Here is a 72,089-nt window from a genome sequence, read left to right as displayed (position 1 = left end):
AAATTAACTAAGAAGGAATTTATAAATCTATGGTAAAAAACATAAAATTATTTTAAAATTCAAATTATGTTTACGCCACAAGTTGTTTGTAACATAACCGACCTATGATGCTGCATGATAAGTCTGATATAAAACCGACCTATGATGTTAACATTTAAAAATATATAATTTTAAAATTGTTGATATTAGATTTAAAAGCTATAAATCTCCAACTTATTTTTTTTATATTTATACATATGTAATTTATTGTGATGTAAAAATAAATTAGACTATTTTTAATAATATATTTTTATAATGACATGGTAGGTTGGTTCCCGTACAATCGACTTAGCGTGTCGTTTAAAAAATTATTTTAAATACTATTTTTTTCGTCAAGATTTTTTAATTTATTTTGAAATGTAAATGGTATTAGATTAAAATATTTTCTTCTTTATAAAATATAAAAATTAAAATATAATTACTTTTTTAAATTACAAATAGTTGGTTACTTTTATTCATTTATATTTATATTTCAAAACATTATAATATAATAGTAATAATATATACTTTTTTACATTTATTTCATACACTAAGAAGTGATATATATCTTTATAGTTTAAATAAATTAATATATTTAAATTTCAAATAATGTGAAATAAATAATAATGTGACGTGAAAAGTTAGTTAACATAGCATTGACCTACCATGTCATCATGACAGGACATAATAGGTCATTTCCATTACATCCGACCTACCTTGGAAGCATGGTAAGTCAATTTTACAGGAACCCACCTACTATGGCTTGTACAAGCATAGAAGGTCTGTTCTCATGCAACCGATCTACCATGCTTACCTTTAACATACATGATAGGTCGGTTTTGTGTAAATCGACTTATGAACATGAGTTCAGTAGACTTAAGTGGAACCGACCTCTCATGACCGATGGTTGACGTCCAAATTGTAGTAGTGATAAGACATTTATTTGAAATGCAAGTAAACAAACAAATTTATTTTCGATCTCCATTCATAATAAGACACCTTTAAAACGACACGAATAAAAAGTGTTAAATAAAACTTTGGCATTTACATCCCTTTGATCGTAACAAGGTTAAGCGGCTCTCATGATATACATTCCTTTCTGGATCGAACTTCACCTGTCGCCGTGAAATAAAACAACATATGGCACTTGCAACATAGAGTACCTGTGAGCTAGTGCCTAGCAAGAATATACACATACTCATATCGTAATCATAGTCGTAGCATAAATAAAATAATAACATAAATATAACATAGAATATCAAAATCATTCCAGCCGTAAACCAGCGCTGATCTAGTCAGATCTGCAACCAAGCTCAAAATAACATAAACATGCATTCTCAAATCGTAAGCATGCCACATAAACATACAACATCAAACAAACAATTTAAGAAAGTGTTTACAGTTTATAGTAGCGAGTGGCGTTTTACCCTAAACCTTCACGGCCTCGGACACCTACCTGTTCCGATAACTACAATGCTCCACACTTACCAAACACCACACAATAATAAATTCCCTAAATTTGCAATTTTAACCCAAATTTCCCCATGAACACATACTGAAACATCATCAAGCCAAGATTTCAACATATCATAAATTCTTGAATCGATAGATAACATCCATAAACATATATAATGAATTATTTATCACCAATTCATCCATTCATTCAAAATTCTCATAATTGCATGATTATAGTTCAAGAACCCTACCTTCATGTTCGACCACTATACAACATCTTAATCTATAGCCAAATACCAATCATTACAACAAATTATTCCCTAGCGTGTTTCTATCATTAAATCACAATCATAAACATCCCAACATGCAATTCTAATAATTAAATCATGACTTCTACCCTTAAATTTCAAGAGCAGTAGTAATTAAACTATTACTCAAATGACATATTTCAGATTATAAACATTGTCAAATACACACATAAACATGTATTCACATAAAATAAAAAAAATACCCCTAATTGTTATCATAGTATAAAAATTGCCCTTAAGGGTAAAATTACTAAATTCCCCTCACAGGAAAAATTACCTAAATACCATGATATGCTTAGATAGATATTACATGTGTTGTCGGTGCTGAAAAAATTCATATCTTGCCAAGCTTTAGGGCATTGACAATGAGAACCATCATGTTGTCTTGTATGATTCATATTATGGGCAAAAGCCACCCATTGATGTATTTCAACATATAAGACACTGAGGAGGAAAGAGATGAGTGTCATTGCAATGGAGCAATGCATTCACTACTATAAAAATTGGCTTCCAGGAAATTTTTTAGGACACTCACCTAAATGCGAGCCCTAAAAACAACTCGTAGACTTTTTAGGACACTCAGTGAGAGTCCTTAAAAAATATAATTTAGGACACACAGTGCGAGCCCTAATTACTCATGTGGGTCCTAAAAGAATATTAAAAAATTTGAGTCAGTGCAGACTTCTACGGGCGCACTTTGAGTGTCGTAAAAGTGATTTTAGGACACTCAAAGTGGGTCCTAAAAGAATTAATAAATAAATATATTTCTAAAAAAATTATTAATTAATAATTAAAAATAAAATTTTATTAATTAATCAAATAAAAAATTTAAATTACAAAGAAAAAAAAGACCTAAAACCCCTATCTCTTTCTCTCGGATTCCCTCTCCCCCCTCTCTCTTTTTCTGAAGCTTTCTCTCTCTCTCTCTCTCATGCCTCACCTCTACCAAGAACAATGGACGTCGTACCAGTCTTCGATGGTGACACGCACTGCACAAGCGGCATTCCAAGCATCCAAAACCCCCAGCCTCCCTAGCTCTCCTCCACACTCGTCGTTCGCTGCCACAACAATCCAGACGATGGTCGACCGTCACCATGGGTTCCTAGGAGTTCCTCGGCGTCTGGTGACCTTCGAATGTGGATCTATCTACATGTTTTGACTCAGCACACAATACGGAACAAAACCCGCATGGAGATCGGACCCAAAAGTCGCCAGTGGTGCTCGTCAGTGTCACTAAGTTTTGTGGCTTTTGGGACACGTTCCAACCGCCACTGTAAAGGGTGAGCTTCACCGCCACATTTTTTCCAACCAATATTTTTTTTCTTTTGTTTAAATGATGCCTATATTACACATAATAATTTTATTTTGATCAAGGGTTTGCTTAATGTTTACTAACTGTTTGATAAAATGTTTCAAATAATTTATCAATATTTTCCTAGAATTTTATGATTACTAATATGGATATTTTCTCTATTATTATATTTTTGAAATAAGTGGGACTTTTAATGATAAATTGGTCACTTCTGTTCGTCTAGAAATTGGTTGGAATATTAAAATCATTACTTTTCATTTTGAATTTGTACATCTAATCTAAGATACGTATGTTTGATCATTGTCTTGACTGCTTGGGATTGTTTATATGTTGGGTTTGCACATTTTTAAAATTTGAGGATGTCTGATTTGCAGTTGTTATGCTGTCCGTTTATCTAAGAAAATGTACGAACTCGTGTAGAGTTAATTATATAAAATTGTTGTTCATCCTTAGAATTAATTAGAATAGTTTTTTATTGTTTTGTTTCATTGAAGATTAAAAAAATTTTTGGGGAATATTCATATGAATAATTTTTATAATTATTGCTGAAATTTTGATAATTATTGGGATATTGAAGGAGATATAGTTTTTTTTGCTTTAATGCATAATAATATTGAGTAGAAGTTATTTGGCTTTTCATGATTGAATATGCTAGCATTTTTTATGAAGTATGTGTTTTTCAACATTTAATGGTTCCTTTTGTAATTGCACAAGAACCTTATATATTTATATGTATATATATACTATTCTTGCTGTTAAAATGACTTTCTGTTAGCATTGGACCATGGGTAGAAACTAGAATGTTCGTGGTGATATTGATGAGGATGAGTTTTTGCAAAGGGAAGAAGAAGTTGCTTGAAGGATCCATCATCACGTCAAGTTATGATATTATGGGGTTCCATTGTTAACACAAGTAATTATTATTAGATCTCGTAGTTTTGTATTATAAATGTGATACGATTGATTATTTATATTTGTTCCAAAATTTATTTTTTTTAATTTGTAACTATATCATTGAATGTACTAGTTTTGTTATTTTAATCTATAAATTTTTGGATTTGTATATAAATATTTTATTTAAATCGTAATTTTTAATTAAAAATAAATATAAATTATTTTTTTTAAATTTAAAAATAAAACTTTTAAGGACACGCATTGCGAGCCCCAAAAACATTATTTTAGGGTTTTTAATGCGAGTCCTAAAAATATTCTTTTAGGGCTCACAACAGGAGTCCTTAAAAACCTCACTTTTAAGGCTTTCAAATAGAGGACTTGTGCCCCACAAGCCTTAAAATCTTTTTTAGGGCTCACATTAGTCTTCTTTGTAGTAATGATTGGACAACATAAAAGTTTTTTGTTCTATTTCTTATATTTAAATATTTGAGACAATATTTAGATTAAGAATGTAGGAAGAGATTTTATTTTCGTTGTTTTGTTCATTGTATATAAATTTTAGTCGTTTATGTGTACTGTTCGTTTAGCTTTTTTTATGTTTATGTTTTGTTTAGAATGTTAGTGTTAATCAAGCTAATAATTATTAGCCGATGAGAATAATTGAATATTGTATTGTATAATCTGATAAAAATAAGTCATTCTAGTATGTGTGCTTGATTTGAATGTTTATGCAGTTTACTTGGGTTCACTACATGATTTGAGCACTTAATCATGATTTTTAAATTTTTTCTATTTGGTAAAGATTTATCCTTGCTGAAACTGTCTTGAAAATATAAAAATAATTATCCTAGAACTTGTTTGATCATTACTTTAGACGAAATCCTAGACTATGCATGCTTTGGGAGATGATTTAGAAAATTTCTTAGAACGACTGACTATGCATCCTAGAACCATGGTAAATATTATCCCTAGTCACCCTTTTTGAGTCTAATATAATTATTTTGTTTGTTTGACACCCATGTAAATAAGCTTATTTGAAGGCTTCATTATCATTTCATTCCTTGTGTTATACCATGAGCATATGAATATTTGATTAGGGAAGAGTTGTAGTGGAGGTTATTTATTCGAGAAAAAAAATTGTGTTGTCAACAAAGAAAGATGAAGAAAAAAATAGCTAACTATACTTCTTATGTATTAAGTATGAAATAAATTTGGGGCAGCGTAATTGTTCACAAAAAAAAGGTGTGTATGTTCACTCTCTAAATAGAAAAAAGGGAATACAAGGAACTTATGGAAAACATAAAGTTGAAAGTGTTGGTATTGCTTGGTTATATGATTATGGTGTAATTCAGCTTCAAATGTCCTCATTATCTAACTATACCTAAGGCGTTCATTATAAGCTGTAAAAGTCTTTTGTATTCTAGGGCATATTATGTTTAAATTAGTGGAGAGTGGTCAGTGGTGAGTAGAGCAAGCTTATGGGATAATTAATTATGATGAGTTGACTAAATTCCACGAGTATAAATTTATTTGAATGATGTTTACTTGTTGATCATGATTATGCACACACGAACTGTAACGCCCTACTTCCTTAGAGTCGTTACTAAGTGAGTTTAAAATCGTTCTTTCAACTCGCTAATCGAGGTTTTAAGTCAAACCGTGTAACTAAGCCATAAATAAAAGAAAAACATTCGAAATAGTAGTTTTCATAATAAACCATAAAAGTTTTACACTTGGGATCCCAAAATACAATTCAGAAAATATTTACAACATAAAACTACACTGAGTAGACTAAATGACAAAATCTGAGTTCATTTACAAGCATCGCCCAAAATCCCCTGGCCGTGGCAGCTAGGCTGGCCAAACATGTACACGCCGCCTCACGCCTGCTATACTCATGGTTGGTTGATCTTCTCTTTACCCTCACCTACACCACAGAGCATCTGTGAGCCGAAGCCCAGCAAGAAAACCCATAACAGATAACATATGCAATACACAAGTCAAGCATATAAATAGGCCACCAATGGCTAAACACATACGGCCTAGCCGTCCCAGGCGTTTACCAAGCCCTGGGTTTGCGGACCATATCTTGAGGATATCCCAGGTATCCTTTTAGGGACTAGCCCTGGAAACTCGCACCCCACGTGCTCAACGCTGCTCCCGGCCCCTTGCCGTTCTCGGCCTTGCCGATCACTGACATAATATCAAACATGATATAACAACAAGTACAGAATTCAAGCATAAACAGATAAAGAGCTACGCTCTGCAGTTCTAGCATATTGGGCTCGGCCCTGCACATCATTTCCATTCAACATATTGGGCTCAGCCCTGCTCACAAGCTCTATGGACACAGGGGTTTTCTTACCTGAGTTCCGAGCTTTCTGAGCACCGATGCCCCGAGCACAGTCCTCTAACGTGAGCCTCGCGGAAACCCTAGCCACAACACATTAATAATATCCGTCCATCAAACTCTAACCCAGTAAATAATTTCGAGTCATAACCCTAACCTCCGGGACCTTGAATTCTATCAATCTGAGTGATAAAATCCATCCCGAGCCTTACCCCTTAGGTTGCCAAGCCTAAAATACCCTAAAAACCCCAAACTGGCACTAAGGGTCGCGGCCCCACCCACAAGAGTTGCGGCTAGCCTCGAAACAGAAGCTAGCACCTCACTGACCCCCACACGGGCCGCGGCGCGCCCACCAGGCGCCGTGGCGCGCATGAATCTCTCGGCCTCCCATGGCCGCGCACGCGCGCGGGCCGCAGCACACCCCTCCTAGGGCCGCGGCGCTCCATAATGAACCCAGATTTTTACACCATTTTCTAAACCTTTCCTCAAGCCAATTCCCACCAAAACCAAGCTAACAATCCTAGATAATAACACCATCATTCCAGCTCAATATCAACACTAAAACCCAACAGAAATCTGCTCCAAAAATACAACTAGAACACCCAAAAACAGCTTAGATTCTACCCATATGCAAAGCTTGGAAACATAGCTGAAACTTGAACATAACCTCCATGAAAAAGCTTACCTCTTGCTGAGTTAAACCTCTGAAGTTGAACCTTAATCCTCAAGCTTTAAGCTCCCAAGTTATCACAGCTGAATTCCTTACTTAAGCTAACTTGCACCAAGAATTCCCTTTGAAAGCCTTAGAGAATGAAGGAGAGAAAGAGATAGAAGCTAACTTTAGTTGGGAAGAATAAGCTAAAGTCGGTTCCTTAAGTTTCTAAACAATTCCTCTATTTTGTTTTATTCAGCTTAAATCTATATGGTTACCTCAAGGCTCGGGGTACCAAAACGTTCCCAAGGGCAAAATGGTAAATTCCCCAAATATTCCCGCCTAGACATTCTATCCCAAATATATCTCCAAATATTTATTTTCATGTCCCAATAACCCCATAACTCATCTAATACCCAAATTACCCCTCGACTCACCCCGAGTCCAAATCTCAACCCTGTTGTGACTCTCTGGCTAACCGCTCCCCAGGACTGTCTCGGATCGTGCTGTACAGACATATCACACATATACAACATATATCTTATTTATCACATTTATGCCCCTAATATCCAAATGGGGCCCACATGCAAATTTAACTCAATTAAACATGCATCATAATCATATATACACATAAATTCACATATAAGCACATTGACCCACTTATTGCCCTCCAGGCACACTAATCAAGGCTCCTAAGCCTGATTAGCAAATTCGGGTCGTTACAACTATCCCCTCCTTACAGAAATTTCATCCTCGAAATTACCTGAACAACTTGGGGTACCGCTCCCTCATCTCTGACTCAAGTTCCCACGTTGCCTCCTCAACCCTGTTGTTTCTCCACAACACTTTCACTAAAGCAATGGTCTTGTTCCTCAAGACCTTATCTTTTCGGTCGAGAATCTGAACCGGCTTCTCTTCATAGGACAAATCCTGATCAAGCTCCAAATTCTCAAAACATAAGACATGCATTGAATCTGACATATACTTTCGGAGCATAGATATATGGAATACATCATGAACTCCTAATAAAGCTGGAGGCATCGCTAACCTGTAAGCTACCTCTCCAACTCGTTCCAGAATCTCGAAGGGGCCGACAAACCTGGGGCTCAACTTACCCCGAACACTAAACTGTTTCACACCCCTCATGGGTGAAACCCTAAGGAACACATGATCACCAACCTGAAACTCCACGCTCCTGCGTCTCAGGTCTGAATAAATTTTCTGTCGACTTTGGGAGGCGAGCATACGCGCTCTAATCTTCTCAACTGCCTCACTGGTCCTCTGAACCATCTCTGGACCCAAATAACTTCTCTCACCTGTTTCATCCCAATGAATAGGTGATCTACACTTTCTTCCGTAAAACATCTCGTACGGAGCCACACAAATGGTGGCCTGATAACTATTATTGTACGAGAGTTTGATTAAAGGAAGATACCTACTCCACGATCCCCCAAAGTCAAGTACACATGCTCGCAGCAGATCCTCCAATATCTGAATCGTCCTCTCAGACTGCCCATCCGTCTGAGGATGATAAGCGGTACTAAACCATAACTGCGTGCCCATAGCCTTCTGCAAACTCTCCCAGAACTTGGAAATGAAGGTGGGATCTCTGTCCGACACTATCGACCTCGGAGCTCCATGAAGTCGAACAATCTCCTTCACATACAACTCAGCGTACTGCTCCACAGTATAAGTTGTCTTAACAGGCAAAAAGTGGGCGGACTTGGTATACCTATCCACAATCACCCACACTGAGTCATGCTGTCCCACAATTCTCAGAAAACCAACTACGAAATCCATAGTAATATCTTCCCACTTCCACTCTGGGATCCCCAAAGGCTGTAATAATCCCGCTGACCTCTGCTGCTCGGCCTTAACCTGCTGACAAATTAAGCACTTAGCCACATAATCCACCACATCCCTCTTCATGCCCGACCACCAATATAAAGTTCTCAAGTCCTGGTACATCTTCGTCGTACCCGGGTGCAAAGAATAGGGAGTGGTATGCGATTCATCCAAGATCTCTCGCCAGAGATCAGAATCCATCGAAACACAGATCCAACCCTTATACTTCAGTAATCCCATCTCTGAAATGGAGAAGTCCTTTGTCGCTCCGACTAAGGTATTCTCTCTATGACCTCGCAACTGAGAATCCTTTTCCTGTACATCCTTGATTCTTTCAAGGAGTGTAGACTGAAGAGTAATGTTGGCCAACTGACCAACCACCAACTCTATACCTGCTCTGGCCATCTCCTCAGCTAACTTATCAGATATCTGCCTCGAGCTAAACAACTGTCCTGGGCCCTTCTGACTCAATGCATCAGGCACAACATTAGCCTTCTCAGGATGGTAAAGGATATCACAATCATAATCCTTAACCAACTCCAGCCACCGCCTCTGGCGCATATTCAAGTCCTTCTGAGTAAAGAAATACTTTAGGCTCTTATGGTCGGTGTATATCTCGTACTTCTCACCGTAAAGATAATGCCTCCAAATCTTAAGTGCAAACACAACCGCTGCCAACTCTAGGTCATGCGTAGGATATCTCTGCTCATACTCCTTTAACTGTCTCGATGCATAGGCTATCACCTTGCCAGCTTGCATCAACACGCACCCCAAACCCTGCCTGGATGCATCACAGTAGACCACAAACTTTTCATTCTATATCGGCAAGCTAAGTACTGGCGCAGTAATCAATCGCCGCTTTAGTTCCTTAAAGCTGTTCTCACGTCTATCCCTCCAGACATACCTAGTCTTCTTCTTTGTCAACTCTGTCAACGGCGTAGCTATCCTGGAGAACCCCTCAAAAAATTGCCGATAATACCCTGCCAAACCCAGAAAGCTTCTCACCTCAGGAACATTGCTCGGTCTAGGCCAATCTCTGACCGCCTCAATCTTACTTGGGTCAACCAGAATCTCCTCCTTACTGACGATATGGCCCAGAAATGTAACTTATGGCAACCAAAACTCACACTTACTGAACTTAGCATACAACTTATGCTCCCTCAACCGCTGCAATACCAACCGCAGGTGCTGCTCGTGCTCCATCTCTAACCTAGAGTATACTAAAATGTCGTCGATGAATACGATCACAAACTTGTCCAGATAGTCCTTGAAAACTCTATTCATCATGTCCATAAACGCTGCTAGGGCATTGGTTAATCTAAAGGACATAACCAGGAATTCATAGTGTTCATACCTCGTTCGGAAAGCGGACTTTGGTATGTCTTCCTCTTTAATCCTTAACTGATGGTAACCTGATCGGAGATCTATCTTGGAAAACACTGTTCTTCCCTGTAGCTGATTAAAAAAATCGTCAATCCTAGGCAATGGATACTTATTCTTTATGGTTAACTTATTCAGCTCTCTGTAATCAATACACATCCTGAGGGACCCATCCTTCTTCTTAACGAACAACACTAGAGCACCCCATGGCGAGAAACTTGGTCTGATGAACCCCAAATCAAGTAACTCCTGCAACTGGATCTTCAACTCCTTTAACTCCGCTGGAGCCATTCTGTAAGGTGTCCTAGATACTGGCTCCGCTCCTGGTACCAACTCTATAACAAAGTCAATCTCCCTCTGAGGCGGCAACCCTGGAAAATCCGCTGGAAACAAATCCGGAAACTCACACACCAACCTTGTCTCACCCGGTCCAACCGACACCACCCTAGAAGTATCCACAACACTTGCCAGGAATCCTATGCAACCTTCCTACATCAGGTCCCTAACCCTTAAGGCTGAAATCATTGGTACATGCGGTCCACTAACTGACCCCACAAACACAAAGGGTACCTCCCCTTCTAGTTCAAATGTCACCATTCTGCGCCTGCAGTCAATCGTTGCCCCATACTTGGATAGCCAATCCATTCACAAGATCATGTCAAAATCATCCATCTCTAGCTCAATCAAATCTACCAACAATTCCCTACCATCTACCTCCACTGGCAATGCCCTAATCAACTTCCTATAGACTACCAATTCTCCTGTTGGCAACAAAGTCTGAAATCCCCTAGCATACACACCACTAGGTCTACAAAGCTGATCTATCACCCTAGCAGATACAAATGAGTGGGTAGCCCCTAAATCAAACAATGCAGTATACAAAGAACCAGCACTAGAGATCTGACCTGTCACAACTGAAGGGCTAGCCTCCGCCTCAGTCTATGTCAAAGTGAATACCCTGGCAGGAGCAAGACTGCCACTCTGCTTCTGCTCCTCCTTCTTAACTTGAGGGCAATCCCTCTTCAAATGGCTGGCACTCCCACAAACAAAGCAGGCCCTGATCCCGCACTCACCCTGGTGTCAACGCCTGCACCGTGGACACATAGGAAAACTCCTCCAATTATCACTGCCACCTTGTCGGCCTGTAGAAGCACCCCGCACTCTCCTATCAGTACTGGAAGGAGTAAATGAATCTGGAACTCTTCTTTTCTGCTCACTGGGGCCACTGCCCCGACTAGACCCAGCAAAAGGAGGCACCACCCTCCTGGCATCGCGCCTAACAGCGTTGTCCTTCCATATCTGATCCTCAGCCCTCTCTGCAGTAAGGGCCTTATCCACCGCTTGGCCATAAGTAGTAGTCGCTGGATCCAAGGTAATATTCACATCGCGGGCAATCATGACATTCAACCCCCGCACGAACCTATCCCTCCTGGCCACATCTGTCGGCACTAGATCTGGCACAAACTTCGCCAATCTATCAAACTTTATTGCATACTCTGTTACTGTCGATCGATTCTGAGTCAGGTTGATAAACTCATCAACCTTCGCAGCTCGTACTGCCACACTGTAGTATTTCTCATTAAAGACACTCTTAAATTCCTCCCATGTCATGACTACAACATTCCTCCGCTGACTTACCACATCCCACCAGATACCGGCATCAGCCCTAAGCATATAGCTTGCACAAGCAACCCTTTCACTTCCCTCGACCCTCATAAAGTCTAAGATCAAGGAAATCATGTTCATCCACTGCTCTACCAACAGTGGGTCCGAACCACCCTCAAAGGTAGGAGGTTGCTGTTTCCTGAACCTTTCATACAAAGGTTCCCACTTATTCTCCAAAGTAGACTGAACTGGCACTGGCGCTACAACCTACTGCACTGGCAGCCCAATAACTTGAGGCGGGGCCTGCTGCCTCATCTGTCGCAATTCTTCCTCTGTTCTCTGCAGTCTAGCCTCCATTTCGGCCAATATTTGTTGCCAGTTCTGTGGGGCAGGTGGAGGGTCCTGACCTTGATTGTCATCCTCAGCCCTACTGTCGCGGAGTCTAGCTGATTGTCGAGGCATCTCAGTAAATATTCCCTGCAACCAGCGACGCCGCTCATTAGGCATGACAACAATATCCAAAACCACCTCCCAGGCACAACAGTAATCCACAAAATAACAACTCATATAGCATATAACATACAATGGGCCATGCCCTACATCATGCATATGCTAATTCATTCATCATGCTCTATACAAAATAAGCAGGCATACAGGGCATTTAAACACATATTCAGACATACCAACCAATCTTACCAACCAACCCTGAGTTAAGCCTGTCACTGACTGCGTGTGTGCATGTTCAGTCAATCTCCAGAACCAATAACCTTGGCTCGCTCTGATACCAAGTTGTAATGCTCTACTTCCTTAGAGCCGTTACTAAGTGAGTTTAAAATCGTGCTTTCAACTCGCTAATCGAGGTTTTAAGTCAAACCGTGTAACTAAGCCATAAATAAAAGAAAAACATTATAAATAGTAGTTTTCATAGTAAACCATAAAAGTTTTACACTTGGGATCCCAAAATACAATTCAGAAAATATTTACAACATAAAACTACACTGAGTCGACTAAACGACAAAATCTGAGTTCATTTACAAGCATCGCCCAAAATCCCCTGGCCGTGGCAGCTAGGCTGGCCAAACATGTAAACGCCGCCTCACGCCTGCTATACTCATGGTTGGTTGATCTTCTCTTTACCCTTACCTACACCACAGGGCATCTGTGAGCCGAAGCCCAGAAAGAAAACCCATAATAGACAACATATGCAATACACAAGTCAAGCATATAAATAGGCCACCAATGGCTAAACACATACGGCCTAGCCGTCCTAGGCGTTTACCAAGCCCTGGGTTCGCAGACCATACCGTGAGGATATCCCAGGTATCCTTTTAGGGACTCGCCCTGGCAACTCGCACCCCACGTGCTCAACACTGCTCCCGGCCCCTTACCATTCTCGACCTTGCACTCAACGTGCCTGACGCCGTTCTCGGCCCCTTGCCGTTCTCGGTCTATACCGTTCCTGGCACATGCCGATCACTGACATAATATCAAACATGATATAACAACAAGAAAAGAATTCAAGCATAAACAGATAAAGAGCTACGCTCTGCCGTTCTAGCATATTGGGCTCGGCCCTGCATATCATTTCCATTCAACATATTGGGCTCAGCCCTGCACACAAGCCCTATGGACATAGGGGTTTTCTTACCTGAGTTCCGAGCTTTCTGAGCACCGATGCCCCGAGCACTGTCCTCTAACGTGAGCCTCGCGGAAACCCTAGCCACAACACATTAACAATATTTGTCCATCAAACTCTAACCCAGTAAATAACTTCGAGTCATAACCCTAACCTCCGAGACCTTGAATTCTATCAATCTGAGTGATAAAATCCATCCCGAGCCTTACCCCTTAGGTTCCCAAGCCTAAAATACCCTAAAAACCCCAAACTGGCACTAAGGGTCGCGGCCCCACCCACAAGAGTCGCGGCTAGCCTTGAAACAGAGGCTAGCACCTCATTGACCCCCACACGGGCCGCGGCGCACATGAATCTCTCGGCCTCCCATGGCCGCGAGCGCACGCGGGTCGCGCGCGCACCCCTCCTAGGGCCGCGGCGCTCCACAACGAACCCAGATTTTTACACCATTTTCCAAACCTTTCCTCAAGCCGATTCCCACCAAAACCTAGCTAACAATCCTAGATAATAACACCATCATTCCAGCTCAATATCAACACTAAAACCCAACAGAAATTTTCTCCAAAAATACAACTAGAACACCCAAAAACAGCTTAGATTCGACCCACATGCAAAGCTTGGAAACATAGCTGAAACTTGAACATAACCTCCATGAAAAATCTTACCTCTTGCTGAGTTAAACCTCTGAAGTTGAACCTTAATCCTCAAGCTTTAAGCTCCCAAGTTATCACAGCTGAATCCCTTGCTTAAGCTAACTTGCACCAAGAATTCCCTTTGAAAGCCTTAGAGAATGAAGGAGAGAAAGAGATAGAAGCTAACTTCAGTTGGGAAGAATAAGCTAAAGTCGGTTCCTTAAATTTCTAAACCATTCCTCTATTTTGTTTTATTCAGCTTAAATCTATATGGTTACCCCAAGGCTCGGGGTACCAAAACGTTCCCGAGGGCAAAATGGTAAATTCCCCAAATATTCCCGCCTAGACATTCTATCCTCAAATATATCTCCAAATATTTATTTTCATGTCCCAATAACCCCATAACTCATCTAATACCCAAATTACCCCTCGACTCACCCCGAGTCCAAATCTCAACCCCGTTGTGACTCTCCGGCTAACCGCTCCCCAGGATTGTCTCGGATCGTGCTGTACAGACATATCACACATATACAACGTATATCTTATTTATCATATCATAATCATATATACACATAAATTCACATATAAGCACATTGACCCTCTTATTGCCCTCCAGGCACACTAATCAAGGCTCCTAAGCCTGATTAGCAAATTCGGGTCGTTACATGAACACTATGTGGACCTAAGTAAAGTGTTGGATCATTTTGAGTGAAATTCTAGACATCATAATGATTGGTTTTTTGAGAATTATGTGAGCGGAGCATTCATAAATTTTAGGATTAATTGAATGTTGTTGGCTTAATTCATGTTCAGTGTTCTCAGGTACTTAGTAGTGTTGGTGTTCTTTGCTCGAGGGCGAGCATAGGTTAAGTTGGGGTAGTTTGTTAACTTTATGTTAGTTTTAAGGGGTAATTTAAGATACTGTTAGAGTGTTTTCACTTTTGATTGTGAAGGTTTATGGTTATTTTCTTCTTATTTTATATCTTACTGTTCAAGTACATGATATAAAGTTAAATGAGAAGAAACATGTTAAATAAGATGAATATGATAAATTTAGCATTGACTGTGGAGTTTTAAGATATTATGGGTGCAGATTATGAAGTTCAAGATGCTTAACATGCGCTATTTATGCTCGGTGATAGAGGTCTGAAACTTCAAGCGAAATTTTGACCACAATGCCATTACTTTATGGAATAATTCATAGAAATAGAAGTTGTACATATCTTTCTAAAACAATACTAAAATATGTTGAATCATTGCATTTGGAGTTAGATGAAAAAGTTATGCATATTTTCTAAAACGAGCTCGAAAAATTGTAACTACAGCTCTAGGCGACATGTCACTGCATAAATATTGTTTAATTGAATGATTATTTTTTATGATTATGAACTTGCTTACCCAAAAATGGCCTACTTGATGATGTGGCAGGATTGGCCTACACGTGGGATACACGTGGCAGATTAAGTAAGTATGATCTGTTCAACTATCGACCAGAAGAGAATTGGCTCATCAGACAACATAATTATGAGTGACCAGTCTGGTCGCATATTTTCATTTGTTTCCTTCAGTTATGTAATCCGATAATTATGTACTGATTGTAAGATTCATTATTATTTAGATAGGCCAGTATTAGATGTAATTAAGGCCTATTAACCCATGTAGAGCTCCTTTAGCCTATAAATAAGAATCAAAGGGTTTAAGAGAGAGGATTTTTGGACTTTTACTTTTGGGAACTTTAGAATTCTCAGAGAGAAATAGAGTGTTTTTATCCACCGTAATTGTATTCATCTAAAAGCTTGTGAAACTCGTGAACCCTAGTTCACTGATCACGGTTCTTGGAATTCTACATCAATAAGAACACTATGTGGATGTAGGTTACTACCATTTATTGGGGTCAAACCACTATAAATCTCTTGTGTCGTTTATCTTTTCCTCTTGATTTCCTCTTATTTTCTATCATTTTACTTGACTCCGTGTCATTGACCAATTCGAGGGTCAACATTTTGATGCTTTCATTGAGAGCTTAACTCAAGACTTTCAAAAAGATCAAATGGCGAAAACGGTTAGAAATACTGGACAAACCTCCGGTACTGCACCAACCCAGCCTCCTCCGCAAAATGTGGCTGAGGATGAGCCACAAATAGATTTCAAAGAGGAGGAAATAGATTCTGAGGCCTTGAGGACAACACTGATTGTGTTACAGGAAGAATTAGCCAATGTGAGGGCTAATCAGGAAAATGTGGCTGAAACGATGGTGCTGCAGCATAGAGAAATTGATAGGAAATTCCAAGAACTGAATGAGAGGTAGGCCGACATGGATCAGCCACCCAGTGGACGAGGGCAGTGGACAGAGGGACGCCACTGTCGCCCTGGAGGCAGCCATTCAGTTTGCTCGAGGGCAACTCGTGTTAGCTTCTCAACCAGATCAGCCACCCAGTGTACAACCACAACAAGATCCACATTCAAATTTTCCACAACATCACCACACTCCGGCTCCACCAGCAAGCCCTCAGAGGCCGGAGCAGCCTCATGCTGCTCAACAAGATATTCCGTTTCAGCATCTTGAGCAGCAACCTCCTTCTCGCACTGGTCGAGATAATCCCTAGCAACAAAGACAAAATAGGGCTGGGCAGCCTCCCCAAAGCCCTAGATGCCAGGCTGCTGAAGAGCCGAATCCACCGAGCAGGGGACAACATCCTTCTGCTGGTAGGAGACAGGTCGAGTCAGGCTCTGTGGTCAGGGGCCCCCCACAACATAATAATGCTCAGGGACCCACCGACCAATGCAGGCCTCCACCTGACGAACAAGACGTGCCAGCACGGGGAGGGGGAAATAGCGCGATCAGTAGGTCGCACCATAGTCGGTCATGTTTTAGGGATTGCCATGACTATAATGAGGCAAATTCCGGCAGAGAAAATGCTGGTCGAGGGCAAGAAGATAGGGGAGGGGAATGTAATCCCTCACCAAGAAAGAATCGGCCAACGAGCCAAAATGTTGGGGGGTAGCCTAGGCAACCTAACGTCTTTGATCGACTGGGCGCTAGCGAACAAAGGCGTAGGGATGATGATTTGAGGGACGTACTCAATGGCAGGTGGGAAAGGCATGACGAGTATTGTAACGACCCAAAATCGCTAATAAGGCTTAAGGACCTTGATTAGCGTGCCAGGAGGGCACAATAGGATTTATGTGTGATTTGATGAGATTAAATGCATGGTTATGATTTAAAGCATGTTATTTGACTATTTGTTTATCTGAGATGCATGACTATGTACACTAGTATGCAAGTAGGCCCGGATCGTGTTAGAAGGGCGTAAATGTAATTTTGGCCATGTTGAGCATAACTGTGTTGGTATGTGATAATTGTATTCCGTGAATTGTACCACGTGTGTGTGGTTTTATTATTGTGATGCACGTGCCGAGACGGTCCTAGAGAGCTAGTTAACTTAGATGTCACAACGGGATTTTGTACCCGGCTCGGGAGGAGCCTAGGGGTACCTCGGGAATTTTATGGTTAAGTTGAGATTTAGCGGGTAATGGTTATTGGAGATTTAGTAACCTAGGTAACCATTAGTTACTGCTGAGAGTAACAAGTTTTAGAAAGAAAATGGTAGAAATGAAATAGAAGAGTAATGACTTAAGTGCCCTTGAAGGTTTAGTTAGGAAAGATTAATAGGAAGGGGTAAGTTGGTCTTTTGGCAAGGGATTATGAAAACTTCAGCTGTGATCTAAGGGGGTACGGTTTGGGCATTTGGGGTCACTTGTGGCATTGATAGAAATTGAAGAGAAGAAAGAGGAGGAGAAAGAAGAGCTAGGGCAAGTGAAAAGAAAAGAAGAAGAAGGGTGAAGGGCTGAAGTGGGAGCTTGGGAGGAAGATCAAGGGAGCTTTTAGGGTGGATTCTCCATTTGAGGTAAGTGTTTTATACATATTTAAGTTTGGGTTTTGTTATGATTTGAGGAATTTAAATGCCTAAGCTAAGTTTTGTTGAGTTTTGGGATAGTTGCTGAATTTTAAGATCAATGGGTGTGAATCTTGGGTATATTGATGTTTTGAGCTTGAATCTTGAGTTATGGGTTGTTATATGGTCTATTTGATGTTTGAAATTGATTTTGGGGTTTGGGTATTGGTTTGGTGTGATTTGGAAGGTTTTAGCTCGGAGATAACGCAAGAGAAAACCCAGATTTTCTGGGTTCGCGTATGAGCGCCGCGGCCCTGTTCTTGGGCGCCGCGGCGCGAGGTTGCATCAGGAGGAGGCCAAGTCGCTGGGCGCCGCGGCCCTTGAAGGGAGTGCCGCGGCCCTAGGCCAATTTTGTCACCCAAAATTCTGGTTTTTAGGGCTTTTGCCCGGGGACTCGGGGGATGGTTCCGGTGTATTGTTTTAGGGAATTAGAGGTGCCGAGAGTGCGGGATTGGTCCCGGGAAATGGTTTTGGGTTGGTTAGTATTAAAAATTGTTTAATGTGTGTTGTGACTAGGCTATTGGAGAGGCTCGTGCTTGAGGACCGTGCTCGCGGCTTTAGTGCATCAGGAGGCTCGGAGTACAGGTAAGAAAACTATAACACCCGTAGGATAGGGCGTGGGCCCATTGTGTGATTGCCGGGCATGGCCCTATATTGCATGTTGCATAATGAGATGATTTCCGGGCATGGCCCTATATTGCATTACATGTTAGGGTGTAGACTTAAATGAATTAATATTTATTGGAATGTTGTTGTGTTATGCTATATGTGTGATTATAGTAAATTGAACGGCAAGGGCCGAGAACGGCGTAGGCCGGGTACGGCAGCGGGGCCGAAAGTAACACCTAGCACATGGGATGCTATAGTCAGGGTGGGACCCAAGGGATACATGAGTTATCCTCGCGGTGAGAACCGATACCCCAGGGCTTTGGTAAGGTTTCTGGGGCAGCATGGCCGTGTTTGCTTAGTCTAATGATTGACTTGTTTATTTGTGGATTATCTGTTATGATAAACTGTATACATTGCATATGTTATGTTCTGCATGAGTTTTCTTGCTGGGCTTCGGCTCACGGGTGCTCTGTGTTGCAGGTAAGGGCAATGACTGAGTCAACCAACCATGAGTACGGAGAGCGTGAAGCGACGTGTACATGTTTGGCCTGCCCGACTGCTTTGGTTGGGGGTTTATTCGAAAATGGCTGTAATAACCTATGATTTTATGATTTCGCAACTGTAACCTTATTTCAAGATGTAATTAGTTTTCAAACCTTATTTTGGGATCCCAAATGTTTAATAATAGAATTTTTGATGAAACGACGCATTTTCAAAGATTACAGCCTTAACTTTTAATTAGTCACACTTTTGTTTCCAAACCTCGGTTAGCGAGTCCATTGCACACTGTTTTGTCTTAAAAACTCACTTAGTAACGGCTCTAAGGAAGTAGGGCGTTACAAGTATGCCCCTCCAGCACCGGTTGCCCCAATAGTACCAGATGCTATACAGGGCCAACTTGATGCGCTGAATCAGACCGTCCAACAGTTAGTGGGGAGCCAAACAGCCCACATTGAGTATGATCAGAGAAGAGACACTCTGTTCATTCAAAGAATAGCAATGGCTGAAACCCCAAGAAAATTTAAGATGCCGATCTTACCCAACTTCAATGGATTTGGAGACCCAGTATCTCATGTGAATAAATTCAAGATACAAATGGACATCCAGAAGGTATCAGATGACGCTCGATGCAAAATCTTTCCTGCCACCTTATTCGATATTGCTCAAGAGTGGTTTTTCAAATTCCCTCCTGCTAGCATAGGGTCTTGGGAAATGTTTGTGAAAGAGTTTCACGGGTAGTTTTACGCTGGTCGAGTACATCCGACCGAAGCCAACCAACTAGTTTAGATACGCCAGAAGGAGGGACCATCCTTGAAGGTGTATGTCCAGTATTTTATGCGAGCCCCGGCTAGGGCTAAGATAGTTGGTGATGAGGGGAAGATGATGGCACTCACTGCTGGAGTATGGCGCCATTCATCCCTCTGGAACAATTTAAGGAAAAATGGGGTGAAGAGCACCCAAGAATTCTTAGACCAAGCAGACTGGTACATCAAGCTCGAAGAGGCAATATCCAATGAAGGTAAGGCACCCGCAGAGGAATAGGGTTCGAAGGAAGATCCCACCAAAGCCGCAAATGGGTCTGGGAAACCCAATGGAAACGGCAAAAATAACGGGAAAACGGAGTGAAAAGGGCGAACCATGAGCCGTCAACATCTGAGAATAAGCGCCCTAAAAGTAATAGATATGAGCTGAGGTTTACTAATTACACGAACCTAGTTGAAAGCATAGCAGAAGTGTACCAGGCTACCAACACCAGTGTCCCTTACAAGTAACCAGCCCCGATCAGGAAAGATATCTCCAAGAGAGATACAACAAAGTTTTGTCATTTTCACAACGACTATGGTGAAGACACCAACGAGCGTAACCAGCTTAAAGATGAGATTGAGTTCCTTATCAGACAAGGACACCTGAGAAGATATGTCCGAACCACTGGAGGTTCTCAGCGGAGGCTCAAGGAGGCAACGAACAGGCATCTGTATGCCTATGCTCGCCCCCTTTATAGCCAACTCAAGTTGCGGGTACATTGCTGACCATTTGTGGCGGCCCACGCCTGGCAGGGATTAGTGGGAAGGCATGGGAGCGATACGCACGAACCTTACGCCACGACCAGGACATTGAAATGCTGAACGTAGAGGAGAGAACTTAAAAAAGCTCGAACAGATGAAGAACTGATAACTTTCTCTAATCTTGACGCCCAACATGTCTGGTTCCCCCATTCGGATCCTCTGGTCGTGGATGTCCACATCGCCAATGTGATGGTTAAGCGAGTGTTAGTGGATATAGGATGCTCAGTAAACATTCTCTACAAGTCTTCGTTGGAGAGGATGAAGTTGCCAATGAAGGATTGGGAGCCATGCAACCAAACCATTTATGGTTTTTCTGGCGAGGGGCTCGCGTCAACATGGTCAATTAGGCTTCCAGTTACAGCAAGAACTGCACCTACGAACATGACATTACTCACTACTTTTATAGTAGTTGATTGTCCGTATGCATATAATGCTGTGATTGGAAGGCCTATTCTAGTCGACCTATGAATCGTGACCTCGGTTTGGCACCTAGCCATGAAGTTTTCGACCGACACAGGGGTAGGATGCGTATTGGGAAACCAACGAGAAGCACGTGAATGCTATAATTCCTCGATTACCAAGGCGAAAAGGGGTGGATCGAGAGAAAGAGCCGAGAAAGGGTTGCTATTGGCCAATGAAGTACAAACCCAATCAGGTGAGCAGGTCACCAAATAGGGTGTTGCCCAAAGTGAGGATAGAGATTTAAATATTCGGATTGGGGATTTCGAAGAAGACGTAGGACCAGTCAAGGACCTCGAGGAGGTCCAACTTGATGAGGCAGATATGACCAGGGTTGTGAAAGTCGGTAAAAACTTAGAGACTACCACAAAGCAAAAACTGGTGGAATTTTCAGAGGAGAACCAGGAGGTGTTTGCCTGGTCGCATAAGGATATGGTTGGGATTGACCCAGAACTTATCAGCCATGTCTTAGACATAGTTTAGAGTTTTCCACCAGTACAACAAAAAAGGAGGCTGCTCAACAAAGATAGATCAAAAGTGTTAAAAGAAGAGGTCGAGAAGCTAAAGGAGAATAGATTCATCAGGGTAGAGTTTTATCCGTCTTGGGTCTCTAATCACATGATGGTTCCCAAGCCGAATGGCAAGTGGAGGACGTGCATGGATTTCACATAACTCAATAAAGCCTACACAAAAGATTGTTTCCCACTCCCAAGGATCGACCAGTTGGTTGATGCCACCTTAGGGCATGAGATCTTATTATTCATGGATGCATACTCTGGGTACAATCAGATCAGTATCCACCCACCTAATGAAGATCACACTAGCTTTTGAACGGATACAAGGCATTACTATTAAAAAGTAATGCCCTTCGGTTTGAAAAACGCTGGTACGACTTACCAGCGACTAGTCAATCACATGTTCAAAGAGCTAATCGGTGTTAGTATGGAGGTATATGTTGATGACATGCTGGTTAAGTCAAAGATGGCATAAGAACACATTGGGGACCTGCAAGAACGCTTCAACGTCTTAAACAAATATTAGATGAAGCTGAATCCCCTTAAGTGTTTCTTCGGAGTTGGATTGGGGAAATTTTTGGGATTCATAGTGAACTCGCGAGATATCGAAGCTAATCCCGAAAAGATCAAGGCCCTGATCGAGATGAAGTCTCCAGCTAAAATTAAAGATGTTCAAAGTCTAACAAGGAGGATTGCCACTTTGAGTAGATTCATTTCCAAATCAACGGACAAATGTGTTCCATTTTTTAATCTACTTAGGGGGAATAAGAAATTCGAGTGGACAAAAGAATGTGAGCAGGCTTTCCAAGCTCTAAAGTCTCATATGTCGCAATCACCGATTTTTTCCAAATCAGTCGAGAGAGAACCTTTGTTCATCTATTTGGCAGTCACTGCTTATGCTGCTAGCGCTATCCTAATCAGAGAGGAGGAACATGTTCAAAAAGTTGTGTACTATATAAGCAAGAGGCTAATAGGAGAAGAATTGTGATATCCGCCTATTGATAAATAAGCCTATTGCGTGATTTTAGCCTCCAGAAAGCTGCGACCATACTTCCAAGATCACCCCATCATAGTCTTCATCGACCTGCCACTACGGTCAAGTCCTGCAGAAACCAGAAGCTGCGGGTCGATTGTTAAAATGGGCAGTTGAACTTGGACAGTTCGATATTTCTTACTCTCCACGAGCAGCTGTGAAGGGACAAGCTCTAGCCGATTTTGTCACATAATATACTGGGCTCCAGGATACCGAGCTGATAGAAGAGCCTGAACTCCAAAGCAAAACTCCTTTCTGGAAGTTGTTCGTAGATGGCTCTTCCAATGAGAATAATGTTGAAGCAGGTTTGATCTTAGTTACGCTCGAAGGACATCGATTCCACTGTGCAATCAGATTCGACTTCACAACATTCAATAACGAAGTCGAATACGAAGCTCTGCTCGCAGGATTAATATTAGCCAAGGACATGGATATAAAGTCACTTGAAATCATAGTGGCTCACAGTTATTGGTTAATCAAATTATTGGAGAATATTAAACTCGGGGTTTGAAAATGGTTGCTTATTTGAACAAAGCAAAGGACATATTGGCACATTTGAAAAATATACTCTCCAGCAAGTACCTCGCGACCAGAACTCAAACGCTGATGCTTTGGCCAAGCTAGCAAGCACGAAGGATGCTGACACCTTGAATATAGTACCTGTTGAACATTTGTGTGCACGGAGCATTCAAGCAGAAGAGTCTTCCCTGGTAATTCAAGCAATAGACACATGGATGACGCCCTTCACTGAATACTTAGAACATGGAGTGCTGCCGACGGACAGAAACAAAGCAAGAACCCTCCAGAGGCAGTCGGCTCATTTTATTCTGGTAAATGGAAATTTATATAGGAGAGGGTACTTGATGCCACTTCTAAGGTGTGTTTCAAAAGAAAAGGCTAAAGAGTTAATGCGAGAAGTCCATGAAGGTTTCTGCAGAGATCATGCTTGGGGCAGAGTTTATCAAAAAAGATCCTAAGGCAAGGATACTTCTGGCCAACGATGAATGAAGACTCTGTGGATTTTGTTCGAAAGTGTGACAAGTGCCAACGGTTCTCCAAGATACCGCGAGCAGCCCCTAATGAGCTAAAGCAGATGCAAAGCCTATGGCCATTCGCAGTGTGGGGAATAGATTTGATTGGGTCTTTACCAACAGGAAAAGGCAACGTCAAGTATGTTGTAGTTGTTGTTGACTACTTCACAAAGTGGGCCGAAGCTGAGTCACTTGCAACAATAACAACCAAGAAGGTGCTGGATTTTGTGGTCAAAAACATCGTGTGTCGCTATGGGTTGCCAAGAAAGATTGTCTCAGATAACAGAACACAATTTGACAGTGATCTGTTCCCAGATTTTTGCGAAAGGCATGAGATTATCAAGAGTTTTTCTTCAGTAGCTCATCCACAGGCAAACTGACAAGTTGAAGCTGTCAACAAGACACTAAAAGAGACCCTAAAGAAAAGGCTTGAAGAAGTGAAGGGAGCATGGCCAGAATAATTACCTGAAGTCCTTGGGTCGTATAGAACGTCCCATCGAACAGCAACAGGCCAAACTCCATTTTCATTAGCCTATAGATATGAAGCCATGTTGCTAGTTGAATTAGATCCACCATCGCATAGAAGGCTGGCATACGATCAATGTGTTAATAGTAAGTTATTAATGGAATCTTTGGATTTGGTTGATGAAAGGCACGAGCAAGCTCAACTCAAAGTAGCAGCTTATCAGCAAAAGGTCGCTCGGTATTTCAACTCTAAAGTACGCAAAAGAAAATTTAACGTGAGGGATTTGGTACATAGATGAGTTTTTCTTAACACTGCGATCAAGCTGCCGGAGTGCTTGGACCTAACTGGGAAGGTCTATATCGAATTGAAGAAGTCCTCCAACTAGGTACCTATAAACTTGCTCGCTTGAATAGAGATCTCATTCCTTGTTGTTGGAATGGAGAACTCCTGCGCAAGTATTATCAATAAACAATTCTTTTTAAAGAATTAGCTTGTATTAATTTCAGTTTTTACAAATTTATGAACAAGGGTTAGTCAGTCATATGACTAATCGCTTATAAATGTAAGATCAAATTTTTGATCACTAGTACAGACACGATTGTCCATTTATTATGAGAAATAAAAGGAACTGTGCGCAACCAGTTATTCTTGCCAATTATTGCATTTATTACAAGTATCTACTCATTATGTATGTTGTTTTGCTATATAATTACTTTTTATAAGTATTTTTACGAGCAGTAATGTTCGAACAGGTCTTGGTCTTGGCAAGTGACCGAGGACCTCAAGCTCCTCAATCACTTGGGGGGCATATAAGGTACTAAGGAAGTAAAACATATAGACATGTATACGTAAACACACAGGCAAAATAAGGGAAAGCATACTACGGTACTTAGAGTATTTTTCAAAATTTTGTTTAAATTTTATCAAATCAAGTCAAAGTGCTATGCTAAGTTTGGTCATACGAACAGATGTTATTATAAATTGCAAATATTATAATGTCCAAATAGAAATGTTTTACACTGCAAGCAATTGCTGCTCGGATGTAATTGTTAATTATAAGGAAAGTTGCCTATGCAGCAAAAAATTGTCTTGACATCACGAACCATCGGTTGTGTGTCCTAGTTACAAATTAAAATAAAATAGATAAAATTATGGAGCAGCTGGAGGATCTTGTTGGCGTTGTTGGTTGATGGAGGTCCCAACATCCTTATCAATGATGTCGATACCCGTCGTCAAAGAGATCTCGAGAGATGCCTGATCTTTCTCCTCCTCTTCAAGGCGAGCAACGCATTTTGCCAGCTCAGCCTGCTTCATACGATCTGGTAAATAATCAAATTTTGTCTCGCGGTTGATTTTTCAGAACATATAAAAGCAGTTGAAGGTTGCTCCCTTGAACCGATCCAGATCACTAGCATTGGTTTCTTCAAGCAATTTAACTCACTCCTCCAGTTACACAGTTTCTTTCCTACTGATCGCTAGTTCATCTTGAAGTTGGAGGCCTCTTTAAAATTAATCAATGAAGACTCCTTATACCTCTCTTTAGACTCAGTGACTTTGGCCAAAGTCTCCTTATGTTGCTTCAGCTTCTCACCCAGTTTGGCAGTTTGCTCCTTAGCTGCTCTTAGCTCCTCGACCAGTTGGGTGTGTCTATCCTCGGCCGCTTTGAGCTGCTCGGCGATTCTTCCCTCGAAAGCTTTAATTTCTTTAGCATGCTTGGCATACGTCTCCTCTGAGCGATGCCAGCCAGTACTCAAGGTCAAAACTCCCTGCGACCAGAGAAAAAAGCAAAGCTGTTAGTATAAATAAAAAAGGCGAAATAGACAATTGAGACACAGCAAAAAAGTAGCAACTTACACTGAGTATTTCATTCAGGGAGCGACTGAGAAACTGTTTGACCTTCATGGAGGAGACATTACCAAAAGCTTCCTGACTGCGCCAATCTCTTGATAGCTTCTTAAGTTTGTCATTGGTCGAGTTATAGGCCCTGTTCAGAACAGCCTCAGCCTGAGTTTTTCCTGACTGGTCAGGAGGCATTAGGTTGATAGGATCTGGAGGAGTCGCGTCGAGGAGAGCTGGTGGAAGAGTCTGGTCGATGGGAGCTGGTGGAGGAGTAGTTTCTTTGAAAGGAATGGGTGTAGGAGGATCCTCAGTCCAGGCCCTTTTCTTTGAGGGATCACTATTGCTTTCCCCAGGATGTCGCCTGCTTCCCTTCTTCTTGCTCGCTGGAGCAGTGATTTTGGGTTGGCTGTACAGGTCAAATGCGTCGTCGAAAGGCATGACTGCATGATATAAACAAATGACCAAACAATATAAATTGAGATACTTTCTAAAGCAAGGAAGTAAGAGTAAGAAAACTTCTAAGTAGTATACCCAAGCTACTATTACTGGTCGATACATTATTTATGGTACTACTACTACACTCACTCTCTACTTTGAAGAAGTCTTAATTTAAACTACTGATTGCATATTTAAAGTTGTTGTCCCCATCGAATAAATGACAGGGAATGGGAAAATGTTCTAAGAGTGAGAAGCTAGTATCGTTCTCATCAGACGACTCGAGTATGGGCTCAGGGTGTTCTGGAAGTTTCTGCTTGCCCTACCCCTGTTGTGTCGGAACAACAACAACTCATGGAATATTGGAGGGTTCCCTGATGGTCACTCTTGTAGCCCGTCTCCTCAGGAACTATGACACATCCTGGTGCTGCTCGGGGATCTCTCCTCCAATAGCACTTCCTACTATAGACTCCCTCACATCCTGGTGAGGTGCGAGAAGGCCGACCAGCCTTAAGTTGCTCTCTGTTACCACCTCTTTGACTCTTTTTTTGATGTCTGTCATGATGGCCAAGGCAGCTGCCCTCATCTCCATCTCTGGAGTAGGGACTGATCGATACCATGGACCTAAACAACATCAAAGTTCTAATGACAGTATAGAAAAGCTAGAAGAAATTAAACGACCAGTGAGTAAAAGATTTACTTCCTCGGGTGAAGGCCAGATTATCAGCAACCAGGTCTATTCTAAGAAAGCATTCTTGGAAATACTTCCCTACATTGGACTTGTAGGTAATGTCGCTCAGGAAGGTGCGAGCAGACTCCTGGTGGTAGAAGTGGAAGAACCCTGTGTTGTTGTGGTTGGGGTTGGATTTGAGATCGAACAAGTAGTTGATCTCATGTGGTGTATGTATTGGCCACTTCTTATGGTTATAAAGAATATAGAGTGGAGATAGTACTCTATATCCATTGGGGGTAATTTTGAAAGGGGGCAACCTCAAAATAATTGGCCACCCCTTGGAAGAATTCGTGGAGAGGCAAGATTGCCCTTTCCTTGATATGATACCTTGACCAGGCGCTGAAGGCACCCCCAGGCACGTTTGCCTGCTGGTTGGGGGAAGGTTTGATGAGGGTTATCCCAGGAAGACCGTAATTCTTGAGATAGTCACTTACCATCCTAGTAGAGACAATGCTAGGAGGCACAACGTACCATTCGACTTCTGACCTAAGGCCGTCGCGAGGTCGGGCTTTAGTTTGGATTTCAAGTGGTACAATGTTTATAGGGTAGGGATTTGCAGAGGGATCCTTGGTATGAGGGGTAGGCTGGTTAGAAGGAGAAATGGTTGTTCTCTTCTTTCTGTGAGCATTATGATCCATGCGACCCATATTCGTTGAACTAGTCGGAGGTCTATTTGTTGAGTTGTGTTGAGAAAAAGGAACTTCTGAAAAAAGGCAGCGACGGCTGTTCTAGATCCTCGAACAGTAGAGCGAGCAAGTCGTTGTCAATCGGCCTCTCACATCCCCAAGAATCGTGCATCAAAATCTTAGAACAGAAAAAGGGTGATGAGAATCTACGGCCAACAGATAGAAGAAGTGGAAACGTTGGGATAACGTTGCTCGTGTATAAAAGATAAGCTTTTATACGACCTGCAACATTCTAACGTGAACACTAAAAACATTTGAACAATTTTAAATAATGGATTAAAAAGCAGAAGTGAAAAGTTTTTTCAGGGAAGCTTTTCGACTCCGAAAATAGGCGGGAAAAACCCAGATTTATTCGAATGCATAAAAATCAAATTTTTACTTCGATTTTGCGCCCGAAATTAGTATTCCTACTTCCCAAGCCAATTCCTAAGCCTCATTTAGTATTTTTGCTAAGTTAAACTCCTATCCTATCATACTGCCTCTAAGCCCGATTACCCCAAAATAATGTTTTCTCAAGAACATTCAAAAACTCAAAGCACCGAATATCAGAAAACTAGAGAAATGAACGTTGCATGGCATATCAACAAGAAAAAAGATCAGGAAACTTACTTGAATGAAAGATTGGAGTGGGGTCGCAAGCATTGATACAAGCGACTAGGCAGATACACCTCGGATCGCCAAGTTTTTTTCTGAGTTGTTCTTGCTTTGTTCTTCAGAGTCTTGAGGAAAAGAAGAGTGATAAAAGGTAAAAAGTGAGGAGGGCGAGTTATTTATATTGATCGAGGCACTGATAAAAAGGTAATTATGGGGGGTGAGTTTTTGAAATGTGGGAAAATGTGTTAGTCGTCAAAACACTTTTGGGAAACTGCAACAACCATAATTAGCTACTTTTTCAAAAAGGCACTAACAGATGTGACAGGTCATACGAAGGGTCGGTTGGTTAAGTTTACTTTAGACTGGTTGCAGTAATATAATCTTGGGGGGAAAATGTTTACCCAAAAAATGAACTACTTGATGATGTGGCAGGATTGGCCTACACGTGGGATACACATGGCAGATTAAGTAAGTATGGTCTGTTCAACCATCAACCAGAAGAGAATTGTCTCATCAGACAACATAATTATGGGCGACCAGTCTGGTCGCATATTTTCATTTGTTTCCTTCAGATATGTAATCCTGTAATTACGTACTGATTGTAAGATTCATTATTATTTAGATATGCCTGAATTAAATGTAATTAAGGCCCATTGGCCCATGTAGAACTCCTTGAGCCTATAAATAAGAATCAAAGGGTTCAAGAGAGAGGTTTTTGGACTTTTACTTTTGGGAACTTCAGAATTCTCAGAGAGAAATAGAGTTTTTTTTATCCACCATAATTGTATTCGTCTAAAAGCTTGTGAGACTCGTGAACCCTAGTTTACTGATCACAGTTCTTGGAGTTCTACATCAATAAGAACACTAAGTGGACGTAGGTTATTACCATTTTATTGGGGTTGAACCACTATAAATCTCTTTTGTCGTTTATCTATTCCTCTTGATTTCATCTCATTTTCTATCATTTTACTCGACTCTGTGTTGTTGACCAATTCGAGGGTCAACAGAACTAAATATTTTTTCTAGGGTTTTAGTGTAGTCTCTTGATACTCTATTTGTAACGACCCAAAAATGCTAATAGGGTTTAGTGCCTTGATTAGCATGTCGGGGGGACATATTTGAATATATGTTTGATTTATTGATTAAATTCCTGACTATGTGGCATGCATGATATATATGATGATATGAATATATTTTGATGTATGTTTATGAGTATTAAATATGCATGTGGTCCCGTTCTTGTTTATAGGGGCATATCTATAATTTTGGCTCGTTAAGGGCATAAATGTGATTATATGTGTTAAATGATTGAGACCACATTATTATTTGGATATATTTGCATTATACGACTCGAGGCAATCCTAGTGAGAAGATTAGCAGAATAGTCACAATGGGGTTTAATACCCGGCTCAGGGTGAGCTTAGGGGTATTTTTTAAAGTTGAATGTATATTTGGGATTTATCAAGTAACTTGTAAGTAATTTGTGTTAGTTGGACATGTTAGGATTAATTGGGAATTTGTAGGACGATTCGAGGAATTTGCGGTAAACAGGGCAAATGACCGTTTTACCCATAGAAGCAATTAGAGGGTTGTGTTAGTATTAGGGGAAATTTGGTCCTTTGGTGAACAGATAAGGTTAATTGAACTGAAGGGAATTACCAAAATATAGTGGAACAACCTCACCTCTCTCTCTCTCTCATACACGATCTATCTCTCCTTCTCTAGAGCCTAAGAAGACTTTGAAGTTTTTAAAGAAAAGCCAAGGAATCAAGCTTGAGGATTGGGAAAATTAAGCTAGGAACAACTAAGTAAACTCTGAGGATTAAATTTTCTAACTGAGGTAAGGATTCTGTCTGGTTTCTGCTAAGAATTTAGGTTATTAGGATGAATTTGTTTAAGTTTTTGAGTGATGATTGATTGTTGATTTGGGATGGTAAATTCATTAGGATTTTGAGTGTTTTTATTGTTAAGCTATTTGGTCCTAGACTCGTTTCTAGACCTTGTTTCGGTTTAGGTGTATAATTGGGTTGGATTTTGAAGTTATAGTTGGGAAAAATGCTGAGAAAACTCAGGGATTTCTGGGTTCACGGGGGCATGCCGCAAACCAGTTCATGGCCATTGCAGCACGCCTCCCCCCCCCCCCCGCCCCTAGAAGCGAGAGGCTGCACCTCTGACTTGGGGCGCCCCGCGACCCTTAGGGCCAGGTCGCGGCCTACCTAGGCAACCAAAGCCTAAGTTAATTTTGAGGCTCGAGGAGGCTCGAGGATTTAAAACCTAAGCGCTCGGGACGAATTCTACTACCTGGTTTAGTGGAATTCGAGGTCCCGGAGGCTAGTATCTGTTTTCAAAAACATTTAATTGGATTGGAATTTGATAATTATCAATTGTTTCTTGTGACTAGGGTTATCGTAAAGGCACAGGGCTGAGGATCGTGCTCGGGACCACTCTTTATCCTATATTAGGGACTTGAGGTAAGAAAACTGAACCCAAGTGGTTGTGAATGGGACTAAGATTCCCTGTAACTGAACTTATGTGTTCTATGAATTATATATCTTATATGTGTGATGTGAAAGTATGACCTAAGGGTGTCGGGGCTGATGATAAGTGTACTGAACGCAATTTGGCCTAAGCGAGTCGGGATCAGCAAAATAACAAGAGGGCTCGGCCTAAGGGTGCCGACATCTAAATATTTATATTACATATTGAGTTATATATTTGAAAGTATATGTTTAACGGTGCCTAGATTAATACTTGTATTCTTCTTATTAATTGAACTGTTTGGATTGCCCTTATTGCAATCTATGCATGTTGATTATGGTTTTCTTGCTGAGCCTTGTCTCACGGGTGCTACGTGGTGCAAGAAAAGGCAAAGGAAGTTGGTCCAACCATGAGTTGGAGAGCTTTGGGGGCGGAGTGTACATTGACAGCTGCTCGACCGCAACGACTAAGGGAATTAAAGGAACTAGAGATCTGAACTATATTTTTCCATTAGACTTGCTTCTGTTGTATTAACTATTGAGAGTCGTTTCCGCCATGTAAACCTTATTTTTTGGGGGGATCCCATGTATCAAACCTTTATTTTAATGAAAATCAATCATTTTATGATCAAAATATTTTAACCCTAACCTGTTAGATGACTTTAGAAACATATTTATGTTCCAACGACCCGAGTAGCGGTCTTGCACTATTTTAAACACACACTGTAAGGGTCTTGGTTACCCAGGGCGTTACACTATTATTAGTTAATGCAACTTTTATGATTTCTTCTTCTTTTTTTAATTTATTCAATATATATCTAGAGCTTGTAATTGTTTAGCCATCTATTGCATGACTCATGATTTTAATTCGAGATCCTTGAAGGCAAAGGTAAATATGATATATTTGAATAGACATAAAATACATATTGGATGAGAATACTTGTATTTTTTGTGTAGGTTATAGGGTATTTGTTCTTAATTACTACTATATGTTAGAATTTATCACACATATGTAGAAAGTTTACAAATAGGTTGAGATCTTATATCTTGGGAAAGAATACGATTCATTGTAGTAAACCCACTATCACAATAGGCAGAAGAATAGTAAAAATTGGATTAAGAGCATAATAGAGTGTATAGTTGATGAAATTAAATACTCTAGGTTTATATTCATTGACTTTTATTATTAAAGAAATTGTTATTTGTTTTTATTCTCGACTATTCTTCCAGAGTAATTGAGATCCACAACAAATGGCTTTGAGGCTTTCGGAGTATCCCTCTTCCTTTTTTATTTTAGTTATTGACGAGGAGGAATAGGGACATCAACAACATTTCCATTTTTACTAGTTTCTTCACCATCTCTGAGAAATCCACATGCTTGGAGCATCCTTTCATGGAGAAGGTACTTTAGTGACCTTTTGTTGTAAGGGAGTTTCTTTAGCTCTTCAAGGCATTTTTCCATTGATTGAGTTGGTTTTTGTATATACTTTTACATGGTATTCCAATGGAAAACAAATGAAGTTTAGCTGATTTTTTATGATGGACATTTTCATTTTTTCTTTTTCTATTTTTTTTTTGTTTGCTATCTTTGATGCCTTTTGTTCTGTGTTACTTTATTTGGTTTGGTTGTAATGTGCTTTGTTTTTTGTCATGACAGCCACTATAGTTAATTCAGTGACTGAGTTTCGTCTCCTCTGCTGCTACCCCAGGTTTGTATATGCATGAATATCCTTTTGCAATGGCATCTTTAAGAGATTAAAATTAGATTAGAAGTGAGTACCATATAAAAAAGTAGGAGAATGAGAATTGGTTTAGTGTTCTGACTTTCCTTGTCTCTAAAAGTTGTTTTACTTAAATTTTGCTAGAATTTCTAATGGTTGTGAGTAGATTAATATGATTATCATTACATATGTATTTACATTTTCTTTCTTCTCATTGCTACATTATTAATCTGGCAGGTTCTATGTTACATTTCTCAGTTGTTTCAAGTGACCTTTAGTTATTGTTCTAAGAAAAACTGTTAAGCATTCACTAGCTCACTTGAATTTGTATTCTAAATTAGGATATTTGTTCACATGAATCACATGCATGAAACACAATTACTTAATGTATATGTGTTGTTACTCCAAAAGACATCTATAGTACTTTTTACCTGTCCAACATTGGGTGGTTTCCAACCTTTCATTCTTATCTTCTATAGTCTTTTTTTTAGATGATATTTTCTATAGTCTTGACTTGAGCTTTATTTAATTGATTGCATTTATGGGTATTCCATTCTAATTTATTTTTTTCTATCTTAGGATTTTGTAGATTGTTTATTCATTTATGCATTTCTCCATCACATTTTAGTATATATATGTATAAATGCGTTCTTGGTATTAGAGGTTGCAAGACTTATTAATATCAATATTTATAACAAATTTCTTGAACATATACATGATTATGCAGGTGTTAAATACATAGTTTATTTTGTATTTTATTTTTACATGAGATGTTTTAGCATATTTTTTTATATGTAATAGATAAAAGCCATCTTTCTTTAGACATCACCAATTTCAATTGAATTGAATTATACGAAGACATGATTAGTTGTGTTATTAAGCTTTATGCGTATATTTGTTAAAAAAACATCCATATATTTATATACTTTAAAAGAAACAAGATTTTTCATATTTGGTTTGGGGTATATTTCTTCTGTTTATATATATATATATATCTTTTTTCTTTTATCTTTTTCTAGCCATGTGATTCTGAAGAACTTGACTGAATAAAATTGTAAGGCTTTGTATAAGTGAACTAAATTTGTTTTATTGGCCAATATTTACATATAAATCATCTTTCCTTTTTCCTACTGTTATTTCTTAGCGCAAAACTAATGGAAACCATATCATATTGAGTTAGAAAAAAAAATATACTTTTACATGGTATTCCTTTGGAAAACAAATGAAGTTTAGCTGATTTTTTATGATGGACATTTTCCATTTTTCTTTTTCATTTTTTTTTTGTTTACTATCATTGATGCCTTTTGTTCTGTGTTACTTTATTTGGTTTGGTTGTAATGTGCTTTGTTTTTTGTCATGACAGCTACTATAGTTAATTCAGTGACTGAGTTTTGTCTCCTCTGCTGCTACCCCAGGTTTGTATATGCTTGAATACCCTTTTGCAATGGCATCTTTAAGAGACTAAAATTAGATTAGAAGTGAGTACCATATAAAAAAGAGAATGAGAATTGGTTTAGTGTTCTGACTTTCCTTTTCTCTAAAAGTTGTTTTACTTAAATTTTGCTAGAATTTTTAATGGTTGTGAGTAGATTAATATGATTACAATTAACATATGAATTTACATTTTCTTTCTTATCATTGCTACATTATTAATCTGGCAGGTTTTATGTTACATTTTTCAATTGTTTCAAGTGACCTTTAGTTATTGTTCCAAGAAAAATTCTTAATCATTCACTAGCTCACTTGATGTGATTTCTCTTTTTGTTTCTTAGACATTCAAGAAATGAGGTCAATTCCATGTTCAAAAGATTCTTAATGCATTAATCCATATCTCAACCATTTTATCTGAGGGAGTTTGGAATATATGTATGGAGGAGATATTTTGGATCTAAAAATTATATTTCTTATTTTCATTTGGTATTATTATTTTGGAAGACAAGTTAACACGTTCTTATGAATCTAAGTTTATTGTTATTTTAATGGAAAATCTAAGTTAGTCATTTGATGATATCAACTGGTATTTTTGGCTCTGTTTGTGCTTGTTATAGCATTATGTTGTGTAGATGCTTACTGCTTTAATGATACTACAATAAAGAAAAATTATAAGTGTTATCAAAACTAATATATTATAATAATTCAAACTCTTATAAGCATAAAAATGTGTTATGCAAACTATTTTTATAGAATGTAGAAAATGTGTTATTATAAAGTGTACAATAATACTGTTTTATTAGTACAAAAAAAGTGTTACATAATCTATTATAAAAAACATATTGAAGCACTTGTCTATTTCTTAATGTAATACCACAAGTATATTGTTGCAGTAATTTCTTTATTTTAGCACATTCAAAACAGCAGTCTTATGTGATAAGACATGGTTTTAATGATGGATAAATTGTATTACTATTGTAACATACTTTCTTTTATTAATTGTGATTTTTTTTCTACAATGGGTGGAAGTGTTTATAAAATATCTATTTTTACTATACATAAAATGACTTATATAGTTGAATTATTTGTAACATCTAATTTATGGTTCATGTTTAATATAGTTAGGTTGACAGACAAAAACTTGTATTGAAAATTGGTTTGGGCATAGAAGAATAAAATTAGCATTCTTTTGGTAAGTTTACTAAACTATGAATTTACTTCGATTTGATTTGAGGTGCACATTATGTATGGTTTTGGGAATTTTACTTTTAATACTTGATTATATTATGTATTGTTCTGGGAATTTTCTGTGTGCAGGAAGTTTTTATACAATATATATAGGGGATGTGATGCCTAATTATTAAACTAGTTGATGATCATTATGTTGATATGTTGTAATTCAACATGTGTCTTGGGAATTTTATGCGTGCAAGAAGGTTTTAGTCAAACTTCTAGAAGAGGTTTCGCCCAAATTTTCCAAAAATGAGTTGGAGTTGGATGGCGAAAGATAAGTTATGAAAAGAATATGAAGATGGAGTTGAGAGTTTTATTGAAATAACCTTGAAAAATACAGTGGATCCTAAGAGAGTTCATTGTCCATGTCAAAAGTGTTCTAATTTGAAAAAATTGAATATGGGGGCATTAAAGAACAAGTTTTGATCTAGGGGCACTTTTGTCCTTTAGCTGCCAAGGGATAACTTTGGAAGTCTTGAGAAATAGGTAGAAACCATAAGAAAATACCAAGCACGCTCAATTTTCCCTCTCTCGCGTTGCTCTCTCTCTCTCTCTCTCACCCTCTTTTGGATACTTTGGGAAAATTGAAAAGGGAAGCACCAATCTCTGAATTTTGGGGCAAGGTTTTTTGGGGAGATTGAAGTTCAGGGGTGCTAGAAGCTTCTATGCTTAAGGGAAAAATTGGATTAGCTCAGCCAGAGTCACAACTTCTAAGCTCAACTCAGCTTCTAAGCTTAAGGGAACAATTGGATAAGCTTCTAAGCTTATGAGATTTTTTTAAGTTTTTATGTTTTGAAAATTCTAGCTAAATTCTTAATTCCTAGGGGGTTTTCAGTTAAGTTTTCAGATGATTGTTGTGCTTTGAGTGTAGTATTGAGGTGTAGAGGCTTAATTTTGACTATAGTGTATGTCTAAATTGAATTTTGGTGATTTTAGCATGGGGAAAACACAGGAGAAGTGCGGGAAAATCTGGGTTCGTAGCATCGCATCACAGCGCTATTCTTGAGCATCACGGCCTTAGCATCGTGGCGCTTGTCTAAGGAAATGCCTAAGAATGTTCTCTGCCTTGTAGAGGTTCACGACTCCTCTAAGGGGCGCCGCTGCTCAAATAGAGAACATTGGCCAATTAAGGTTTCTAAGCTCGGGAAGTCAATCCTAAAGGCTCGGGAAGGATTCCACTACCCAGATTTGTAAAATTCGAGATCCTAAAGGCTAGAAACATACCTTGAAACTTTTAAATAGTCTAAGAGATTGATGGTTACAGTTAATGCTTATGACTAGCTTATACCGGTAGGGATCGTGCTCGGGATTATCATACTCTATCTGCTCGGGACTCAAGGTAAGAAAACTGTCTGTGCCCATACAACAAGGAATGACCTGATTATATGTGCTTGTATTGTGCTTAGTGTTATGTGTAAATGTATGTAACTATTATGTCATTTATGCGTTTGTGACTGAGGGGCAAGGGCCGGGAGCGGCAGGGGCTGGGATCAGCAAGACCTGGGATTGACAAGAGTTGTGATTGGAATTAAGCATGTTGAATGCAGGCCCCCATGGCATGGCCATCTAAGGGTGTCGTATTCACCTATTCGGTTAGAACCGTGAACTTTGTGCCTGGTAACGCAACTTGACTGGCTTAGGCCAATGTTGCAAATTTTAATGGAAACATGTTGATTGTCTATTGTGTGTTGATTCGTTATGCATTTATTTAAAAGAGTTATTGTATATACTATGCTGGTGAAGGTTTCTTGTTGGCCCTTGGCTCACGGGTACTCTATGGAGCACGTAAGGGCAAGGAAAATGACAACTAAGCATGAGTTGGAGGGGCATGGCTGCCACGGTTGGGGTACTTTTGAGGAGCATAGTGTTAATGTATGATTTTGTCACTTGGGTCGACTGTACAGTAACTTTTGAGTTGTAAATATGTCTTAAACCACTATTTGGGATCCCAATGTAACTCTTTTTATGATCTTATTGTAATCATTATGAACTTTGTCCAAGGTATTAAGACAGTGGCAGAGTGTGTCAATGAATTTGATGGGTTGGCGAAATTCACTTTTGATTTGGTATAACCAGATGTGTCCAGGAAGGAATGATTCATTCGATGACTGAACTTTGGGGTGGCTCAAAGAGTTAGGATTGCTCCAGTACATGACATTTCTACCTATGCTCAAGAGATAGGGAAGGCCCTTGCTATTGAGAACGCAAGAGGTGAGATATGGAATGAGAGTATCGTGGGGCAGGAAGCTCAGACAATGTTTCCCACATTTGCGAGATTGGGTAGGAGTGGAGGCCCTAGTAACCAAAAAGAAAAGGTCGTTGGCAATTCTACTACTCCAAGTCCTAACATGAGGGGTCATAGTATTCAGGGTGGATGTAATGCCCTGGATAGCCAAGACCATTACACTGTGTATTTTAAATAGTGCACGACTTGATAGTCAAGTTGTTTGGACATAAAACGTGTTACTAAGGTAATTATTTGATTAGGGGTAAAATATTTTTATCATAACATACTTGACTTTAATTAAAATAGGAGTTGGTACATGGGGTCCCAAAAATGGTGTTTACCAGGAAATTGCAACCATCAAAATGATTACAATAGAAGTGAATCTAAGTGGAAAAATACAATTTGGTACTAGTCCCTATGTAACCCTTAATCGTGGTTGTCGAGCAGTTGCTGATGTACACACTTCCCCTAAAGCTCTCCAACTCACAGCTGGTCGAGCTTTCCATTTCCCTTACCTGCACCACATATCACCTATGAACCAAGGCTCAACAAGAAAACTTAATTCAACAAGCAGAAATAAGCAACAGTAAATGCATAGTACAATTTAGGTCAATAAGCTCAATCAGCAGTAGGATATAAGCAATAAGCTTAATAATAATATTCAACTCAACAAACACATAAACCAATCATGTCAGTCAATACAATAAGTTAAGTGCGAAAAAACTTCTATTTATTGTATAACGTTTAGGCCCATCACTCTTTGGCAGAGTCCTCTAGTCTTATAGCTCACCCCAACAACCTAGGTCAAGCTGCGTTTTGCCCGCTTGCTTTCGGCCCTCGACACCCTTATTCGAAGGCAGCATATAGAAGCATTCCTATCCAGATATTCTCAGATACAGATATATTTACAATAATAATATGTTCGTCAACAGAGGTCTAAGCCCCATCCACAACCAAAGTTCAATTTTCTTAGCTTAAGTCCCGAGTTGCAAGTGACACGCTCTCGAACATGATCCTCAACCCCAAGCCTTAGCGTAAACCCTAGTGACAAAGCCATAATGGATAACCATTAAAAATCTAAATCAGCTTAAAGCTTTGGAATAATATACTAGCCTTTAGGACCTCGACTTCTACTAAACTGGGTAGTAGAATTCGTCCCGAGCGCTTAGTTTATGTTCTCGAGCTAAAAAATCTATTTTGGAAAATTATGCCTATGCGAGTAGCGACCTGGGCCTAAGGGTCATGGCGTGCCTCCTATTCCAAGGCTCGCAACCCAAAATCCCTGACCCTTAGGGTCATGGCACACCTACGAAAACAAGGAGCTCCCAAGGCTTCTAGGTTCACGCGGGTCGCGGTGCCCAAGAACAGGGTCGTGACGCAACCCTGCGAATCCAGAATTCGCAACTCCTTCCTACGTTTTTCCCCCAAAAAAAAGCCACCAGAATTAAACCTAAGCATGTACTAAAACCAAAGTTGAGTCTAGAACTCTCAACAACATAGACTAGGTATTATAATTACCCAAACCAACCACAAAACTCACGCCAATTTAGCAAATAAAGTTAACATTAAAATCCAGCCAAGAAATATCTTAACAGCAAAATTTCCTCACAAAATCAAAACTTAGACCTTACCTTAATAATGATTTCGACCCTGAATTGATCCTCAAGTTATCCTAGCTTTATTCCTCAGTCCCCAAGCTTCAAATTCTTAACTTCGACACCAATTCTCCAAGAATTCCCTAAGCCTCAAAGCACACAGAGGCAGAGAGGGAGCGCCGAGTAGGGAGAGTGTGAGAGAGAGTTGATAGATTGCTATCCTTCTTTTCTCTTCTGGTTGTTTCACAAATCACCTAAGTCTATCTTCTAATATCAACAAAAGTCTAAAGTACCCCTAAGTCAAAACCTCTCCTTTCAATGCCCTCAAGGGCAAAAACGGTCATTAGCCCGATTCCCTACTAATTCCTCAAGTGTTCCTATAATTTCTCAATAAATCCTGACATACCTAACTAATCACCATATAATTGTCTGTTAACCAATAATTTCCAATGACGCACGATGTCCCTGAAATACCCCTAGGCTCACCCCGAGCTGGGTATTAGACCCCGTTGTGACTATTCCAGTAATCCTCTTACTAGAATCGCCTTGAACCAAATGCTGCAAATATATCCGCCTAATAATGTGGTCTCAATCATTTAACACATATATTCACATTTATGCCCTCAATGAGCCAAATTTACAAATATGCCCTTATTAACAAGAATGGGCCCACATGCATATTTAATACACATAAACATGCATATATATGTATATTATCATATAAATCATGTATGCCACGTAGGCACAATTTTAATGAATCAATTTCACACACACATATATATATATATTCAATTATTCCCTCCCAGCACAATAATCAAGGCACTAAGCCTTATTAGCATTTTGGGGATGTCACAACTATCCCTTTCTACTAAAAATTTGTCCTCGAAATTTACCTGAAAACCTCGGGATATTGATCCCGCATAGCGGACTCTAGCTCCCAGGTCACTTCCTCAATCTTGTTATTCCTTCAAAAGACTCTAACTAAAGGAATCTTCTTGTTTTTTAGAACCTTGTTCTTTCTATCTAGGATCTGAACAAGTCTCTCCTCATAAGATAAATCTGTCTGTATCTCCAGATCCTCATATCCCAATACATGGGTCGTATCTGACAAATACTTCTGAAGCACTGAGATGTGAAACACATCATGGACCCCCGATAAAGACGGGGGCAGAGCCAATCTGTAGGCTGCCTGCCCAATCCTCTTTAGGATCTCGAAAGGTCCTACGAATCTAAGGCTCAACTTGCCCTTCTTCCCAAATCTCCTTACTCCTTGCAATGGCGAAACTCGTAGAAATAAGTGGTCTCCTACCTGAAATTCCACGTCCCTGTGCTTAGGGTCAGCGTAGCTCTTCTGTCTACTCTGCGAAGTGAGCATTTGACCTTGGATCTTCTCAATAGCTTCATTAGTTTTCTGAACCATCTTCGGCTCAAAATACTTCCTTTCCCCCATCTCATCCCAATGAATGGGCAACCAATACTTCCTTCCATACAGTGTCTAGTATCGACCTATTCCAATTGCTGACTGATAACTATTGTTGTACGAGAATTCAATCAACGGGAGGTACTTACTCCAAGACCCCTTGAAGTCTAGCTCAAATTCTCTAAGCATGTCCTAAAATATATGAATTGTCATCTCAGACTGCCCGTCTATGTTAGGATGAAAGGTTGTACTAAACTTCAACTGAATCCCCATAGCCTTCTGCAAACCACCCGAAAACTTGGAAGTAAATATGGGATCCCGGTCCAATACTATACACTTTGGAACCCGGTGGAGATGTATGATCTCCCTTATATACAGCTCCGCATACTGATCCACAGTATAGTTTGTTCTCACTGGAAAAAAGTGAGCTAACATGGTATATCTGTCTACTATCACCCATACAGAGTCATGCTGCCCCACCCTCCTGGGCAAGCCTCCTACAAAGTCCATGGTAATATCTTCCCACTTCCATTCAGGAATACCTAAAGGCTGTAACAACCCTGCTTGTTGCTGGTGTTCAGCCTTCACCTGGTAACAGCTTAAACACTTTGCTACATAATCGGCAACGTCCTTCTTCATCCAAGGCTACCAGTACAACAATCGTTGATCATGATACATCTTTATGGTGCCTGCATGTAATGAGTATGGTGTAAGTAGTACGAGATTCATCAAGGATCTCTTATCTGATACCCATATCCATCAAAAAACATATCTTATCCTTATACCTCAGTAAACCCATCTCTGAAATGGAATAATTCTTAGCTACTCCAGCTAGGACATCCCCTCTAATCTCTTGCAACCGTGTATCGCCCATCTAGACTTCTCTCATCCTCTCCAAGAGGGTAGACTTTAAAGTAATAATCTCCAACTAGCCCACTACAAATTCTATCCATATTCTGGTCATCTCTTTTGCCAATTCATTCGATATCTACTTCAAGCTAAATAACTGTCCTGGGCCCCTCCAGCTCAAAGCGTCTACCACTACATTGGCTTTTCCTGGGTGATGAAGGATGTCATAATCATAATCCTTTAACAACTCTAGCCAATACCTCCATCTCATATTTAGGTCCTTCTGGGTAAAGAAATACTTCAAGCTCTTGGTGTATATCTCACACTTCTCTCCATAAAAATAGTGTCGGCACACTTTAAGGGCGAATACCACCCCTGCTAGCTCCAAATCATGAGTAGGGTACCGTTTCTCATATTCCTTCAGCTGCCGCGACGCATAGGGAATAACCTTCCCACCTTGCATCAACACACATACTAACCAGTCTTGATGCGTCTCAATACACCAAAAACTTGTCCCCATTTGAAGGAAGATTCAGCACCGAAGCAGTAACCAATTGTCGCTTCAGTTCCTGGAAACTGCCCTCACATTTGTCTGACCATGTAAACCACAGATTCTTCCGCATCAACTCAGTCAATGGTGTGGCAATCTTCAAAAAGTCATCAATGAAATGTCTGTAATAACCCGCTAACCCAAGGTAACTCCTAACTTTTGAGGCTTTCCATTGCCTCGGCCAATCCCTAACTACTTCTATCTTGGCCGAATCTACCTTAATCCCATCTACACTCACAATATGTCTAAGGAATATTACCTCCGGTTGCCAGAACTCACATTTCTCAATTTTAGCATACAAATAGTGCTCCTTGAACCTCTGCAATACCATTCGGAGACTGCATATGCTCTGCCTCTGAACTGGAGTAAACTAGGATGCATCGATGAAGACAACCATGAACTGATCTATGTAATCCATGAACACCCTGTTCATTTTATCCATAAACGTTGCTAGGGCATTGGTCAATCCAAATAACATGGCCAAGAACTCGTAATGTCCATACCTCATGTGGAAGGCTGTCTTCGGGATATCCTCGTCCTTGATCCATAGCTGGTGATAACCAGATCAAATATCAATCTTCGAGAATACTCTCTTGCCCTGCAACTAATCGAACAGCTCATCTATCCTCGGTAGTGGGTACTTGTTCTTTATAGTCAACTTGTTCAACTCCCTGTAGTCTATGCAAATCCTTAGGGTCCCATCCTTCTTCTTCACAATAAAGACTGGAGCACCCCATGGTGAGAAGCTAGGTCCGATAAATCCCATATCCAATAACTCCTGTAACTATATCCTCAACTCTTTCAGCTCCGCAAGAGCTATTTTGTATGGTGCCCTCGACACTGGTTCGGTACCCGACGCTAACTCAACAACGAACTCGATCTCCCATTGTGGAGACAGTCTAAGTAATTCTTCATGGAACACATCCAAGAACTCACATACCAATTTAGTCTCACTTGGCCCCACTGGCATGATCTCAGTGGTATCCACCACACTGGCTAGATGACCTATACAACCTCCTCGTAATAGGTCTCTGGCCCTCAATGTTGACACCATGGGAATGCGAGGTCCATGCACAGTACCAACAAAAATGATGGGGTCCTCACCCTCAGGCTCAAAAGTCACCATCTTGTTCCTGCAGCCTATAGTTGCCCCATATTTCACTAACCAATCCATCCCCAAAATAATGTCGAAGTCATCCATCCCAACTCAATCAAGTCTTCTGATAGTTCCCTACGATCCACCATCACTAGCAGTGCTCTAATCCGTCTCCTAGAAAATACCAATTCCCTTGTAGGCAATATAGACCCAAACCCCACATTACAGTACTCACTAGGCCTACACAATCTATCAATCACTTTGCTAGAAACAAATGAATGTGTAGCACCAGAGTCAATCAATATAGTATATGAAGTGCTAGCGCTAGAAAGCTGACCTGTCACCACCGAGGGACTAGCCTCAGCCTCTTCTTGAGTCAAGGCGAACACTCAAGTTGGAGTCAAGCTATCCGCCTTCCCTGGTTCTTCTTTCTTAAAAGACAGGCAGTATTTCTTGAGATGTCCAATCACCCCACACAAGTAACAGGCTTTCCCCCATTATTTGCCCAGATGGCTCTTCTTACATCTAGCACATTCTAGGTAGCTTCTCCATGTCTCACCGCCATCCTGTGGGGCACCCTGGACACCCCAGCCCCTCCTATTAGGACCAGCAATGTTAGAGGTGTTAGGGGGCTTCCTCTTCCAATCACTAGGGCCTCCACCTCTACTAGATCCTAAATGTTGAGGCACTTCCCTCTGAACATCCCGTCTTGGAGTGCTTTCCTCTATATCTTTTTCTCTGTCTACTCAGTTGTGAGGGCCTTCTCAACAACCTGGGAATAAGTTGTCTTCCCATGTACTGATATGATCCACACATCCTAGGCTATCATAGCATTCAGCCCCCGAACAAACATGTCTTCCGTGGTTGCATCTATAGGCACTAGATTAGGTGCAGACCTCAATAGTTTGTCAAATTTTAGGGCATACTCTATAACTGTCATGCTGCCCTGTACCAAACCGATGAACTCATTCACCTTTGGCGCCCTGATGACAATGTTGTAGTATTTCTGGTTAAACAGATCTCTGAACTCATCCCAACTCATAATAGAAACATCTCTAGTCTGGGATGCCACCTCCCACCAAATACGGGCATTATCTCAAAACATGTAAGTGGCACATGCCACCCTATCATTACCTACCACCCTAATGAAGTCCATGATGGAGGTGATTAGACTCATTCACTGTTCATCTTTAAGTTGATCTGGTCCTCCCTCAAAGATTGGAAGATGCTGCTTCATAAATATTTCGTATTGCGGCTCCCACCTGTTCCAAATCTCAGGCGGTTGTACTACTGGTGCCACAACAAGTGGGAAATCTGGTGCAGCATTCCCTGGTGGAGACTACTGTCTCAGAAGATGAATCTCTTCCTCTTGGCTCTGAAGTCTGGCTTGCATTTCATCAAGCAATTGCTGCCAGTTCTCAAGGACTAGCTAAGGGTTCTTGCCCTGGTCATCATTTGTAGCCTCGAACCTGATGGTGGCTAGTCGAATTGATTTCCTTGGAGGCATAACTCTCCAAATTTATCTGCAAAATGACTCGGTTGATTAGGCAATAATAGCATTTTTAAAATCACCCCACGGTCTAATGCCAAAACTCAAACAACAATATACAATTACAACGCAAACAGGCATTATCACAATTATTCACATAGAGTAGCAATGCTAATAAGCATGCCTTATCCAATCTTCCTATTGATATAGAGAGCACGACGTATTTAAATGTATTTTTTTGGAGTAAGGCTTGATAATTGATGCATGAATGTTATAGACTTGTGTCTTGGTATGCTAACTATATGTGGTTATTGTGTTGTTTGGCCCTACCTGTGCAATAGTTCTAGATATGCTTATCACGCTTGATAGGTTAAGTCATTGACTGCAGACAGATTCATAAGTTATGTACCCAAGGCAGTCAATTGGACCAAGCATTGTTAATATCAGGGTTGCGAATGATATTTAGAGCCAAAACCCTCCATCTGCCCCCTGGAATTGGCAACAGATGTTTGCCAACAAGCAAGCAAGATTGCAAAAGCAAGGGGAAGAGATTAGGGGGTTGAGACAGTGGGTTCTATCAGGGAACGCTGCTGCATGTGTTTTTACAACAATGGCACCCGTTTTGGTTCAATTGAGGGTAGGAACAGATGGTAATTACTGCATAAAAGATTCCAGAAGAATTATCCTCCAAATTTCGAGGGAGACGTGGATCCTTTTAAAGCTGAATAGTGGATGGGCATGATTATCTCCATCCTTGACTACATGGGAGCGGTAGGCATTAATAGAGTGGCTTATACCATGTACATGCTGCATGAGGATGCCCGAACGTCGTGGGAGGTGGTAATGTTGTTATGATGGGTTGGGAAGAATTCTGAAATTGTTCAATGAAAGATATTATTGTGACAAAGTTCAAATTGCGAAGACCAATGAATTTATGAACTTGGTTCAAGGTATCAAGAGAGTGGCAGAGTATGTCAATGAATTTGATGGGTTGGCCAAAATCGCTTTTGATTTGGTACCAACAGATTTGGCCCGGAAGAAATGATTCATTCAAGGACTGAGCTTTGGGGTGGCTCAGAGAGTTAGGATTTCTCTAATATATGAGATTTCTACCTATGTTCAGGTGGTAGGGAGGGCCCTTGCTATTTAGAACACAAGAGGTGAGATATGGAACGAGAGTGTCGTAGGGAAGGAATCTCAGACAATGGTACCCACATTTGTGAGATCAGGTAGGAGTGGAGGCCCTAATAATAAAAGAGAAAAGACTGCTGACAATTCTACTACTCTTGGTCCTAACATGAGGGGTCATAGTATTCATGGTGGCTATAATGCCCTAGATAGCCAAGACCATTACACTGTGTATTTTAAATAGTACGGGACTTGGTAGTCAAGTCGATTGGACATAAATGTGTTACTAAGGAAATTATCAGATTAGGGTTAAAAGACTTTGATCGTAACATAGTTTACTTTCATTAAAATAGGAGTTGATACATGGGATCCCAAAAATGTTGTTTACACGGCAATTACAACCCTCAAAATGATTAAAATAGAAGCCAACCTAAATGGAAAAATACAATTTGGTACTAGTTTCTGTGTAACCCTCAGTTGTGGCGGTCAAGTAGCTGCTGATGTACACACCACCCCTAAAGTTCTCCAACTCATGTCTGGTCTAGCTTTCTCTTTCCCTTACGTGCATCACATAGCACCCGTGAGCCAGGCTCAGCAAGAAAACTTAATTCAACAAGCACAAATATGAAACAGTAAATGAACAGTAAAATTTAGGTCAATAAGCTCAATCAATAACATGATATGAGCAATAAGCTTAACAATAATATTCAGCTCAGCAAACACATAAACCAATCACGTCAGTTTATACAATTAGTTAAGTGCAAACAACATTTCTGTTTATTGTATAATGTTGAGGCTCGGTGCCCTTAGGCCAAGTCCTCTAGTCTTATAGCCGACCTTGGCACCCTTAGGTCGGGCTACGTTCCGCCCGCTTGCTATTGGCCCCCAGCACCCTTAGGCCGACCTCTAAACAGATATAATCACAAATACACATTGCACAACATGTAGTCAAAGGCAGTATATACAAACATGCCTATCCAGATATTCTCAAATACAGAGATATTCTCAATCATAATATGTTCATTAGCAGGGGTTTAAGCCCCATCCACAATCCGAACTCAGTTTTCTTACCTCGAGTCCTGAATTGCAAGTGTGATACTGTCCCGAGGATGATCTTCAACCCTAAGCCTTAGGGTAAACCCTAATCACAAAGCGATAATGGATAGCCATTCAAAATATAAATCATTTAAAAGCTTTGGAATAGTATACTAGCTTCCAGCACCTCGAATTCTACTAAACTGGGTAGTAGAATTCGTCCTGAGCGCTTAGGTTTATGTTCCCGAGTTAAAAAAGCTATCTTGCCTAAGTCTGCCTATGTGGGCCACGACCTGGATCTAAGGGTTGCGACGCGCCCCCTATTCCAAGGTTCCTAGCCCTAAATACCCAGCAACACGCGCCACGACTTGGCCCTTAGGGTCGCAGAGCGCCAACGAAAATAGGGAGCTCACAGGGCTTCTGGGTTCCGCGGGCCGCGGTGCCTAAGAACAAGGTCGCTGTGTGACCCCACGAACCCAATATTCCCAGCTCCTCCCTGCATTTTCCCCCATACCAAAGCCACCAAAATTCAACCTGAACATGTACTAAAGACATAATTGAGTCTATAACTCTCAATAACACAACCTATGCATTATAATTACCCAAAACCAACCACAAATCTCACTCCATTTTAGCAACTAAAGATAACATTAAAACCCAACCAATACCTATCTTAACAGCAGAATTTCCTCACCAATTCAAGACTTAGACCTTACCTTAATGATGATTTCGACCCTGAATTGATTCTCAAGTGACCCTAGCTTGATTCCTTGGTCCCCAAGCTGCAAATTCTTAACTTCTGCACCAATTTTCCAAGAATTCCCGAAGCCTCCAAGTACACAAAGGAAGAGAGGGAGAGCCGAGTCGAAAAGTGGGAGAGAGCCGAAATATTGCTATCCTTCTTTTCTCTTATGGCTGTTTCTCAATTCACCTAAGTCTATCTTCTAATATCAACAAAAGTATAAATTACCCCTAAGTTAAAACCTCTCCTTTCAAAGCCCTCTAGGGAAAAAAGCGTCATTATACTCATTCCCTGATAATTCCCCGAGTGTTCCTATAAGTTCTCAATTAATTCTGACATACCCTACTAATCACCAAATATGCACTATGTCCCCAAAATACCCCTAGGCTCACCCTGAGCCGGGTATTAGACCCCGTTGTGACTATTCCGGTAATCCACTCACTAGGATCGCCCCGAGCCGAATACAACAAATATATCCACATAATAAGGTGGTCTCAATAATTTAACACATATATTCACATTTATGCCCTCAATGGGCAAAAATTACAAATATGCCCTTATTAATAAGAATTGGCCCACATGAATATTTAATATGCATATATATTCATTTTATTATATAATCATGTATGCCATGTAGGCACACATTTAATCAATCAATTTCACACATATATATATCCAATTATACCCTCCAGGTAGCCTAATCAAGGCACTAAGCCTTATTAGCATTTTTGGGATGTTACAGTGGCTGTCAGGGCGGGAACGAGGTATAGAGAAGTTATCCAGTGTGCGCCAATTGCAAGAGACGCCATATGGGAGAATGCCAAGCGAAGGCATGTATTATATGTGGAATAGTTGGGCACTTCAAAATGGATTGCCTGAGATCGAAGAGGGGAAAACCAAGGATTTTGGATAGCTCGACTCTAGCTTAGGTGTCCACCTTGATGCAGTCGTAGCCCGAGGCTAGTCCCTCGGAGGGGACAGGTTGGCTTTCTAGTTCTCGTTCCTTTATATTATATTGATTAAGTCTGGTGCTACGTATCTCTTAGTAGAAACATAGATATGTGGGACATACTGTATGACTATTACGCTATGGGGCTTGAGATCTTAGTGTCTGCTTGGGAATGTTGGTAGTTTCTATGAGATGGGTCAGAGTATTATGGGTAAAAAGTTAGCAGTAATAATAGATAGCGATGGTTATATGAGAATTTTGGTTTGATGCTGAGTATGGATTAGTTTGCAAAATAAGTGTCAACCATGGACTGTAAGAAAGGATGGGGACTTGTGGGTTTAAAAGGAAAGAACTCGACTGCGTTTACGGGATGCCGAGCTATTATATTAGATACCACTAGGGTTATGTCAGTTATGCGTGAGGGAAACTGGATCGATTAGTGAGGTTTCAGATAGGTTTACAAGGATTCGTCGAGATTAAGGTCGTGTCTAGGAAATTAAGGGTGCTACGGGGCTAAGGTAGGGATAGAACCGGTACCAGAGACATCATGCACAATGGCACTAGCTGAGCAGAAAGAATTAAAGGTTTAATTGAAGAAGTCATTGGACTTGGGGGACTGATTTGACAAAGCATCCCACCATGGGATATGTCAACACCATTTGTTAAGAGGGAGGACAAGTTGCGAAAATGTTTTGGAGTACTTCCGGTTAGGAACATGACACAAGTAACATTTTTTTTTCTCCAATACTACTGAGGCTGAGGAAGCGGAGATTACAGGTAAGGTTCCAGAAGGGATATGTTCCAATTTCTCCAGATGATATTCAAGGTCACATTATGGGACCTGATGGGATTATGTATGATTTAGTTAAATAAAAGTTGCAAGGAAATTTCTAAAGGAACACCTTAGGGGTTAGAAGCACGGTGAGACTAGCGAAACACATCAACTTCCACTTGAGTCATGTTGAAGGACTGCCATACCCTTGAATAAAGTAACGAAATGACCTAAAGTTTTTCTGAATTGACGGTTCCATGCTCTATTTTCAAAAGTTGAAATAAAGGTTGATTAGCACACCATGGTTTTAGAATATGGATGCGATGGACTAACATAAGAGGACGGTACGGTGGACACTGTCCTTGCTTAAAACAAGGAATTAATAGTGTGTTGCGTCAAGGATTAGGGTGTGTTGTGTGTAGACTAAAAAGGTGATGGTAAGTGCTTCACGATGGGTACAGTTTTAGGAACATAAATGTCATACGCGGGACTTTGAGTTGATAGTAATGCCAGATAGCCACGGTTAGGGTGAGGTAATGACACTCATGGAAAAGAAGTGTGTGGACTAGTATGAAAGTTAAAGTGTTTCGTCACCCATAGGGGTTTGAACATGGGACAAAGGACTAGTTGTACGGAACTGTCCCTCCTTATTTATTTTATTGCTTAGAGAAAATGAATGTAGAGGCGGATACCTTGAGTTAGAAAGCTTTGTGCCAGTTGTATGATTTGCAATGGACTACAGTAAAGTCAGGTGAGGTAACAATCGGGATTAGTATAGAAATCATAAGTGATAATTGACAGACCTACCTCTATGATCAATGAAATATAAAAGGAAGATCTTGTAGGAATGGCTAAAAATCCTACCATTTTAGCATGGATAGATTAAGATATAAGGATCAGATGAGTAATCTGATGGATGCTGGTGTTGATGTATAGATTCTAAATGAGTCTTACACTATCCCTTATGATTGTTGTATCCAAGAAGTTTTAATGGGCATTAAGACCTAAATTTTTTATACAAGGAGGTGCACTGCCTAATCTTTTAGCAGTGAGGGATGATAATCAGAATCCAGAAGGGGCTATCACTACTACAATCTGGACATCAGTCATCGGCCATGAGAGGTCGGTTATGCTTAAACTGACTTACCACATGTTCATAAGTCGGTTTACACAGAACCGACTTATCATGTATAACAAAGGTAAGCATGGGAGGTCGGTTACGCAGGAACCGACCTACCATGTTGACATGGTAGGTCGGTTCACATTGAACCGACCTCCCATGCTTGAAGATGTCATAGTAAGTTGGTTCCTGCAAAACTGACCTACCATGTTAATCATGGTAGGTCAGTGCTGTGTGGACCGACTTACTATGTCCTACATTTCTAACATGGTATGTCGGTACTATATGAACTGACTTATCATGTCACATTTTTATTTATTTTAAATTATTTGAATTTTTAAATACAATAATTTATTTAGTAGTGTATGAAATAAATGTAAAAAATTTATATTTGTCAATCTACATTATAATGTTTTGAAATATAAATAGATGAATCAAATTAATCAATTATTTATAATATAAAAAAATAATTATATTTTATAATGAAAAAATATTTTAATTGAATAGTATTTATAATTTAAAATAAAAAAAACTTTATAAATATTTTAATGTATTTAATTAATATTTTTTTAAATGACATGGAAGGTCAGTTGTGTAGGAACTGACTTTTCATGTTACATGGTAAGTCGGTTCTATGGACTGACCTATCATGTCATTATAAAAATATATTGTTAAAGATAGTCTAATTTGTTTTTGTATTATTTGAATTTTAAAATATATTACTTTATTAAACAATACATATATATAATTGATTTGTGAATGCAATAAGTATAAAAAATATATACTTATTAATATTACATGTATTATAATTTTTGAAATATTAATTAATTAATTATTCGGAATTAAAAAAATTGAATTTAGTTTTTAATAAGAAAATATTTTAATTTATAAATGACATATTTATAAATATTTGAAAAAAAATAAACTAAATAAGTTGGAGATTTATAATTTTAAAACAAAATATCAACATATTAATCCTATATATTTGTTAATTTTAACATCATAAGTCAGTTCTAGAATAGACATATCATGCTGCATCATAGGTCAATTGCTAATGCACTGACTTACCATGTTAAAATTATATATTTTTAATTTTAATAGCATAAGTCAGTTTTAGAAATGACTTATGATGCTACATCATATGTCGGTTGGTATTGGAGACATACCATGTTAAAATTAGGGTGGAAAAAAAAGCACAAATAAAATTAAGTATCCCGCGCTCTTCTTCTTCACTGTACACCCCCGCGAAAAAAATTTCTTCTCGTCTTCTTCATTCCGCCAGCAACCCAAACTGCAGCGACTCTCCCTCCTCAACTCCGGTCACTCAGCTTCACCAGCATACCGTTCGGCAACAGCTCCTTCCATTGTTCACCAGCGGTCTCCGGTCGTGGCAGCATCTCTCACTGCGTTGTTCACCAGCGGTCTCCGGTCAGGTCGGTCTCTTTTTCTATCACTCCATATTTATTCATATATATATATCGAAATTTATGTTCGTATTTGTATCGTAATTAGTTTTTTAGAGTAATAATGAAAGAAGTGTTTCTCTATTATATCGACATTGTCCAACTTCGGCAAAAGTCTCTTCTCTGAAGCGTGACATAGGGGAGTGGAATAATATGTGATAAATTTTCTACCGAAGAGGCTCGGGCAATTTCGTCAATTCTATGTAGCCTCACCCCTAGGAATGTCAAACTAATTTTGCATTATAATGGATCTGGGTTGTGTTCAGTAAAAAGTGGATATTGGCTAGCGGTGTGGGTGAGGTGGAGATTATTGTAGATGGTGGGGCTGAGGTTAGACGAGGAGGTGTGTGGATTGGAGGAGGAGGAACAAGGGAAATAGGCGGGGAGGTGTGTGGACTTGGAGTTGCATCTTTCTGCTGGAACCAACTTCCAAGGAAATGGAATGAAGTTACAGTAGAAGGATCAAGCACGGCAAGAACATAGGGGCACAAGCTTGGGACCTCATTATTACCATTATTAGTGAGAAGTAATCTAGATGAAGGTGTGAGACCATATGCATCTACTTCTTCTTCATTTTGGCTAATAACTTTCTTAGCTGTGAACAAGTCAGAGTGTACTAATAGGCGCATCAGACGGTAGAGGAAACCAGTTTGAGCTGGAGCAAGTTGAAGGGCAGAGACCAACTCAGGGAGAGTAATGGGTTGGCCTTGGCCATTGTTGTGGATTATGTCTCGTATGCCTAGCTGAATTGCACATTTTAGAGACATGGATGTTGCGTAGGATAGCATATGCTTGTACAAATGGGCTTGACCTTGGGATAACTCACTTTTGTTAATTCCTTGAGAACCCATAATGGTATTATATTTCATAGATATATATCATAGGTAGCTTTTTGAAACCTGAGTTATATAGATAAGGGACCAAGAAAACTTCAAATGAAAATCCATATATATGTATAAAAGCATAATTATTAATTAATTGATTAAGGGACAACAACATGCAAATATCAATAAGAAGCTTTTGGAATATACTCAGCAAAAGTTTTACTCTACAGTATTGATCTTTTCTACTCAAAGGAAAGAATGAGCCACGATTACAACCTACAAATTCACGTGATGTTCTTGTGAGACATCATTTTCTTCAACAATCAATGTGTGACTGTTCTTCGAATCAGTTGTGGGGATGCTTCTCATGCCAGAACATTTTAAAATGAATAAAAAAATATATCTTGAAATTATGTACTACTACTCTTTAACTCTAAAAATTTAGTAGTGTATCTATTCACTAGCAATACTGGTGTGGGGTGGATCCCATGTATGAGTTAAGATTATTATTTGCCTAGCCTCCTGACCCATGTTTGAATAATTCCTCTCTCTATATAAATATATATATACATTGCAAGCTAGCTCTTGTTTACTATGTTTGATTTACTGGGTGATGAAATTATTTATGAACTTGTGATTGAAAGTATCAGCTGCCAGATCATCTCCAGCTGTTAGAACCTGAACTCTCTGTGTGTGTCAGTATAAGGGTCACAATTTAGGTTTGATAACTACTTGTTTTGGCTCTTACCCTTCAATTTATACCACATCATCATTCATATTCATATGCTTAGATTCTAGCTCAATAAGGGGAGACTTTTGACTTTGAGAAGTATATATTTATATACATATTTATATGCTTACATCATATGTATAACATGTTGAATTTGGACTGTTTTACCACTTGATTACTATCTAGAGTGGACTTTACTCTTCATAAACTTGCTGATAATGACTGTCATTAGAAATATAATTATGGGAAAGAATGTTTGTACTTAAATTTTTTTGTTGATAAGTAATTCTATTCTTCTGTTATCTAGCCATCATTCTGGTTAGACCCTTTTCATGATTTTTCTATGCTTATATGTCAGAAAGAACGGGCTTTAATTGGAATGACTTGTGAGAATGGCTTACTTGGGGAAATGGGAGCCTGAGTTTTCACAACTAACTTTGTGTTTCCTTTGAAGTTATTCAAAATGGCTCATTTTTCAGGTACGTGGTCTTTATTGATTTGTGCTTGAATGTGTTCATGCATCTAGGCATTTGATTGAATGTGTTGATGTATCTAGGCATTGAAATGTCAAATGGAATATAATAATGACTGGTTTATAAAATTTTAATTGTGTTTCAGTAAGAGATTTTCTTTTTTTTCTTGATCTATACAAAAAGAAAAATGATTAGCTTCAGTTGGGGTTGTTCATTCCCAATGATCATATCCAATCCAAGCATGAGATGTTTTTCTTGCTCTATATATATAATTGTTATTTTTACTGTTAGTGTACATTTTGTGAAATATTATTATGGGTTTATGATTTTTAATATCTTTGAGATAAGCATCCTTTCTGTCATTCTTATTGCTTTGTCTACAACTGTCTCTGTATGTGTTGTTGTTTGGTTTAAGAACAGAAAGGTTGTGTTAAAATACTATGACCTTTTTACAGCAAAAAGGATTTTTCTTTGGGGAAAGTGAAAGATAATTTTTGGAGATATTTTTTACTTTCCTCATGTCTTGTCTGTTATTGTATTCCAGATTATTATCCTAATTTCCCTATACAAACCATGATAAAAGGAGTGATTCAAGCATTAGTTAAATAAGGTGAATCCCAGATTTGCTAATAAAAATAGGTGAATCCCATGTCAAAAGATTTCCTGATAATGAGCAAAAAGCTTAAAAGTTTGCCATCTGATCAGAAAGAAGGGTGTGTTATTGTTGTTCAGATGTTATCATTAAAGAGACGTATTTTTTTGGTTATGTATTTGTTCATGAAAATGAGTTACACAATGTTGAGATAATTCTACCATGAAAATTGAAGACTTCCGCATAGTTGTTTTTTGACATCTATAGGCTGATGCATTCCTTAATTTTAATTTTTTGACATAGTTACAGATGTCCACATTGCCAGATAAGGGTAAGAATTAATCTGGGATTCTTATATGGTTTATCTTTATATAAACTGGTTGTAGTTGTTGACTTTTCTGTTAATATTATATTATTTAATACTATTAATTCATATGGTCTATTAAATTAAAAAGGATTCACTATATATTAAAAAGGATCACAGTGGTCTTTGCTTTTATGTGCTCAGGGGGTCATTAATTGGACACCAGTTGAAAATATTTGTATATGTTTAACAGATGGAGAGTTAGCTGCAATATATGCATTTAGAAAGGTTCTTTTATATGTAGTCTTTGTATTTTGATTGTGACAACCATATGTAATTTTGTATTCTATTTTATCTTGCTTTCTCCTCCAGCTTAAAATTTGAATTGGTACTTATTTTAATTTTCTTCTTGTAAACCAGTGTCATACAGCAGCAAGACCTATGATATTGGAGCCTGTTATGCTGGCAAATTTGTAAGTACCCACAGAATTAGAGAATAGTACCAAATTTTGCAACAAACTTAAATCATTAAAGCTAGCTATATATATATATATATCTTTATATCTCTGTCTCTGTTATAAATATATACAATGACATATTTAAAACAAATGGATTTGGATCCACATGTCTTCTAACTTTTATCTAAATCTAACTTAAGTCTTCCATTAATTATATAAGAAAGCACATTTTGGTTCTGATTCATAGAATAAAAACATTGTCCCAATTAAAACACATTTTTAGCAAACTATAATGATATTTTATTAAACTAAAATTTTAAAATTATTTTAGATAATTAATAAGAGAATAATATGATTTTTTTATATAGAAAATATGAGTATTTTAAAGGTACTTTTATATTGACAGGAGTGCAACAAATGAACATAGTTAAACAAAACGGGGACAAAGTAATATATGTCCATTTTTTTACATATAAATCTCAATTAGTGAGTATCCATGTTACCCTTTTAACATTTAATAATAGTAATAAAAAAAACAACAAACGTTATTAGATCAAAAGCCTGAAAATTTGTTTCAAGGCATTTGAGCTTCAGATAAAGTGATTAAAACATATAAAACAAGTTAAAGGAAAAAAAAATAGCAGTAACCATGCCAGGACTAGAAAAAGAAAATTATGGATTGCCATGTATGGAAGGAGCCTTAAGTTCATTGTTTGTAAGTTCCTGTAACTATCAGAACTCATGGGTTTCGGAATATTTACAACCACATTGAGAAACAACATAAAACACATATTGGCTATTCCCTTAAAGCATTCCGAAGTCTTTAAAACAAAGCTTAACAAAATATAACACCCAGAGAAGTGATCACATCTGAGCAACCAAATTTTCTGGCTCTGTTACAGTTTCAGAGAAGTGACCACATCTGAGCAACCAAATTTTCTAATAGTAATCTTTAAGGTATTAATTTTATTTTGTAGGTTTTGGGTGGAAATATTAGCAAGGATCATTGCCAAGTGAATTAATTTGCTTGATTATTGTTAATTGCAAGAGGTATGGATGTTCTCTTTTTTTTTTTATAAATATTATTATAAAAATGTTAGAGGAGTTTGAATATCTTAAATATTCATCCATAGTGAAGTAGGTTCTGTGATTAAAATTGTGTGTTGTGGTGATAGTGGAAGGTTGAAAACTTATGTGTTTTAGTGAAGTAGTTTCTGGGAAATTGATTTGTGTGCTGCGAAGATATAAGGAATAAACTTATTGTGTGTTGTTTGAATTACTTGATTCTCTATTGACAGATGGTTATGTCACTATTACAAGGGAAATGTTGCCCAAATTCATCTAGAATTATGTTTTATTTTCTTATATTTAAATTATGTTGTGCTTGCATTGCTCTTGTTTGATTGGTATAGGGAAGCTCTGTCAAAATTTAAGTTAAAAAGATAGTGTATTAATAGGAATATGACAGCGCTAAAAATTTGTTATGGGAATTTTCTACGTGCAGGAGGATTTTAGTTCAATTTTAGGGAAACCTCTGTCGAATTTTTTCTAGGAAATGGACAAGAGTTGGATAACAAAGGACAGACTTTCAAAAGAGTATGAAGAGGGAGTCGACAGCTTTATTAAGTTAGCGTTAGAAAATACAACAGATCCTTCCAGAGTTCATTGTCCCTGTAGAAAATGTTCAAATTTGAAAAAATTAGACATAATGGAGATAAAAAGTCATCTATACTTTAACGGAATGGACCAAACATATGTCAAGTGGATTTGGCATGGAGAAGAATATGACTCTAACAATAATGTTCCCAATGAATGAAAGCAATTTGATCAAGTATTTGATGACCCTATAGAGATGGTGAGAGATGCAGATGAACGTTGTTGATAAGCCTGAAGAATTTTTGAAATTTTTAGAAGATGCATAGAAACCAATATTCTCGGGGGCACCTTTGTCAAAATTGGTTGTTTTAGTAAAACTATACAACTTGAAAGCTGGTAGTATTTGGAGTGACACAAGTTTCACAAAGTTATTAGCTTTATTAAAAGAAATTTTACCAAAAGACAATGAATTGCCTTCCTCACTTTATGAAGCAAAAAGCATTGTGCACATTAGGAATGGAGTATAGCAAGATTCACGCTTGTCCAAATGATTGCATTCTATATCGAAATCAATATGAGAGTGCAACTGAGTGCCCCGTATGTAAAACATCTAGATGGAAAAAAAAATAAGAACAACAAAGAATGTAAGAAAGGGATTCCATCAAAAGTATTGTGGTATTTTCCGCCAATACCTAAGTTTATACGTTTGTTTCAAAATCATGAACATGCTAAAAGTCTGCGATGGCATGAGGATGGAAGGATCAAAGATAAAAAATTGCGCCATCCAGCTGATTCCCCGGCTTGGAAAGAAGTGGATGAACTATGGCCTCAAATAAGAGAGGATCCTAGAAACCTTCGACTTGGTCTTTCTGCTGATGGCATCAATCCATTCAGCAATATGAGCTCCTCTTACAGTTGTTGGCCAGTGATTCTATGTATTTACAATCTTCCTCCTTTGTTGTGTATGAAAAGAAGATTCATAATGTTAACTTTGTTGATATCAGGTCCCAAGCAACCTGGAAATGATATAGATATCTATTTAGCACCTTTGATAGATGACTTGAAGGTGTTGTGGAACGGAATTGATTGTTATGATTCTTTTAAAAAAGAAAATTTTATACTTAGAGGTGTACTCTTATGGACAATCAATGATTTTCCTGCTTATGGTAATTATCAGGATGTTTTGTGAAAGGATATAAAGGATGTCCAATATGTAGTGAACAAACAAGCGCCACAAGATTAGAACATTGTAGGAAGATGTGTTATATGGGTCATAGAAGGTTTCTACCAGAAAAGCATTATTACCGGAAGCAAAAATTAGCATTTAATGGTGAGCAAGAGTTGCGAGAAGCGCCTACACCAATGACTGGAGAAGCTATCTACGAAGAGATTCGTTTTGTTGAAAATAAATTTGGTAAGCCTGTGGAAAAGGTCGATGAAAATGTAGAGACAAAGGGGAAAAAGAAAGGCAAATGTAAAACAAACATCAAACGAAAGCGCAATAAGAAAGACCAATTAGCCAAAGATTCAAAGAATACTACATGTTGGAAGAAGAAGTCAATTTTCTTTGAATTAGAGTATTGGAGACATTTGTTAGTAAGATATAATCTTCACGTCATGCACATTGAGAAAAACATATGTGATAGTTTGATCGGAACCTTCCTGGGAAAACTAAGGACAGTATCTCTGCTCGTAAAGACCTTGTGTTAATGTCTGAATCAAAAAAAGATTTGGCACCTGAAACAAGTGAAAGAAGAACATATTTACCTCCTGCTTGTTACACCTTGAAGAAAGATGAGAAGCGTAAACTTTGTGAAACTTTGGCAAATGTTAAGGTTCCAGATGGTATTCATCAAATATTCGTAATTGAGTATCTTTGAAAGATTGTAGACTAATCAGTCTTAAATCTCATGATTGTCATGTATTAATGCAACAGTTACTTCCAATTTCTATTCGGGGATCACTAGACAAACATGTTAGAAATGCTATAATACGAATGTGTTTGTTTTTTAATGCCATATGTTGTAAGGTTGTTGATGTGTCTATGTTAGACAAGATTCAAATAGAAATTGCCAAGACCTTGTGCTTATTTGAGCAATACTTTCCTCCATCTTTTTTTGATATCATGGTTCATTTGGCGGTGCATCTTGTTAGAGAAGTAAAACTATGTGGGCCTGTATGTTTTCGTTGGATGTATCCATTTGAAAGATTGATGAAATTTTACAAAGGTTATGTCAAAAATCAAAATCTTCTAGAGGGTTATATAGTTGAGGCTTACATAGCAGAAGAAGCGGTTGAATTTTGTACTGAGTATATTACTGATGTAGAAGCGATTGGTATTCCCAGAAAGACAATGAGTGAAGATGTTATTGGAAGAGGCATCAACAATGGAAGGCTCACCTTAATAAAAAAAGAAGACTAGGATGTTGCTCATCAAAATGTTCTAGAGAATACAATTGAAGTTCAAGCTTACTTAGAGTAAGTATTAATATAATGTGAAATGATATCTAAGCAATGATTTATTGTCATAATAACAATATTCTTAATTTCAGAGAACACTTGGAATATCTTCATCGTGAGAATCGAAGTAAATCAAGAAAGTGGATTCAAGATTACCACCATCGAACTTTTCATCAATGGTTTCGTGATAGGGTAGCTTATTATAATTACTTCATTATAATTATACTTAGTTTTAAAAATAACTATTTCAAAATCTATAATTTATTTTACATTATGCAAATTCAATCTGAATTGAGTATGGAGTTTCACAAAGTATCTGAAAACTTAAGATGGATTTCATTAGGTCTGACTACAATGGCAATTAAGCATGATGGATTTGTCGTAAATGGTTATAGATTTAGTACAAATGCTCATGATGATGTTAGAGTGACACAAAATAGCGGTGTATGTATTGATAAGAAACCATTTTATGGAGATATGAAATTTTATGGAGTCATTTAAGAAATATGGGAGCTTGATTATCGTGATTTTAGGATGGCAATGTTCAAATGCAATTGGGTAGAAGACAAGTATGTTATATCAGATGAGTTAGGATGTACTTTAGTGGATCTCAATAAAATAGGCCATAAGGAAGAATCATTTATATTAGCAAGTCAAGCAAAACAAGTATTCTATATTCAAGATCCATCAGATTCAAGATGGTCAATTGTACTTGCATCACAACCAAAATTCATAGGTGATGATGATGATGATGATGATTATGAGATTGGCGAACTTCAAACTTTTGAGAAAGAAATTGGAGATATCAATGAATTTGAGGGAATTGAATCAATAGTTGGACCATATGTTCGAAGAGATTGTGATGGAATTTGGATTGTAAGTTTGTATTTAAAATATATTTTCTTTTATCATTAGCACACTTGGTGCGTAATTGAGACTAAAAGCCTTAATAACAAGAGATCCTAGGTTCGAAGGCTTTGTATTTAAAGTATTCTTATCATTTGTTTATTTTATGTACTAATCTTTATACTTGTTTTTTCTTAATAGGATCATGGACCATCATGAAGAGCATCCCGAAGAGGAACTTGAAGACAATGCAGATGAAGGTATCAATTTAGAAGAGGCTGGTAATGAAGATCTTACAACAAAGAAGAAGAAAAGTCGGCAGACTAAGGGGATAGTGCGATTGGAAAAAATAATTGCTGACAATATCAAAGGGATTAAGATAAATTTAAGGTTTAACAAGAGAGGGCAATCAATTGGAACTCCGAAGAGAGCGTTACAATGCTATTTGGGGATGCAAGCAAAGTCAATGGTGCAATTACATATGATAATTGGCATGATGTTCCTGCTGCAACTTTAGAGAATGTTTGGAAAGATGTAAATGTAAGGTTCATAGACTGAAGGTAATCTTTTAAACTTGTATATTATTATTTACACTGACTTGTATTGTTAAACTTTGTAGCTAGCTTTTCATCTTAACGAGGGAATGAGAAAGGAAGTGATGAGTTCAGTAGGCATCGAGTGGAGGACATTCAAAACATTTTTTGCTAGAAGATTTGTAGCTCCTTACCTTAACAACCAAGATTTATTGGAAGCAAATCCCACTGCATTAGATGTGCCTCCAAAAAGATATAACATTCCTGATGAGGAATGGAAATACTTCGTCACCAAAAGAAAAAGTAAAGAATTTCAAGTAAGTGTACAATACTAAGTTTCAATTTTTTTTTTATTCATATATTAATTTATTGAAAAGTTAAATTATTCCAATTGAATTAGGAATTTAATAAAAAAACAAAAAGAGAGGCGTGCTGCTTTGGAGTATCCTCATCGTTCATCACGGCACAGTTATAAAGAAATAGAAATTGACCTTGTAAGTGAGCTTTTACTATTGATTCTAATTTTTGTAGTGGTTTAATATATAACTAATTGAGTTTTATTTTGTTATAGCAAACTAAACTAGGTACAAATGAGCCAATAGATCGATCTATACTTTGGAAGGAGGCAAGGAAAGATGCATCAGGAAATTATGTAAATGAACGTGACAAGCTTATAGGAGATGCCATTGTATGTTGTAAACTATATGAACTTGGATATTTTTTTTATCCTTCATTATATTGTATTACTAAATTTATGAAATTAAATATTGCAGGATGACCTTCTAGATAAGAGAAATGAGGGGACACTTGTAGAAGTTGGGACAAACGATATATTGACACAAGTGTTAGGAACAAAGGAGCATTCTGGTAGAGTAAGAGGCCAAAGTCATGGTGTTACACAAAGAGACTACTTTTTGAAGCCAACAGGAGGTTTTAGTGGACTTCAACAATATCAATTTCAATTTCAACAACACCAATCGCAAAAATACTTAGATGACTTTAAAAAGTTAGAGCAATCCTTTGACCAAAGACTACGTAGTCAATCTGAACAATTTGAAGTAGAACGAAAACGAGAAAGAGAAGAACGAGAACAAGAACGAGAGTTATTTTTGACAAAGTTTATAGAATTAGCAAACCAAATTTCATCATTAAAAGGAAGTGAAGTGAGTTTGCCTACGATAGTTTCACGAACAAGTGAGACCCCTACGCTAATGGAGGTGGTAAATGAGTCTTTAGTTTCTTCAAAGGTATTTTATTCTTCACCTATTCATATTATTATTTTAGAAAATATCTATTATAACATAAATATTATTTTGTCCTTGTCTTGATCTTGTAGGATAATCAGAAGTCTAGATTATTGATAGAAAATGGTGATACTGTTGCTATTGGATGAATAATGGCAGCAAGCGGAAAAATTCATTGTGTTGACTTAAGAAAGGGTAACTATCGTGTGCAAGTGGATGAGTGCTGCAATGATGAGGCTAAACTTATTTTGCCTATTGGAGATGAGATTTCTTTAGTACGTCATGTTGTCGGCCACTATGTTGAGTGGCCATCTCATCTAATCATTCCTTACGATTCAGATTTGGTAAGACATTAACAAGAAACTATATTTAGTGATTGAATTATTTTTCATGACTAACATGTGTTGCTTTCATGTTTAAGCTACCTAAGAAGACAAAGAAGCAAAAAAAAGAATGGTTCACCAATACCTAATGCCCCAATGACACAAAAGAAGTCTCATCCTTCCCAAAGACTTCCTAGTCAAAATGAAGTAGTGTCAATTAAAGCTAGTGCCCCGATACTCTTCAAGATTCCTAGTGGGGTTCCTCGCTTTCTCAAGTGTCTATTAACTACCGTGAAGTATGTGGAGCCAAGTTTCATGACCAAAATTCTGATGGATTTTGAGATATTCGTCCATGAGAATGATTTATATATCTCACAAGAAGATATAGTCCATGTTGGCTTAATGGAAGAGATTGGAGCATCATGTGTATCGTTATATATCAGGTATCAAAGATTTTTAAAATAATTATAAGTTTGTTCATAACTTATTTTATAAATTTAACAAAGATATATTTTTTATGTAGGATTTTATACTTCCAATTAGTGAAAAGAGAGATCAGTCACTTTTTTCGTTTTGTTGAGCCAATTTGGATATCAAATGTTGGATCCACTGAAGAAGAACGAGTTGAATGGGTATCAAAGCGTATGATTGATTCAAATCCGGGTCAGATGTGGTTGTTGCCATATCATAAGGGGTAAGTTTTTTACTTTTAGTATTTTGTTAGTGAATATATATAATATTAATAATGAAATATTTTTGTGTTTCTGTTAGAAAGCATTGGATGCTTATAATAATTGATTTTGATCACCAATTGTGCTATTTCCTAGATTCTCTTCACAATTTTCCACCAGATGAAATCAAATCTCTCATTTCTCGGTAAAAATCTAACCAATTAACTGCATACTCTTTAATTCATTTAAAATTAACAACATCTAAATGTTCATGTTATTATTATTTAGTGTCTTTCAACATTTACGCACAAATAATGCAAAAACTAAGGAAGTCGCATGGAGAACAGTTAAGTGTCCTCGTCAACCATTACAATCAGTACAATGTGGGTTCTATGTTATGAGGATGATGAAGGACTTCGTGACAAATGAGTTTTCAATGCGATGACTAACTAGTAATGTAAGTGAAAATATTCATTATTAAAGTTCTAGCTTTACCTTAAGATTAAGTATATTAATTCAACTCATGCAATGAATTTTGTTTTAGTGTGGCGGGAAGAACTATTACACAAAGGATGAGATCAATGAAGTACGTGAAGAATGGGCACAATGCGTCATGGATTTAATGAGTACTACATAGGTCCACTCAATTTTGTTAACTTAGACTTTTAATGAGATATACTTACAATGTTAACTTAGACTTTCTTGAAGATATACACACTTTTGTTGCCAAACTATAGTTTACAATGCTTATGTGAGTCATTTTGTAATTAACTTAAGACTCGTTATTTTAAATTCTAGTATTTTATATTATTGTGATATATATTTTGTTTTGTTCAGTTTGTTTGTATAAAAAATCATGATTTGTTTTGGGCATAATACACTTTTTAAGAGAGAAAAAACACCATAAGTCGGTTATACTAAAACTGACAATAGAACTCTACACCATAAGTCGGTTGTGAATTGACTTGTCATGTTTTACACCAGAGGTCGGTTTGCAACCGACCTACCATGTCTTACACCAGATGTCGGTTTGGCGCCAACTGACCTACCACGTTTTTACATCATAAGTCACTGCATGGGAAGTCAGTTCTCAACCGACTTATGAACATTCAGATGTCAGTTTTTAACCGACTTATCATGTAATTTTTTTAGTAGTGTATTATTACTCTAGGGAATCCTATAATAAGTATGGAAGGATATAATTATAGACTATATGGGTGGATCACCTCAGATTGCAGGTAAGAGGATTGGATACGAGAAGTTGTGTCTCGACATATTAAGTTAGCACACTCTTGTTTGGGTGAGCGAGTCGTCAGATTGCAGGTAAGGGGTTCGTACATCTTTGTGGGGCACCAGAGTTGATAATGCCAAATTGGAAACCCTTTATTTAGTTTTCCCAAGTTCTAGAAAGGGTCAGTGAGGGCGATGAGTATAATAGTGGGATTTTGAATTAATGGTTACCTTCATACAGACTGACAACCTGAAGAAACAACTCAGACTTTGAGTATTTTACTTAGAATATGTATGTTTTAGGACATTGAGTTAAGTATGGTCCCTTGATCGGATTGTCACGATGATGAATACCAGTCGACGACCAAAGTGACTCTGGATAAGATATTGTGAGAAAAGAAACGAGAATCACTTATTTCCGAGAAATGAAATGAGGGATAGGAAGTATTCTGGTTCAAATTTGGCTCGGGGGACCAATGTAGTTATTAAGGATTGTTAAAGCAGGAGTGTCTACTTTATTGAAAGCACATAAGAGCTCACAAATTTAACTATGAGAATGTGGAATTCAAGGATTGGAACTTCTCTGAGTGTTGTGGACTAAAAAAGATAAGATAGATTGGGAAAGAAAGAGGAGATTAGACTCTAAATTGGTTATAATTGTGACATCCTAATAAGGATTAGGCCAGAGGTGTACAGATTAGCCTTACCCCAACATGGGTAGAGGCTCACAAAGTGTTACTGGTACCAATGCTAAGAAAAAAGGTGTCAAATATTACCCCTATTTGGGTGAGTAGACTCTCAAATTGCAATGGGACTTATCATGTAAGGAAAAGCCAGTGGAAATCCTTGATAGAAGAGATAAAGTATCCTAGATTCCAAAGTCAGAGTCAGATGTGTGTGATCAGTATCCCGAGATGTTTGAATAAATTTTGAGGATGAAATTTCAATAAGGAGGGTATACTTGTAACGTCCCAAATTTGCTAAAAAGGCTGAGTGCCTTGGTAAGTGTGCCAGGAGGGCACAACTTGATTTATATGTGTAATTAATGGTATATATGTGTGATTATGAGGTATATATGATTTATATGGTGATGTAAATAGTTATGCATGTTTATGTGTATTAAATATGCACATGGGACAATTTTTGTAAATTGGGGCCTATTTGTAATTTTTGACCCATATATGGTATATTTGTATTATGTATGCGTTATGAGTGAGACCCTAGTGTTATGGGAATACATTTGAGATGTCTTGTCTGAGGCGATCCTAGTGAGAAGATTAGCGAAATAGTCACAATGGGGTTATATACTCAGCTCGGGGTGAGCCTAGGGTTATTTTTAGAAACCTAATGAATATTTAGAATTTATCAGGTAACGGGTAGTTATTTGATGGTTAATTGGGTATGTGGGGATTAATTGGGAATTTATAGGACTACTTGAGGATTAGCGAGAAATGTGGCAAATAACGGTATTTCCCTTGGGGCGTTAAAGAGCAAGTCTTTATCTAGGGGGACATTGGTCCTTTAGGTGCCAAGGGATAACTAAGGAATCCTTGAGAAACATTTAGAAACCATCAGAAAGTACCAAGCACTCTCAGTTTTTCTCTCTCCCTCGTTGCTCTCTCTCTCTCACCCTCTTTGGGAGAATTTTGGAAAATTAAATAGGGAAGTACCAATCTCTGAATTTTTGGGCAAGGTTTCCTAGGAGATTTAAGTTCAGGGGTGCTGGAAGCTTCTAAGCATAAAGGTATATTTAGGATCAGCTCAGTTAGAGTTAATCTGAAGTTATGTTTTGAGTTTTTTTTTTAAGTTTTTATGTTTTGAAAGTTCTTACTGAATTCTTAATTCCGAGTGGATTTTGGTTAGGATTTCATATTATTGTTGTGCTCTTAGTGTAGTATTGAGGTGTAGAGGCTTAATTCTGGATATAGTGTATGTTTAAATTTAATTCTTGTGATTTTAGTTGTGGGAAACGCAGGAGAAGTTTTGGAAAATCTAGGTTTTGCGGGTTTGAGGGGTCACGCTGCGGCCCACTTGAACTTGGAAGCCTAAGGGGGGTCGTGACACAGTGTTGGGAAGGGCACGCCGCGGCATGTGTCCAGGGAAATGCCTAGGAATTCTCTCTTACCTTTAGAGAACATTGGCCAATTAAGGTTTTTATGATGAGGAACTCAAACTTAAAGGCTCAGGAAGGATTCTAAATTCCATATTAGTAGAATTCGAGATCCAAAAGGCTAGAAATATACCTTGAATCACTTAAATAGTCCAAGTGATTGATGGTTAACATTATTGTTTTTTACTAGGTTATACCGCTAGGGCTTAGGGATAAGGATTGTGCTTCATATTGCCATACGCTATCTACTTGGGACTCAAGGTAAGAAAATTGTTTGTGCACGTAGAGCAAGGCATGGCCGAATTATCTGTGTTTGTATTGTGCTTAGTGTTATGTGTAAATGCTTGTAAGTTTTATGTCATATATGTGTTTGTGGCTGAGCGGCAAGAGCTGGGATGAGCAAGGGCCGAGATTGGCATTAAGCTTGCTAAATGCAGGCCGCCATGGTAAGGCCATCTAAGGGTGTCGTACTCACCTACTCAGTTAGAACCTTGAACTTGGTGCCTGGTAACGTACCTTGACCGGCTTAGGCCTCTATTGTGAATTTAATTGTAACTTGTGGATTGTCTGTTGTGTTTGATTTATTGTGCATTTATTGAAGTGACTTATTTTATATGTTATGTTGATGAAGTTTTATTGCTGGGCCTTGGCTCACGGGTGCTCTATGGTGTAGGTAAGGACAAGGACATGGGCAACCAACCATGAGTTGGAGGGCATGGAGCGGTGCATACATGTGTTGGCCTACCTAGCCACCACGGTTGGCATACTTTTAAGGAGCACAGTGTAAATGTCTTAATTTGTCGCCTAGGTCGACTGTACAATAACTTTTGAGTTGTAAATATGTCTTAAAAAATATTTTGGGATCCCAATGTAACTCCTTTTATGATCTTAATAAAAGTTTAAACATTTTATATGAAAGCTTTATTAAAAGAGTCTTCCGTTAATTTAATTACACTTTTGGGTCTAACTCGTCGATTACTGAGTCAAATACACAAATAAAAACCACATAGTAACGACTCTAGTGTAGTAGGGCATTACAGCGCTACTGATACTCTTTCAGCGGCCTAGATGCTTATGAAATCACCTTCTCCGCTTGCATCAATGCACAACCTAGTCCTTGTTTCGATGAATCACACTATCCCACAAACTTTTCATTATCTGATGGCATACTTAATACAGGTGTCGAGAAAAGCCTATATTTCAACTCCTGGATGCTTTTTTCACATTCCTTAGTCCAAACAAACTTTGTGTTGTTCGAAAACCTTCGAAAACTTCAATAACCTAGTCAATTATGTCAATGATGTGGCAATCTTGGAAAACTTTTCTACGAACTTCCTGTACGACACTGCCAACCCAAGAAAACTTCTCACCTTTGAAGTGTTCTTTAGTTGTTGCCAGTATTTTACTCCCTCAATCTTTATTGGATCGACCTTTATACCGTTGAGTTAGCCCAAATTCACACATCTTAAATTTTGCATACAACTTGTGCTCCCTCATCCATTGCAGTGATAACCATAGGTGTTCTTCATGTTCCTCTTTAGTTTGCAAATCGACTAAAATGTCATTTATGAACACTATCACGAACATATCCAAATAGTCCTTGAATACTCTATTCATGACATGCATAAATGTCTCATGGGCATTGGTAAGTCCAAAAGACATTACCACAAATTCATAGTGGTTGTACCTTGTACTGAATGATGTGTTCAGAATATCCTCCTCCTTAACCCTTAACTGACGGTATCCCAATCTCAAGTCTATTTTCGACAACATCGCCTTTCCTTGAAGTTGATCAAAGAGTATATCGATCCTCAGCAAAGGGTGCTTATTCTTAACTGTGACCTTGTTGAGCTCCCTATAATCAATGTACATCCACATTGACTCATCCTTCTTCTTTACAAGCAGCGTCGGTGCTCCCCACAGTGAGGAAATTGGTCTAATGAATCCTAGGTCAAGTAGTTCCTACAGTTGAACTTTCAACTCCTTGAATTCTACTAGCGCCATTGTATAGGGTGTTTTCGAGATTGGCGTTGTGTCTGGTGCTTGCTTGATTGTAAACTCGATATCTCAATGTGGTGGAAATCTTGTTACATCCTTTGGAAAGACATATAATTAATCCTGTACTATCCTTTTGTCTTTCAATCTATGCATTCCAGTTTCTACAGTTTTAACCACGGTATCCAAGAATCCCATACATCCATGATGTGACATCTTCCCAGCTTCTTATGCTGAAATGATTGGAATTTGTGGTCTCATTGTTGTCGCCATAAATGCGAAAGGATCCTCCACGTCGGGCTTGAACACCACCATTTTCTTCTTACAATCGATGGTAGTGTTATACTTAGTCAACCAATCCATTGCAAGGATGACATCAAAATAGGTCATTCTAAGCTCAATTAAATCTACATACAACTCCCTACCCTCTATCCTTAAAGGCAAAGCTTTAATCCACTTCCTAGATATTACCAAAATAGAGTCTGTTATCCCAAAATTTGAAAATGATGATGTGGCAATAAAATTGACATGTGGCATGGATTAGTTGGGTGATCTGGCTTAGCAGTAGCCCAATGCATCAGTGAAGAGTTTGGACTGCTTGAGAGATGTCATAACCAAGCCAAATGCACCCGAGGGGAATACTTGGGCTAAGGTGTGCCCGGTCGGACCTTGGTCCAAGGATGGCATTCCAAGTGATTGTCTCGGACCCTAGTCCGAGGAGTGTCCAAGTGATTGGCTCGGACCCTAGTCCGAGGAATGCCCCAAGTGATGGGCTCGGACCCCAGTCCGAGGAGAGGCCACAAGTGATTGCCTCGGACCCTAGTCCGAGGAGAGGCCACAAGTGATTGGCTCGGACCCTAGTCTGAGGAGTATCCAAGTGATTGGCTCGGACCCTAGTTTGAGGAGTGCCCTAAGAGATGGGCTCGGACCCATGTCTGAGGAGAAGCCCCATGCATGGCTTGGACCTTAGTCCGAGGAGAGCCAAGGAAGGTATGGCTCGGACCTTAGTCCGAGGAGAGCCAAGGAGGGTGGCTCGGACCTTAGTCCGAGGAGAGCCAAGGAGAGTGTGGCTCAGACCTTGGTCCGAGGAGCACCCATGAGGGTGTGGTCGGAACTTGGTCCGAGGAGAACCCAAGGCTATGGTCCGGAGGTGAGCCCAAAAGGTGACTGGTCGGACTTTGGTCTGAAGAGAGTCTAAGGGGTATGGTCCGTATACAGGTGTCCAGCATGCATATGTCCGATCAGAAGAAGATATTCATCAAACAAATGGACCAGACTACGTCAAATTCCCATAAACGGCTTCAGCAAGAATCGGTCTGGGCATCGCAGGAATCTCTCATTCCTCACTCAAATTGAGGAATGAGTTGTATTTTTAATATTTTGTGTAATTTAAATATAATATAAATAATAGAATATCCCGATCCTAGGGGGAGATCAGTTTAGGATCCCAAGCCTATAAATAGAGGGTTAATGGGATCAGAAAATGACTTTTTGGAAAATTAAGATTCGGTCTGAGTTCTAGAGAGAGAAAGTGTGTTTTCCTTGAGAGAGAACCCTTTTTGTAAATTTACACTGAAGAAACTCAGTTGACACTGGTTCATATGATCTTGAGTGTAGATAAAGTAATAAAATCTCTAAGTGGATTAGGCTCACGGGTGTTTTCCTTGAGAGAGAACCCTTTTTGCATATGTTATGTACTGCATGAGTTTTCTTGCTGGGCTTCGGCTCACGGGTGCTCTGTGTTGCATGTAAGGGCTAAGACTGAGTCAACCAGCCATGAGTACGGAGAGCGTGAAGCGACGCGTACATGTTTGGCCTGCCCGACTGCTTTGGTTGGGGGTTTATTCGAGAAATGGCTGTAATAATCTATGATTTTTATAACTAATCAACTGTAAGCTTATTTTAAGATGTAAATAGTTTTCAAACCTTATTTTGGTATCCCAGATGTTAAATACTAGAAGTTTTCAATGAAACAACGCATTTGTAAAATATTACAGCCTTAACTTTTACTTAATCACACTTTGGTTTTAAAAATGTCGGTTAACGAGTTCTTTGCGCAAAGTTTCTTTTAAAACTCACTTGGTAACGGCTCTAAGGAAGTAGGGCGTTACAACTTGGTATCAGAGCGAGCCAAGGTTTATTGGTTCTGGAGATTGACAGAACATGTACGCTCGCTGTTAGTGACAAGCTCGACTCATGGTTGGTTGGTATGAATGATTGATATGATTGAACATATGTTTGAATGCCCTGTTTTCCTGCTTATTTATATCGAGCATGATGGATGAGTAGGCATATGCATGAGATACTGATCGGGCCTGGCCCTTGACTATTACATGTTGAGATTAAAGCGTGTTGAATAACATTATTATGCATGTGGATGAATATTGGGATAATATCTTGCATATTGAATGTATGTGGTTAATTGTCTGAATTGAATTTGTATGTAATATATGTTTATTGGCTTGTATGAAGCATGTTGAGACTTGGGTATACTTGGTGATGTTAAAATCTGGTAGCTAAATGTATATCATTGTGGATTTGGCCTAAATATGCTTTGTGTGTGCATGATATCTGTGGATATTTGGATCTAGTTGTGGTTTGGTTCAGAGTATGAACCACAGAGTTCAGGAGTTGGTCAGTAGTGGCGGATGAACTCAATTTGTTGATTCCTAGAATGGTTAAGTGGATCTGACATTGTGTTGAAGGAGGATTCTAGATAAAAGTTGGAGTTAGAGATCTCCATTTATCCCTGAATGCAGCAGCAGTTGGTCACTAGTGTGTGAGTAAGCTGTGGGGTTTAATAGTTGAGATGGAATAGAAGAACAGCGGATTTCTCTGGGGAGATAGCTGATTTCGATGTTTTAACAGTAAGGTTACCAGTGTTGGTTTACTGTGAGGTATGGACAGATAAGGGTATTATATGAAAGGCTTAAAGGGTGTTATCCTCTAGTTTTGAGGAAAGTTCGGGTTGACAAAGAATTTATCAGTGGATGGGCAAAGTTAATTCCACCCTTGGCTATAGGAGGATGAGAGCCCATGACTGAAGGGTGGTGTTGAGTATTGTGCTAGAGGGATGCCTGGAAACGGCACTTGGGCTGAGGCTTAGGCATAATGGGTTGGAAAGAACCTAGATGATGAATTGTTAGAAGGGATTATAAAGACATAATTTGAACTGTGGAGACTGGTGGACTTATAAGTTTGGTTCTGACTGATAGGGTAACAATAGTGTAAATCAATGGGTTTGGTGAATCGGGTAATTCATTTCGGGAAGTTATACTGATGGAAGTATCTAGAATTGATGGCGACCCATTTAAGGATTTGAGATCTGGAATAGTCTAAGGTATGTGGGCCGTTCTGATGTAAGAATTTATCGTTTGTATGTGGATGGCGGAGAGGGCCATGTTGATTCGAGGAACTGATGGTTGATGTATAGAGCATGGGTGCTAGAGCTGCAATGGCAGTGCTTCCTTTGACGGAGTTAGTAAAGATGGATTCGTGATGATCAAGCTAAAAGAACCCCGGATAGTTCTGTGGCTTCTGGTTTTGCCAGAAAGGGGGAAAAAGCCTGATTGATAAGATGGTACTTTTATTGATAGAATGCAGCAGGGACAGATTCTCAATTTTGAGGTAGAAGGACCCCAGACAGTGCTTAGGCACCTAATTTGAGATGGGAAAGAAGCCTGATTGAAAAGGTAGTTATCAAGATGGTGACAGGAACCAGGGAGGTTATTTGGTATGCACATGAGGGAGAGGATGCCACCTGAGAGGAGGTCAGGTGAGGGCATGACTTCTACATGGAATGACTCGATGTGTTAGGGTGAATTTCCCATGGTGAGGGAACGGAGAACTAGAATGCAGCGATACATTCAAAGTTCGAGGTTGATTCCTCGAGGATGA

General features: G+C 38.8%; 4 protein-coding genes and 1 long non-coding RNA gene across 6 annotated transcripts; 3 read left to right on the top strand and 2 right to left on the bottom strand.

Annotated features, from left to right (window-relative positions):
* Positions 1 to 2,546: 2,546 nt before the first annotated feature.
* Positions 2,547 to 4,162, top strand: LOC133777598 (uncharacterized). The gene is made up of 2 exons (XR_009868679.1): positions 2,547 to 3,061; positions 3,886 to 4,162. It is a non-coding gene; the product is annotated as an uncharacterized LOC133777598 (long non-coding RNA).
* A 37,791-nt stretch (positions 4,163 to 41,953) lies between these two features.
* On the bottom strand, positions 41,954 to 42,340 carry LOC133779399 (uncharacterized mitochondrial protein AtMg00860-like). The gene has a single exon (XM_062219365.1). The coding sequence runs from the start codon at positions 42,338 to 42,340 to the stop codon at positions 41,954 to 41,956; it is 387 nt and encodes a 128-aa protein (XP_062075349.1).
* A 9,687-nt stretch (positions 42,341 to 52,027) lies between these two features.
* LOC133779397 (trans-resveratrol di-O-methyltransferase-like) lies at positions 52,028 to 52,654 on the bottom strand. Its single transcript, XM_062219364.1, has one exon. The coding sequence runs from the start codon at positions 52,652 to 52,654 to the stop codon at positions 52,028 to 52,030; it is 627 nt and encodes a 208-aa protein (XP_062075348.1).
* A 7,101-nt stretch (positions 52,655 to 59,755) lies between these two features.
* On the top strand, positions 59,756 to 60,548 carry LOC133780562 (uncharacterized). The gene is made up of 2 exons (XM_062220229.1): positions 59,756 to 60,116; positions 60,288 to 60,548. The coding sequence occupies exons 1-2, from the start codon at positions 59,775 to 59,777 to the stop codon at positions 60,303 to 60,305; spliced, it is 360 nt and encodes a 119-aa protein (XP_062076213.1). The 5' UTR covers positions 59,756 to 59,774; the 3' UTR covers positions 60,306 to 60,548.
* A 1,743-nt stretch (positions 60,549 to 62,291) lies between these two features.
* On the top strand, positions 62,292 to 63,592 carry LOC133780561 (uncharacterized). 2 transcript variants are annotated; one of them, XM_062220226.1, is made up of 5 exons: positions 62,292 to 62,629; positions 62,710 to 62,880; positions 62,958 to 63,062; positions 63,146 to 63,314; positions 63,402 to 63,592. In XM_062220226.1, exons 1-4 carry the CDS (start codon positions 62,343 to 62,345, stop codon positions 63,300 to 63,302), a joined length of 720 nt encoding a protein of 239 aa, XP_062076210.1. In that variant the 5' UTR covers positions 62,292 to 62,342; the 3' UTR covers positions 63,303 to 63,314; positions 63,402 to 63,592. The 2 variants fall into 2 exon arrangements, with proteins under 2 accessions (XP_062076210.1, XP_062076212.1); XM_062220228.1 differs by lacking the exon at positions 62,958 to 63,062.
* The last annotated feature ends 8,497 nt before the right edge of the window (positions 63,593 to 72,089 follow it).

The sequence above is a fragment of the Humulus lupulus genome, chromosome 5 (assembly GCF_963169125.1).
Source record: "Humulus lupulus chromosome 5, drHumLupu1.1, whole genome shotgun sequence".
NCBI classification, from domain to species: domain Eukaryota; kingdom Viridiplantae; phylum Streptophyta; class Magnoliopsida; order Rosales; family Cannabaceae; genus Humulus; species Humulus lupulus.
This window is presented reverse-complemented; position numbering and strand designations above follow the sequence as displayed.

Excerpts from the sequence above, each read along its gene's own strand:
- LOC133779399 (XM_062219365.1), bottom strand. The coding sequence starts at position 42,340 with ATGGTATTGCAGAGGTTCAAGGAGCACTATTTGTATGCTAAAATTGAG.
- LOC133779397 (XM_062219364.1), bottom strand. The coding sequence starts at position 52,654 with ATGGGTTCTCAAGGAATTAACAAAAGTGAGTTATCCCAAGGTCAAGCC.
- LOC133780562 (XM_062220229.1), top strand. The coding sequence starts at position 59,775 with ATGGCAATGTTCAAATGCAATTGGGTAGAAGACAAGTATGTTATATCA.
- LOC133780561 (XM_062220226.1), top strand. The coding sequence starts at position 62,343 with ATGACACAAAAGAAGTCTCATCCTTCCCAAAGACTTCCTAGTCAAAAT. Across the intron at positions 62,881-62,957 it reads TTGTTGCCATATCATAAGGG|AAAGCATTGGATGCTTATAA; the intron begins GTAAGTTTTTTA and ends TGTTTCTGTTAG. Across the intron at positions 63,063-63,145 it reads ATCAAATCTCTCATTTCTCG|TGTCTTTCAACATTTACGCA; the intron begins GTAAAAATCTAA and ends ATTATTATTTAG.